This window comes from Papaver somniferum, unplaced genomic scaffold, assembly GCF_003573695.1.
Source record: "Papaver somniferum cultivar HN1 unplaced genomic scaffold, ASM357369v1 unplaced-scaffold_154, whole genome shotgun sequence".
NCBI classification, from domain to species: domain Eukaryota; kingdom Viridiplantae; phylum Streptophyta; class Magnoliopsida; order Ranunculales; family Papaveraceae; genus Papaver; species Papaver somniferum.
The window spans coordinates 1,319,648-1,391,736 of NW_020624820.1; the positions used below are offsets into that span (position 1 = coordinate 1,319,648).

Here is a 72,089-nt window from a genome sequence, read left to right on the forward strand (position 1 = left end):
TGGTTTTACGATTTTAGCCTTTGTCGAAAATCCACCATCTACATTAAGTCCCCTGCTTAGTGAGGAACAATCATGTTCCTCAGTCAGCACTGAATGGTGATTTTCTAGTTACGAACGAAATAAGTAATTGAACTTAGTCATAAGATAAGATGTTACCGGATTCGATTGTGTGAGTGAACCACGGCTTGAATGAAGATCCCAGTAGCATGATAGAGCATCGTCTAATGAGCATAAATTGGTGTAGAACCACTGATTTGATGACGGAATCTTGGTCGATTTAGGATTCACGGGTCTGGGCCCATAAAAAGAAATCCTTGTTTTTAGGAATAAACGCTCGTTCATTCGTTAGTTTAAGGAACAAACAAAATAGACCTGAGTCTAATAATATAAAATTTTGTCTATGAGCTTTCACGAAAACCAAAATTTTAGTTTTTTAAATATGTGACGTTTCACAAAGTGGAATAAACTCTCGTTTTAAAGGTGGATGCTCGTACGAGAGAAAAGTTTTTTTTTAATAGACGTGCGTCTGTTAGTAATAAAATTTTGTTTATGAGCTTTCATGAAATTTTTTATCTTCGAGCTTTTAGAAATCTTTGAAAATATACTCTCACTTCAAAGACAGATGCTTGTGCGAGGGTGCAAAAATATATAGATATATATATATTTTTTTTCAAATTTATGTGAGTTTCACATTAAATATATATATTTTGTAAAATCAATGTTTTGATTTTGAACAACTGTTGAAAGTAGATAATTATACATGGTGAAATAATGTCGTGAGTTTTCACAATTGTAGAATGGACGTCTGTCCAATTTTTGAAAAATCAGTGAATGTTCACATAGTAAAAATTTACGTGGGTTGTTCACGGTTTTATGAAAATCAAGACATGATTTTGAATAATAAATTTTGCTCGTCTTTGCAGGTTTGGAGGAACGAGCAAGTTTTTTGAAATTATGGCGTTATAATCACTAAAGCTAGTGAAATCGTAAATAGGTAAGAGTTAGATTGTTACCATTTTTGTAGACGCTGATGTGAGCACCTTTGTTATGTTTTAATTCCACTGCTTTGATGAAATTTGCACCTCTGAATGACATTTTGAAGTAGAAATATCACATGGATACCGCATCTACTTTGCAGAGATGTCAAATGGCGGTTATGAGACTCCTTTACTTGGTGAAGAGGAAGAAGCGGTGACTAAGAGTTCTCTAAATGCGAATGACGAATTCTTCTTGGTCCAATATAAACCCGAAAAACGTCATCCAGGTTCGAGCACTGTAAAGTCCCATGTCTCTTTGGTGAGTTGTTAGCGCTCCTTACATCATGACTTTTTCTTGTCCGTGCCATTAGGACCACGAGACCAAGGTTTGTTATTTCTTTTTCAGAATTTTGCTCCGTCAAGATTTGAAAATCTTCAATTCTCTGCTAGTGAACAAACGGTTTCTGAATCGAGTGAAGAAGTCGACGTAAGTACTTCTTCGCATAGTCGTTCATAGCATTCCTTGAATGAAATATTACTAATTGTTGTTGATGTATCTAGGAGGATATTTCCATGGAACAAGGGAGTACTGATGATGCACATTCGTCTTCGGAGGATGGTGAAGAAGAAAACCTCGGTTTCGAAATCGAGTGAAAGCAATGATGTTTCGAATGGTGATGTTGCAATTCCGGTCCTTTGAGCACTTTAGGGACCACTCCAGTAAGTACCCATTGTATATTTTCTTCATAGAAGTATGAAATTGTTGACTTCAGCCTTTCAATAAAAACGTTGTAGAATCTTCGTACGATGTCGGATTTTCGCGATCTACCTATGTTTTTTCATGAACAGAAAATTTCCAATCTTTATTAAAAAAGATTTTCGAGTTTAGAGCATGTTTAGGGGCCGAAATAGGCGAAACAGTGAACTTCCAGGAGACTTCCAGAAATTTTCAGCTGGCATGTAGTCCAATGTTTTGGCCACATATCTTTGCTCGTTTCTCCAATTGCTGTGAATTTTGTATGTGCTGTAGGGGACATCCATACGAAGAGAATGGTATATGACCCATCCTTACATTCTTCACCAATTTCTCCCAGCTTGCTTCTTTGTGCGGGACAATATAAAATCACCTCAGACGAGCTTGTTGTAAAACACTCTTGTTATGTCTTTGGACCATTCGCTTGTGTCTTGAATGGTTGGTGAAGGATTTCAATGTCATTAATTCATTTGAGATCAGGACCACTTGATTGATACATGAGCATGGTGCTTGCAGCTATCTTTTTTCTGTCAGCCGTAGAAACATCACTTCTGAAACCCTGGTCACGGGATCATAACTGAGGTTGCACTCAAGAGGGGGTGGTGTAATGACCATGGTTTTATGTCCCGATGGTAGCATTCCTTTTATGATGAATGATTAGCACATGAGATTCTGGTGCCACGGGTCTTGGACTGTGAAACTTATCGTCATGATCAGTGGACCGTTAGTCCCCCAGTATTTTGTTAAATCTCTCCTTTTCGTTTTCTCTTCTTCTGGCAAGACTTGGATAGAGGACCCAGGTAGAAAATTTGATGTAAAGACTTAGGTGGTCTAAGTTGGAGGTACCTTGATGAAGTACTTAGTGTAAAGACCTGGTGGACACTGATCGACTTTGGAAGTTATGAATCCCGTCTAAGAATTGTTGCTTGCATGTTGTACGCTCTGGAAGTTGTAGGAACCTCATACGACGTCGGAATTCGATGCTTGACCCCAACTTTTGAAGTTAAGAGACTGAATTATTACATGAGAAAAGAATCACTCAATTTGGAGTTGTATAGGTCATCCAGCGAAGCGTGCACATTTGTAATTTGCAATCCCGTACAAATTTTTCAGATTTCGTAGGCCTGACGGTAAAGGCCATATCTTTCAGCTCTTATGTCCGATTGATGCTCCTTTTTGGTATGTTGTAGAAGAGACATAGACGAACATCTTTCATTGAGTAAGAATTGTCCCATTACCCACCCATTTGTACGTTTTTGTAAACCCATTGCCTGAAGTGTGTTATATCTCATTTGTAGAGGTGATGAGAACATCTTGTAGAAGACTTGGGATTGTGCCCGCCCGTTGTACAAGCTTCGGAAAGTCTTTCATGTGAACATATTTCATGTATAAACACCTTGATATGAATCATTAGTTCTTGGAGAAGTCCGCTTCATCGAGCAATACTTCATAGAATGGTTAATTGATGAAGCTATGTCATGAGGATGTTGCTCTTGAGACCGTTGTTGATGCTGAGATCACGATTGAATTTTTCTCCAGATTTTCTTGTTGATGTTGAGGCCATGAATGGAGTTCATCCACATATCCTTGTTGATGCCGATACTATGGTTGGAGTTTCTCCAGAGACCGAAAAGGCTAGATTATCGACATGGTCTTTGCTCCTCCATTCAGTGAGTCGTGAAGTGGTTTCGTCAGGAATCGATGTTGTTACAAACAGAAGCAACATTCTCCATTCTGGATGTGATCGGTGAAGATAAGAACTTCCTCAGTCGCGCAAGTTTGCAATGTAAGGATCCGTTAATGATGTTTCATGCAATCACATCAGGTTTCCATGACACATTCATTGAAATTGATCCGAATTGATCTTTTCAACAAGATCAAGTCCCCAAGTGCATCCCAGAGGTGTTCATATGCTTAACAGAAAAATATATGTTGGAGGATTTTATGTTATCCAAGGATGAATGACGTTGCCTCTGCTTCAGAAGTCTTTTCATAGGGATAGTGAAGACTTATCGATTGTAGTTCATCTATGTTGATCGTCTTGGTGTTGAATCAGTGTGTCGTTAATAATACTCGTGCTGAAGTTAGAGGTATTAGATGTACTCTTTGATTGGGAGTACAATTTGAAGGCTTCTAAGAACAAGGTACCGAGAGATGAGCGGTTTTTGATTTTCAGTTGGCTTTGGAAAAGTAGGTGATTGACAGTTGTATGGATTTTCTTTCGGTTTGATAAAGATTTTCATTTAAATAAACTGATATTGATTGCTGAGAGAGATTCAATTACTGAATTCAAGTATTGCATATGTTTTGGAAGGATTGATCAAAACACGAGTAAATTAAGAAAATCTTGCTTCAAACTTCATATGCTTGAGGGTCAAAGCATCAGATCCCTTAAGAGAACGTCTTAGGCATGATCGTCTTGGCCCTGAATATCTTCGGTTCGACTTTTCCTTCATTAGTCCTCCAACGTGTGAGATTTCATGCTCGTACAGGCGTCAACACTTTTCCATAATTCGGCTGTGGACATTCCTGAATACGGAACAGGAGTACATCCAAGACATTCCTTGTCATGATTGCATATCGTCTCTAAAATGAAAATTCCAGTGAGATGCTCGATTCGAAGAGGTGCGACCACTTGGTAAAATTTTGTTGTGGTGAAGGTATCCATTCATGACGTCTTGCAACAGCTAAGTTGTTACCAGAATTGAGTCCCCATGCTAGGAGAGCATGTAGGAGAATATATGATATGGACATAGGAGGAATGAGACTTGCCTGAGTGCAGAATATTTTGAGAAATGTCAATGCACCTCCTTCATGTTCTTGTTTCAACATCATCAGAAACTCCTCCTAGTGCCATGACGACGGAGCGCTCACCAAATTCCCTGGATCGAACCTTCTTCGTTGGAGAGATGTGAAACCAAAGGCGTTTTGTCGGTAGCCATCTTTTCAGCATGGATCCATGTTCATCCGAGGATCAAGTCATATCCTGGATCTTCCTTGACCATAAAAAACTTGGCTTCTGTCTAGGTTGAGCCTATTTTCATCTTGAGAGTAATTTATCCATAAGCATCTCTGAGCGTTCCTTCATGATTCTTGATTGAGATGGGAACATAAGTAGCTTCTTTTAGAGTGATGCTTGTGGCTCTAAGAGTCTTCAGTGGAATTATGTTGATGGCGGATCAACGTTATTCCAATTTTTTTTCCTTTGAAATTGACTATGACAAGCAGTCCACGGTCATGCATCTCTTTGTCTGCGGTTGAAGGCCCAGGGAACATTTCCGGAAATGGACATTCGTGTCCCTAGCACGATGTGATTTAGTGTTGTGAACATGTCTTTCCTTTGTGCCTTCGACGGATATAACATTTCACATATATGTTCGACCATGAACCGCTTCTTTGACAGGTTGTTCAGAGGGAGAAAGTCCTGACTGATAGAGGATTCATGTTCACCCCTTCAGTCCCCAGGTTAAGTTCTCCTGATTCGACCTTTTCCTTGAAGATGCGCTTCACAGCCTTGCAATCGCTTGTTGGATGATTGACAAACCTATGAAAGCGACAATAACGAGGATTCTCCATTTCTTCTTCAGTCGGCTTTTTCTTGACGTATGGAAATTTGATTGCCCATCTTGGATTCAGACTTCTAGCAACTCGATCACTTTTCAATGGGAAGAGGGAAGTCCGGGTCTGTCTAGTCATTTTGTTGACACTAAGTCGACTTTTGTGCATTTCGGGTTTGATTATCCTTCCTTTGTGGAGGAGCCTGGGATACTGTAGAAGCATGCCTGTGTTGTTTTGCCTCGGTTTTCCTTTTACTTCCTTTAGCAACAACATTCATGGAAGGATAGAGGTTGAGTTTCGGATTGGAAGAATACCCATTTTTCCTTATATCCTTGCAAACTTCTTTATTCTGGAATGGCTCGGATTGGCTGAGTAGAGCAGCAGCCGATCGGTCAGTTGCTTCGGCTACGATCCGAGAATGTAAATCCTCCAAAATGGATTTATAAAACGGCGTTATCCCTTCATCGTAAGAGCCCTGATTGAAGCGTGCCAAAATGGATGGGTCTTCTTTATGAATTCATGAGAATTATTCCGAGCTTTCACGAACGTCCAAGCTAGATTGGTGGAGCCTTTTGCGCTTAGCATAGGGTGTGGACTTTGTCTCCCTCGTTGCTGGTGGAGGTATGGATCTTAGAAGAGAAATCAACACCAGTGGTAACATAGGAAGGATTGCCAACAACATTCTTTTTAGAGTGATCATCTGTTGGTTCCCTTGATAACTGATCTGTAAGAACTTTCAAAAGGTCGAACACCTTGTTCTGTATCTTGACAATTTCCGCTTGATTTGTTACTATATCATTTAGGATTTTCATCAGATCATCAATGGTGGTTGAGCTTTGAGTGTTCGTAGCCTCTGTGGGAGCTTGACAAGGCCAGCCAAGTTTAGTAATAATTGGAAGAAATTCGCCAGTACTAGGAGATAATAAATTGAGATTGGATGTTTCTGAGACCTCCCCATAATCGACCATCTTTGATGAAATTTTGAGTTGCAACCAAGAGAATGATCTCCCACTGTGTTCGCCAATCTGTAGATGGGGAAAAACGAGTTGCTGGTTTTTACAGGATTGAGGAGACGACCGTGCGGAGGAACTCCTTGAACCGAGCGAACTTTCAAACCTCACACAGATGCACTACAAAAAAGAGAGTGCTTTGAATTCGAGAGATTGATCTGTAGGACTCCGGCCTAAACTAAGACAATGGTCGTTCCATAGTCAATTCGGTCACAAAGAGGGAGATGGGTCGATCTGTAGGAGGAAAGCTGAGAAATGTGTGGGATCAATGATGATCGAAATAGGTGTGTTGTGTATTCTGCGTAAAGAAGTTCTGAATGATCGAATTTACTCGGTTGAGAATGATTGCTCAGACCATGAGTTCGTGTAGAAGAAAGATTGTATGTATGAACGTTTGTGTATCCTTTTCAATCATGGTTGAGAGACTTTTATCTTGCCTGAATTGTAAACACCTTGATCCCATGAAGTGTGACAGTTGCTGGAGTCAAAGAGCGGGGAAGTGGAAATCATGTTAAAACCAGTTGCTCATCATGCGGAGACTTAGTTGATATTCCATCCACTACTTTGCTAACTCCTCCAACTGATTGCACGACTTGCTCACATTCTCATCGTGTGTATGAACACACGTGCCGTAGACCGCCAGACCAAAACCCTAGTTAATATCCCCCCATGTGACATGATTGATGTCTCGTGGTTTTAATGAGTCAGTTGTTGACTTCATGGGACGATGAGTCCTTGTATTGCTGAGTTTAATGTGATTTGCAAATGTTCTGAAACTCACAAATCGAACGTGTCTGTTGAGACAGAGGTATAATTCTCGAATAAATGTTGATGGTTAATATGAGAAAATATTGCTCATTTGATGAATTGCTGAATATTGATAGTTGAACCAATATTCCTTAGTGTGAGCAAATATTGCTCATCTGAGCGAATGTTGCTCGTTTGATGAATTATTGGTAGCAGGACCAAAATAAAATATTAAATTAAAATACTGGCAAGTAAACCGAGTATAATTAATAAAATGTTGATAATGGGATCAACGTAAAATTATTAGCGTTTGAATCTGGAATTATGAGCCTTGGACTCGAAAACCCTAATTTGATCAATTGATGATTTATTGAAAATCAACCACGAAGTGAGGGACTGGCTACATGGGATGATGGGTCGACCATGTAGCGCCCAGATGCTCAAGTGAGCAAAATACCAAAGTCTCTTGAAGACCAGTTGGTGAAGATGATTAAATACTGGTTTCATCATTTATTGAAATAACGCTCGTCTGAGCCTTAGGTGATAAAACCTAATTATGACGGAATGAGGACCGACCAAAGAGTCATGAAACCGTCCCTGGTTGATCGTGAGACCGACTGACTGTCGTTTGATCAAATCCCAAGCTGTTTGGAAGAGTTTGAACCTAATATGAATAAATTAGGTCATATTATGAAAATATATAGGACCGGCCTCTTGCAGGTCAAAGGATCAACCTTGGTCAGTCAAGGTAGTATGTCCATGTCGCCAAAGTGTCTGTCTCTCAGTCCTGAGTATTTCAGTATTTTCTTGAGCAACATTTGAGAAAATACGATGAAACCAGGGTTTTGTCGAAACTGAGGAATTTCCATGAGATCATGAAATAAATTAATAAAATAAGTAATTACAAGGTGTGGGACCGACAACGGCTAGGGCATGAACGGCCGGCTAGCCTCAACTGTCTCGTGACACATTTCCTAATTTTATGTAATTTCCTTGATATGAAGGAAATACCATGAAACTTAAGAGTTTCATAAGATTAAGGAATTTCCATGAGATGATGGAAATAATTAATAAAATATGAATTAAAAGGTGTGGGACCGGCCACGGATAGGGCATGTCCGTCCGGCTAGCAACCACGGTCCCATGACACCTTTCCTAATTTTATGTAATTTCCTTGATGTGAAGGAAATATCATGAAACTAAGGAGTTTCATAAGATTAAGGAATTTCCATGAAATGGTGGAAATAATAAATAAAATAAGGAGTTACAAGGTGTGGGACCGGCCACGTTAAGGGCATGACCGTCCGACTAGCAACCACGGTCCCAAGACACCTTTCCTAATTTTATGTAATTTCCTTGATGTGAAGGAAATATCATGAAACTAAGGAGTTTCATAAGATTAAGGAATTTCCATGAGATAATGGAAATAATAAATAATAATAATAATATAAAATAAGGGGCATGTGGGACCGGCCACGGCTAGGGCATGGTCGGCCAGCTAGTGGCCCGGTCTCGTGGACCTTTCCCAATTTATATTATTTTCATGATTTGAAGGAAATATCATGAATTTAAGGAGTTTCCATGAGATCAAGGAAACAATAATAATAATAATAATAGTAATAGTAATAATAATAATAATAATAAAACTCCTTAGTTTTAAGAAAACACCATGGCTAGGGCATGCCCGGCCAGCTAACGGCCCGGTCCCGTGGACCTTTCTCAATTTTATATTATTTTAAGAAAACACCATGAAACTGAGGAGTTTCCTTAAGACGGAGGAGTTTTGTTCAAATGAAGGGATTTTCACGAGATCAAGGAAAAATAATAAAATATGGAATCAGGCGTGGGACTGGCCATGGTATGACTGGACGGCCGGTGGTCCTAGTCCCCTAGTGCCTTAGCTAATATTTTATTATTATTATTTTCCTTCCTATTTTGCATAGGTTCATCATTCCTTCGTGTTTTGGAATGCTCGTTTGTGCATTCAGGTGCTCATTAGTGCATTATTGCTGAGTACACTTGCACCATTTTGGTCGGGGCTTACTCGATAACACCTCAGATGCCTGTAGGTTGAATATTTATCACTAACCTGTGGAATTCTGCTGAGAAGAACCACGAATTGAAGTAATGAAATATTATGAAGAACGTAGAGTATTTCCGAATATTCAGTTAATGAATTTAAGGATTAGAAATAATTAATTTATGGCTCTATACTAGCATGCATGTTGTCTAGGAGCATTAATTATTTGAGAATTCAGTGATATGAGCTTGTTGAAGCGTCATATGTCTTTTATATAGTCAGGAAAAACATTGTTACATCATGAAGACGTTATTGCTCTATACTAGCAGGCAAGCTGCCTAGGAGCCGTCTAATCATTAAGATTCTATACACATGTCTTTTATATATTCAGGAAAAATATTTTTGCATCCTTAAGACGTTATGCTCTATACTAGCAGGCAAGCTGTCTAGGAGCCGTCCAATCGTTCGATTCTATATAAAATTGATTACTAAAATTGCTCAGTATTCATGAGATATGTTGTTTCCTCAGTTGAGAGACTGCACATCCACATATGTCTGAGAGACAGTATTCTCAGTTAGAGGTTCTTGCGGCATGAGCTTTCATGCTTCCATGAGAGACATGAGCCTCAATACTCATCTGATAGCTGAATCAGGAGTATGTACAATTATGATTTTACGATTTTAGCCTTTGTCGAAAATCCACCATCTACAAGTACCATAGGTGAAAAAATTTTGTGGTCATACTATGGATCGGAATAATATCCCAATTTATAGGAGATGGTCATGTTGATGCGGTCTAACAAAATGACCTAGTTAATGGTGGGAATCCACCAAATAACAAAAATACATACAACTTCCCTTGGATGACCACCATGTTGACTTAATTTGCCTCACTAAAACCCAATGGGAAAAAAATTGGACGAAGGAAAAAGAGCATACATATCAACAAGTTGAAGAAAAAAAAAATTAAACGTCAATGAGATTTTGCCTCGTTAAAACCTTGTCAGGAAAATCACGTGGGACAATACCTGCAACAAAGGGAAAAAAGTACAACTTTTGACGTAAATATGGATGCTAACTCTATATGAGTATTATTAAAAGCACCAAAATCATAACTATAGTCTATATTATAGACAAGTTTAAGCAAGCATAATATTGTACTGCAGTTTTAAGAAAAATTAATATTTATACTGCTAAATCAAGGATTTTTGTGTTTTTAAGGACTCCTCCAAGGATTTTTAAGGACCTATAACGTTGAAATCATCAACTAAATAATCCGGATTTTTGGTTTTGTACCAAATTTTTAAAAACACATAAAGAATTGTTAAACCTGACATAGTCGAGTCAAGTGGCTGCGTGAATGTAATTTGAATCCTCCAAGGATCACAAATTCGAAAATGTTCTCCGACCATATGAGTCCTTCAAGGACTACCATGCCAAATGTGTCTTATAACAAGAACAATTAATGAACCAATCCTAGGGTCTGAGCAAAAAGAAAACCCTCAAATCGTTTTCACAACGAACATATTTCTCGTATAACACATTATGACTACACCAAACTGTAATTAATTGGATTGACACATTTACGGTGTTAAGTCTTGGATCCAAAATTGTGTTAATCGAGAAATCAATCCAATCTAATTTGGATTGCATGTCAACCAATCACATATGTCGATATTTTTCTGCAAAGGGGTTCGAAACCACCATCATTTATTTCAGTATCTATTTTAAATAAATATTCGACAACTAATTATGATCCCGCACAATTTTCAAGCGTATGCATATCTTGAAAAGAATTACATAATTGATAGTACGAGCGCCCACAGGCATTGTAATCTCCTACCATTCAAATGAGGATATAATAACTTTAAGAATGTGAATCGTGTTTTTGGTACACTTAATTGGAGCACTACCAGTAGCTTCTTATGGAACACTACTTATTTTATTAGATGTGACTGGATTTTTCTCTTAAAGAGGCAAACACTTATGTATAAGCAAATGAGACATTTCACGCCTAGTCAATAGCAGCCATTTTCAATTTTATCATGATGGGAGAGAAACTGATATAACATTAAATTTAATTAACACCATTTTTCTTCCTCTGATAGTGTATAGTCTCCCCCTGATTATGGCGGAAATATTTTCATCTCATAAAAACGAAAACAAATTTCGTAAAGTATTATCCGATTAATTCGAGGACATATACTTATAATAATTTCTGGATGTTAACAATACCAGGTGGGACAGTAGATACTGATTCCGTCAATCTAGTCACTACAAGGACTAATAATGATAGGATAATAAGCCGGGTGCGCACCCATTGATCTTGAGTGTCCAATTATATTCTAATTCCAATTGTAACAATCAAAAAATTTGTAGATAATTACCAATTAGAGAAATATTAAAATTGCAAAAATATCGAAGAATGCAACAATTCTTCGTTTTATTAGTATTTAGTTGATGAAGATTTCTCTGAAGGAATACAAATCAGAAACCAAAGATTGGCTAAAAATACTTAGAATGCCAATTTACATCTCATTATAGAGAATTTTTAAAGAAAATTAATACCTAACGATATACCAAAGTCTTATCAACGACTGGGAAAAAAATGTCGTTTGCTATGGAAAATCCATAACATGGTAAAAGAATGGTTTCTGTAAAGAATAGAAACCAACTATGAATCACATGATCATTGTTCAATGGACAAAGATATCAATATTAACTGTCCGGAGGTTTTTCAACCATGCACGTGATTGGTTACCGTAAAGGTAAACTTTTGGTGATTACAGTTTAATGAAAGAGATAAAAAATGTATACCATCCTTTGATGGATTTCTTTTCTTCTTTTTTTCTCTATGAAAAAGATTAGAAAAGAAAGGAAATCACATTAATGATCATTAATATTAATCATCATATGGAGAAAATAATAAGATGATCAAATATCTCAGAATATCAAACGTATATACCCATTCATGAAACGTATCATTAAGTCAAGGTATATATATGTCATACCATCAAAACCAAAGATCTACATCAGAGAAATAGACAAGTCAGTAGTTATATCATAATGGACTTTGATAAAAAAAAATTGAGTCAAAGAAACAGAAAGACCAAACAGTAGGACTCGGTTCACGTGTAATGATGAATTATTGATTTTGTTAGAGCACTGCTCGGTCGAACTCGCAAGCGTTGCCATCTCAAGCTTGTTTGTCAAGTTTACTTGCCAAAACTATAAGTCTTGATTTCTAGTCTACTTATAGCTAAGTCTCGGACTAGGATAGAAAGTGCAGTTGAGTTCTAGACTCCATGACGATCATCATACAAAGATGAAGAACTACTCAAGGAACTGGTGGAACTTCATCGACTAAAAGGTATGTAGAGACTTGAACTTATCTATCACTCAAAAGTCTATCTATCTTATCTCCTATCTTGAGACGAAAGTCATATTTCTATATAGACTTCGATTATACACATTTTCTATTTCGAGCCGAGTTTATCTCGCTTATCTATTTCTCGAAATATGTGTTGGTAAGCTTTCGCTTTGGCCAAAATCATCTTTACAAGTGACGAAAGTCATGTTGATTATTTCAATATCTTGAAAATCGCTTTGATGAAGAATAATGTGTGAGTAACCTCTATTTAACATCCTCTAAGAATGTTCAATGAATGAAATGAGAGTTTAGTATATAACCTTGAATGGATATAAACATTGTATGTGAAATCATACGTGGTAAGTCCAAAATCCTTGAACCAAAGTATGCGTACTTTGCTACTCAGGATAACCAGAAATAAAGTCCGCGTACCTGTACCTGTATTGTCGGAAGTTCACGTTCCGTGAATTTCTGCTGGAGTTTGTGAATTGAAAACAAACTTAATCTGGGTAGTTAAGTATGCATACCGGTATGCATACTTGAGTGGGTTATTTTATAAAAACGGTTTATTCGTGAACTTAAACTTATATAAACTAACGAATGCATATTTGCAAACCGTGGCTATAAAGTTCATGAATTAATTCGAGTGAATCAAAATCGTTTTTTCTTCGATTGTATGTTGTATACTTCTACGAGATCTAAGCAATTGAACAACTCTCTAACTACTTCTTTTGAGTCATTTGAACTAGTTATGGTGAAGATGAATATGGTCGATACGAAAGTGCTCGTATGGCTGACCATTTGGTTAACTACTTTTGAACCAACTAGCTGTCCACGTTTAGGTGACACAAACCTAACTGAACGCGCATTTCATTTTTGTATAACAAGCTAAGTTCGATCTAACGGTTGAACGATATTAGCTTGAATCATTCAGGTTTTCATCTAACAGTGAATATTGAATGCTGTGTTACCAAGGTAACTTAGATTGCAAACCCTGATTTGGAATACTATATCAAGGAGAACTCTAGCAACCGGTAAACCTAATCCCCACACTTCCTGTGTGATACAGTTTTATAAGCTAGAGTCGATTCTCTTTTAACCTTGGTTTCTACCAAGACCCTGTAGGTTAACGACTTGAAGACTTCATTGGGATTGTGAAGCCAGACCCAACTATTTTCTTTGTAGTTGCGTGATCTGATTTTGTTGTTTCTATCGTATTTGAGTAGAATTGTAAGATTGGCTTGAGATTAATTTCTCTGATAGGCAAGATAGAAAAGTAGTCACAAACACCTTCATCTCATCATTTGTGATTCCACAATATCTTGTTTCGCTAGTCGATTAAGATTATTGTGAGGTGATTGATAATTTTAGGTTGTTCTTTGGGAATATAAGTCCGGGTTATCAATTGGTTCATGTTCACCTTGATTTATCAAAAGACTGAACAAAACTCGTAGGTATTTCTGTGGGAGACAGATTTATCTATTCCTGTAGACTTTTCTGCGTGATACAGATTTGTTTATTAAATTCTTCGAATTTGGGTCGTAGCAACTCTTAGTTGTGGGTGAGATTAGCTAAGGAAATAAAGTGCGTAGTATCCTGCTGGGATCAGAGACGTAATGACCGCAACTCTACCTTGGATCAATGTGAGATTGATTGGGGTTCAACTACAGTCTAGACCGAAGTTAGTTTGTAGTAGGCTAGTGTCTGTAGCGACTTAATACAATGTGTGTTCAATCTGGACTAGGTCCCGAGGTTTTTCTGCATTTGCGGTTTCCTCGTTAACAAAACTTTTGGTGTCTATGTTATTTATTTTCCGCATTATATTTTGTTATATAATTGAATTATCACATGTTGTGCGTTGAATTAATCAATTGGGGAATCTGACCTTTGGTTGTTGATTGAAATTGATTGATCCTTGAACATTGGTCTTTGGTATCATTCAAATTAATTTCTCTTGTATTCAATTAGACTCGCAAATTTCTATTTGCTTGAGTAAGTATTGAATCGAGCAATTGAGATATAACTCTTTGATATACTTTTTATTAAGATTGAGTCTGACTGTCTAGTTGATTCTCTTAAAAGTATATTGAAGTTTGTCCATACAAATTTCTAAGCGAATTATTGGGTGAGGTTGTTGTACTCCCAGTTTTTCAAATTTTATTAACATAATATTGCTTCTGTCCAACTAAAAATCACTACATCCAAAAATAAATAAATTTATTAGTATTGAAATGAGTAAACATAAAAACTAATCAATAGAAATCGTAACCGTAAAGGTTGTTGATTCATATGGCCGATTCTTGCATGGATTTAAGCACAACGACCCAACTTTCAACCGAGATTTCTATTTGGAGATTAATCTTCTATGCTTACGTTGCTAGAGCAAACGTGCGTGATAACGTCTTGTAAAAGGAGAAGGAGACAGAAAATAGAGAAAAAAAAATAGCGAGAATTCTTATTAATCAGTACAATAAACAAACATAAGAGCCTCCATTTATAGGGATAGACACAAGGGCATCCCAGTAATAAACGAGATTTACCCTAAATATTATTAACATAATTACATATTTATAACACACTCCTCCGGTCTCCTTAGTATCTTGACTTAGTCAAAGCGGACTAATAATTTAGAACGGAGGGAGTATATGTTAAAAGAAGGTCATACCACTGTTTGTCAACCTCAATTACAAATTAAGGATGCACATGGTCCGGTATAGCCCGGTTCTCTTATGGAACCGGTCCCTGTACCTGGTGTTGACCGGTTCTCTATTATGAGTATTTGTACTTGTCCCAGTAATACAAGTCCGATACCGGGTTTTTATCTATAACCATTCTTTCCCTGTCTCAAGATTTCAGCTGTAGAAATTACACCAGCATCAGTTCTTGTTTCCTGCAGAAATCGATCTCAACATTTCATATTGCTGTCACTATGAAAATTAACTCAAACCCATGGCAGTAAATCAAACGTTGGCCGCAACTTGGCGTCAGATCACCTCCATTACAGTTTAACATTCACCATCCAACTAATTTAACATCCAAAAAACCCAAATTCACAAAAAAAAAAACTCAAACAAAAACACACATAAAACACTTTGAACAAGCAGTATACACGTAGAAAGATACGATTCTTACCAAAAAAAAAACTTAAAATCAACAGAATATAGAAGAAGAAGAGACGTTTATTTCAGAACCCTAAATAAGTTAATCATATTCATAGATCAACCGAGCCAGTAATTCCTTCAATTGCAGCAAAAAATAAACCCAATCTTATATTCTCGCTCCAACAACACCAGATTCAAAACCCTAACTTCAATTCTTCTTCTCTGATTTCTCAAATCATCTATAAGACAACTTCATCTTTGATTCGTCACCAACCCATTCATCAATTGACATAAACAATCAACTCTCCTTCCTTTACAAACTTTAATTCTCTGTTACCTTCACCAATTTCAGATCCATAGATTCTTTTTCTTCATCAGCATAATCATCTTCATTTAATCTCCATCTTCAACGGAGAACAAACACCACCTCTAATTTCATTCAAAAATAATAATTTCTCATCTTCAATCTTCAGTGCCTCCATCTCCTTCCTCTTTGATGTAGCTTTGAAGAAGAAGAAAAATGAAGAAGAAAAGATATTTCGATAGATAATATGTCTCAAATACTTAGGATGGACGACCAAGATTAAATACTAATTAAGAAATCTAACGGCTGGTATTGACCTGTTCTTTTGGTCTGGTTCATGCCGGTGCTCCCCCAGAACACATACCTGTACCGGTCTATTCCGGTTCTCAAGTTTTAGTACCGGTCCCTGTACCGTTTACTCCAGTTCCAGTTCGGTTCTGGTCCGGTATTTCCGGTTCCAGTCCGGTCCAGGGACAACAAACCGGTTCTTGTGCAGCCTTAGTTACAATAAGAAATTTTCCCAGTTAATACACTTACCCAATTTGATAGTTTTGTTATCTTTGTTCAATAAACATTTTTTTAAAGCTAAAATAAAGAATTTTTTTTACGAAGAATTAAATTCGTTGTCTGTACTTGTGGAATTAAAAGTATACCATTTCTGCGACATTAAGATACTCTAAAGAAGTTGAGATATTCAAAAGTACTTGAGCTATAAGGATCGCTCGTACGTCATAATGATAAGTATGCCATCTTCATGAACTGCAACTCTCTAAAGTAAATGAGATGAAATTTTCTTTAGTTACGTAATAAGGCCACACCACCTTTTACACGAAGCTCTTAAGGAAATATATTTAATTCCTTGTTGAATTATTTCCTTATATAATACCATGCGATAATTGGATCACTACGGGTAATAGCCGAGCGAAGAAATACTCAATCTTTATTTCCTAATTGGTAAAAAAGATTAAATGTCACATGAGCTCTATAAGAACCAAAGAGTTAGTCAATGAGCTCTGTAAGTTTTGTTACATGAGCTGTGTAAGTTAGTTACATGAGCTCTGTACTATAGTAAGTTTTGTTCACTTCAAATGGTAAGTGCGTAAACAACATCGCAACTGACATGTACAATTATTTAATTTATCTCCTTATATTCTTGTTAGTTTAGAGATAGATTGTGTTAACCATCTAGAATTTGTTGTTAACACGATTATTAATCAAACGTAAGAACCACTACTGACGTGTCAGGATATGATTGGTCAAGTCTTTAATAATCTCAAGTTTAGTGCATGATGATTCTTGTTTTTTCACAAAACCCTCCCCACAGAAGAAGAAGAAGAAAGAGAAAGAAAGAAAAAAATGAGTAGGAGAAAAGCATTTCTACTAAAACTGCTGGTATATCTCTTCTTTCTCAATTCAATTTCTTTCTTCATATATCTTTCTCATTACAAATCTGAGAAAAACCCATCATTCATAATTGAAAACCATACGAAACTACCCTTATTAGAAGAAGAAAAGAAGAAAAATAGCTCATTTCTGAAAGGAAAATCATGGCCGATACTTCCTTCTTACTCTCCTTGGAATTTGAACCCTAATGTTCGTGTTCAATCATGTGAAGGTTATTTTGGAAGTGGGTTTAATAAGAAAATTGATTTATTGATTCGATCTCCTGACATTCATACATCAGCCAATTATGGTGGTGGTGGGTGGTTTCGGTGTTTTTACAGTGAAACTTTAGAGAGTTCAATATGTGAAGGAGGAAGAGTTAGGATGAATATAGATAGAATAAGTATGTCTATGGGAGGTGAGAATTTGGAAATAGTTATCGGAAGAGGTGAAGAAGAGGAATTGCCTTCATTTGAACCAGGATCTTTTGAAATTGAAGCTGGTAATGATCAGAGGGTTAATGGAAATAAACTTGTGAGTCAAGAGTTTCTTGATCAGTTTGTTCCTGAAGGTGTTGTTGTAAGGCATACCATGCGGCGTTTGCTTGATTCGATTCGATTAGTGAATTCCGAGGAGTTCAAATGCTCGCAGGTACAGTTTTCTCATGTTTCATTTTTAATTTGTTGTTTTTAAAGCCTTGATTTTTAATGGTTTCTATAGGTTTTTTGCCTTGTGAATTTTTAGATTTACTTGTTTGTTTGTGGTGTATTAGTAGGGTTTATCATGAATCATTATATATAAGGTGGGATTGATTGTTGATAATTGTATGCAATAAATTGAGAACGGAATCGAGTAGTTTTATCTAGTAGAGATGCTACTTTGAATAACATAAATGTACTAAGAATAAACCTTAATTAAAGAGCTTCCTTTTATTCTCTTTCAATTCAGAGTGCACATTTGGAATAACTTTCTTCTAGTGTGGCAGTTGAATGACAGAATCAGATCTCATGTGTTTAGTTTTCTTCCTTTTTCCCATTTTTGGATACTTGCGTATTTGTTCAACTTTATATGTTGCGTGTTTATTCAACTTTATATGTTGCGTATTTATTCAACTTTATAGGTTTACGATGTTGATCATAACCAGAAGGATTAGTTGTACCCTACTGTCTTGCCCTTTTTAATACTCTTGTCTTGGTTTAGCCAAAAGTTTCTGAACTGCCATCAAAGATCCAAAGTAACTTGGTGTGGGGGTTTGGGCAGCAAGAGTTTATGATCAGATAGACGCCATTATCTAATGTTATGACTGTTTAGAAGTATTCTTGTTTTGTACTGAACATGAATCGAAGTTATGACAGGGTTACCGCTGAATGACACATGCAAACTATTTCAGGGGTGTACAAGATAATAGGGACTTTAAATCTATCTAACAAGGCATTATACCTATGCACCAGCGTCTTTACATTCCGTTACCACCCGATAAAATGAACACATTACCCAATTTTTTTTCCATCCCTTGCGCGTTTCTAGAGATTAGGTCCACAACAGCAGATGTTAGTTAAAATGTGAACGGTTTGCACTTTTGTATTTCTGTGCTGCGTGGTAACCATAGTTAGTCAATCTTGTTTCTTTCTTTTTTTATTGAGTTCTTTGTTTGTGTTTGCAGTGGGTGGAAGAGCCAATACTTCTGGTAACACGTTTCGAGTACGCCAACCTATTTCACACAGTTACAGACTGGTATAGCGCATATGCTGCTTCAAGGGTTACTGGTGTGCCAACTCGACCTCATCTGGTCTTTTTGGACGGGCACTGTAAGGTATGTTTGGCATATTTCTTGTTTGCTTTTCATAAGTAGGGAGGCTTTGTTTCTTTCACTTATCCTTCCACTATCTTTTCTTTCTGTTATTGTGATTCCCTCCTATTTATTATGCAGTTTCATTGCTATTGTAACGAGACTTGTCACTACTGGAATAATGTCTCTGTGTCAGTCAGTGCTTTCGTGTCGACTCTTTAAGTTGGTGTAGTACTGCAGATATTTATATTCTTGTTTCATTGTATTTCATCCCTAATTCTGTCTGTTCTCCTCTTAGCGGGTTACCACTAGATCTGATGCATGGTTCAGTTAATTTTTGTGATAGTGTTTTGTTTATAGCTCATGCTTGGTACATCATTCATTGTGTTTAATCAAATTGAAATTTTTGTTTCAATCACTGGGCGGGACATATACTTGCATTAACTCTGAAAGCATATTTTTCCTTGTTTGTAATTCTAAGTCCTTTTAGCTTGATAAATACCCTCAATTATTTTGACTTGAAGCTCATTTCTCCAACCAAAATCCTCTTACCTTGGTATCCCCATCTTTAAGATCTCAGACCAATGAGGAAGTAATAGTTTCCAGGTAGGTGTTGATGTAGAACGGCCTAAGTTTGATATATGTTATCTCTTATGCCATGTTCATATCATATCCATATTCAACAATAATAGGCATTCCATGTCCGTCCTTCCAAATGAATATGCACATTTTCTTCATCCAGTGTTGCTGTTTAATGATTGATGAAGCAGTTCTTTTCTGGCAATCTTCTCTACTCCGTAAACTGTCAATCTCCATAAATACTTATACTATTGGTTTTCTTTGAATTTATTCAGTCACAACTAGAAGAAACCTGGAGTGCGCTTTTTTCAAGTCTCAGATATGCGAAGAACTTCAGCGGTTCAGTTTGTTTTCGCCATGTTATACTTTCTCCTTTAGGGTACGAAACAGCACTATTTAAGGGGCTGACAGAAGTCATAAACTGTCAAGGAGCCGAGGCACACAGTCTCTGGCACAATCCCAATGACCTGCAGACTGCTCGATTAACCGAGTTTGGCGAAATGATTAGAGCTTCTTTTGGTCTTCCTCTAGAGGAAATCAGAGCGCAGAAGTCACAGGTACCCAGACATAATGTCCTCTTTGTCCGCAGAGAAGATTACTTAGCTCACCCCCGTCATGATGGCAGAGTAGAATCAAGGCTAAGCAATGAGCAAGAAGTGTTTGATTCTCTGAAGGTTTGGATAGACAATAATTCTTTTGGTTGCGAAGTAAACTTGGTTAATGGATTGTTTGCCCACATGCACATGAAAGAACAAGTCCGTGCCATTCAAGATGCTTCGGTTATTATAGGTGCACATGGTGCGGGTCTCACTCATATAGTTGCTGCAGCACCAAAGGCGATCATTCTTGAGATAATTAGCAGTTATTTTAGAAGACCACATTTTGCATTGATCTCACAGTGGAGAGGTTTAGAATATCACGCCATTAATCTGGATGGGTCATCTGCAGATCCTGATGTAGTTATAGGTTACCTTAGGCAAATATTGGGAAGTCTTGGGTGCTGAGGGAGAAGGGTTTTACCCCACTGTTGGAGATGCTCTCAATGTAGTTAGATCTTTGCATCCAGCTATTTCAGGTATTTCCAAACCTAAATGGTGGAGGTCGGTTCCCAGGATTCCACATTTGTGTTAAGGAGAAGTGGGATGCGATCACTTGCAGGTCTTGGCTGAGCCAGTTGAAGATCCATGGGGTAATGTTCTTCAATCTCCGGTGAGAAAAGCCATTTATATATACTGTTCATTACAGGCGTAGAACTAGAATTAGCATAAGCGAAATTGAGCCCAGGGGATCAAAAAGATTATTCATTGATTCTTCAAATAGTGTGTTGAAACCATCCCCTAAGACCCATGCACCACCACAAGAGATTGCAAAGTCATCATTGAGCTCTACACCCACAAATCCTTTCCTTAGCCTAGGGTAATTAGGACCGTCTGCCCATAAATTATGGGACATCTTTGGCCTCCTATAATCAGGATTTCATACCATTCTTGTAACCAAGTTCCCACATATGAATAAATGTTCCCATAGTACGCAAAATTGCACTTGTAGTTGTAACTAATTTTTTTTAGCACGTACCTATTTATAGTGAGAAGTTATTTGGATACTATTTAAGAAATCAAATGCAAAATATTTTTTTCACAAAAAACCCTGCTTCCATAAGTTCGTTATGAAAAATTATTGCCAAGTTGAAGCAAATAAATTCTGACTTTTGAAATTAATTTCTACTTTTAAAGAAGCATAAGCATTTTGCTTCTGGTTGCCAAATAAGTTCAAAAACTTCCTCAAAGTAGTACCTCCTTCGTTTCTGGAAAAATAATCAAGAAAAGCGTAAAGCAACACCTCCTTCGTTTCAGTACTAATGATCAAGAAAAATGATATTTTTGCCTTTTCAATTTAGCCTATTTTTAAGGTAAAAGTATCACAGTATTACTTTTCTTGAAACAAAAATACCTTTATACTAAAAATTCACTGTAGTCAAGATCCTAAACCAATTTGTTCCGTTCATTACAAAATTTTGTCTCTCTATTGTTCAATTTCCATATATTAATAAATAATTTAATTAAAATAAATTTCTTTTTTTTTTCTACAATAAAATTCGAGCAAAAATCATGACACCCATCATCTAAATCAGCAAAATTAAAAATAAAAAAATTAAGAAAAAAGTCGCCAGAGGATTACCAACCCATCATCTCTCTGAGTGACTGACTATAAATATGGTTGTTTTGTTTTGTAACCTTTTCGATTCCAGACCCTCCTCCTCCTTCTCTCTCACCTCTTCAATATTACTGTATATATATATCGATTTCATCATTTCAATTAAGTGAAAAAAATTAAAAGAGAAACCAAAAGAGAAAAAGAAAATAAAGAATTGAGAGAAAAAGGAGAGGCCTTTTGGGAGGATGATGAACGCGTCCTCTGGTCTTCTTCTTCATAAACCTCCTCTGTTCAGATCTTAAACTTTTTTAATTTAAATTTCGCATCTTTAAATCGGTGGGTTTGCTTTTCTTTTTCGTTTTTTTTTTTTTTTGAATCTGAATTTTGCCTTTTGAGTTGGTTTAATTGATTGGTAATTGAATTTTGATATTTTCAGGAATAAGTTTATTTGATTCGTTCTATCTACCATGAAGGATTTGTATTCGTTGTTTTTGAATTGAGTTTTCAGAGTGCCCCATTGGATTTGTATCTCGTTAAGCCAATCTTCTAAGTTTGAGCAGAATTTTGAAGATAAGGTAATTTTATCTACATTTAGATCTAATTGGATTAGATCAATTCTGGTTCTTAAGCCAATGTTGATTTATGTATGACTCAATTAGATCTGTACTCACTGAATTTCTTACTCAATTCACCTTGTTTTGTTTCCATTCGAAATTGTATGTTCTGATTTTGGAAATGTATGATTAGTGCCATGAATTTGCAGCCAGGGATGGAATCCGATCTTGGTAAGCTGTTCATTGGTGGCATATCTTGGGATACAAATGAAGATCGTCTCAAGGAATACTTTGAAACTTATGGAGAAATCGTTGAAGCTGTGATAATGAAAGACAGGACTACTGGTCGCGCCCGTGGTTTTGGTTTCGTTGTATTCGCAGACCCAACTGTTGCTGAGCGAGTTGTTATGGATAAACATCAAATTGATGGTAGAACTGTAAGTAGTCACTTTAGAATCTGTTAGTCTTTCTTATCATGATTCAATTCATCGAAATGAGAAGAATTTGGTAATCACGGTTTGTTATATCATATATTTCATCGAAAAATCTCATGTTAAACTACCAATTATGAGGTCAACCATTTCTAGATTTATCCTAGTTGAAAATTTCTTTCTTTTAGAAAATTCGAATAGTTCTCAGGGACGATGATTAGCGTCTGACTATTGTAGACATTATGGTAAAGTAATGTTAGTGTTGATGTTTTGCCTATCTGAATTGGCAGGTTGAGGCAAAAAAGGCTGTTCCCCGGGATGATCAACAACATATTCCGGGCAGAAACAATAATAACATTCATGGATCTCCTGTGCCCACTCGCACCAAAAAGATATTTGTTGGAGGTTTAGCATCGACAGTCACAGAGACTGACTTCAAGCAGTATTTTGAACAGTTTGGGAAGATCACGGATGTTGTAGTGATGTATGACCACAATACTCAAAGACCAAGAGGTTTTGGCTTTATCACTTATGAGTCAGAGGATTCTGTAGATAAAGTGTTACAGAAAACCTTTCATGAATTGAACGGTAAAATGGTTGAAGTCAAACGTGCAGTGCCAAAAGAGTTATCTCCAGGACCCAGCCGAAGCCCATTAGCTGGATATAATTATGGTTTAACCAGAGTCAATAGCCTTCTTAACAGTTATTCTCAGGGATTTGGTCCAAGCTTGGTTGGGGGATATGGTGTTAGGATGGATGGTAGATTCAGTCCAGTTGCTGGTAGTCGAGGTGGGTTTCCTCCTTTCGGCCCTCCTAGTTATGGATTAGGGATGAATTTTGAACCCGGCTTGAACTCAAGCTATGGTGGGGCTGGTAATTTTGGTGCTAATATTGGGTATGGTCGGGGGTTGAACCCTTATTACAATGGCAATTCCAACAGATATGCTAGTTCCATAGGCTTCAGTGGTGGTAATGGAGGAAGTGGCTCTCTATTAAGCCCAACCACTCGTAATGTCTGGGGTAATGGGGGGTTAGGCTACAGCTCAAACTCCTCAAGCTCACATTCTTTTATGGGCTCTGGAAATTCAAATTTGGGAGCTGGTTCATTTGGAAATGGTGGTACCAATTGGAGTTCCTCTCCTATATCAGCTCAAGGTGGAGGGAATGCTTCCAACTTTTCTAGTGGAAATCTTGGCTACGGAAATGGGGACAGTAGTTATGGATTGGGAGGAGGAGGATATAGCAGAAACAATGGTAGTGCCCCTGGTCCGACTCAATCTTTTAATTCATCAAATGGAGGTTATGATGGTGGTTATGGTGAGTTTTTTGGTGGTGGTTCAGTTTATGGAGATCCAACTTGGAGATCTGCAACTTCAGAGCTCGACGGATCTAGCTCATTTGGTTATGGGATGGGCACTGGAGCTTCTGATGTTAATCATGTTACAGCTAAAGGTTCCGCCAGTTTTGTTGGCGGCTATAGTGTTACAAATAGACAACCAAATAGAGGTGAGTGGGTTTCTACTGTTACATCGTCTTAGGTTTACTTTGCAATTTTTGCTGTTATATTGTTAGCTAGTGTAAAATAACATCAGTGGACTATTAGATTCAAATTCGACTCATAGATTAGAATATGATATTGAAGTCTCCACTCACAGAAATTTAGGAAAAGAAATAAACTAGGGGAAAGTAACAGTGCAGACCCCAATGAGAACCTATATAAGTTTTCGAGTTTTTATTAATAATTGGATGCTATAACCTTCCAGTTCCAGTTGATTAATTTTGACCATTTAGAAATATCATCTGAGTAGTAGTTAGCCAGAAAATTGGTTACAGTTAACTAGTTGAATTTGGATTTTCCCTAGCAGTAGTAGAAAGTCGCCTGTCTGTGCTACTAAAAAGAACTTAGATGTATTTATGTAATGTCACAGGATCATGACATCATAAAAATATTTGTTCTGCTGAAACTGATTCAGAAAACTTGGAAGCATATATGAAATTCCAAGTTATCCATTTAGAACTGCTTCTAAGTTTTTACGAACCACCATTAAGTTCAATAAATAACACCTAGTTCCAGTATTAACTTTTAACCATTCAGAATTAGCTCTTGAATAGTTGTTTTGAGAAAGATGGTTCTTGTTATGTAGTTGGATTTATATTTGTAATGTGACATGGCATCAACTGAAAATAGACTGTGATAACAGAAAACTAGGACACATAATATCAAATTTTATGTTACTTAAAATGCAAAATGATATCTACATAATATATCGTTCTTGTTTTTGCATATATAGTTCTTTTCTGTCCTGGAATCCTGCTCTCCCATTCGATAGAGTGAAACCTTGAATCATTGATGTTCATTTTAGCAGTTGTAGGTGTTGTTTGTTTTTAAGCATCTAAGTCCGAGTTAGCTGAATATGGTCTAAACATCTAACTCTACCGAGCGATAAAGAGTGTAAATACCAACATGCTGAAATCTGATTGAAACATGTACATTCTTTGGTGCTCTTTATTTTGGCTATGAATACTCATACCTTATGATATATAGAATGCTCTAAATTCATATTATGTTCTTGGAGTTGATTTAGTGCTTAATTTGGTTAATGCCATGATTAAGTAGTTTAGAAATCACTAACCTAGAATTGAAAAGGAAATTTGTAGTCTGATTATTTTTCTGTAGAACACCTTTGAACATGTTGTTAAGATATATTAGCCATCGGTAATAATTCTTTCTTTTTACTTACAAATTCTTGTTCTTAACTTGTTACAGGTATTGCCACTTAGGAAGATCATTTGTTTGGATTTCAGTTATTTTAGGTTGAACAAAATCCGGTGAATCAGATTAAAATCTGTAATTCCATAGATCCCCCCTTCATTAATATAGAGATATATTGATTATCTAGAGAAAAAGAGAAATAGAGATAAAGCTAACCGGACTGTATGTTCTGGAGGATTCAGTTGCAGGAGACGAATTTTACTAAGGATTTTGTGAAGGTTTGAGATTTGAGTGTTTTCATAAGGCTTTAGGTTCCCACTTGGGGTTTCTTTCAGCGTCAGAACGATACAAGAAAAGAAAAAACAGAAAACGAAAAGAACAAAAAAAAAAGATGAAGAAACAAAGTATTTTTTTGTTTAATTTCTATTTCCTTGTTTTGCTGTATTGTCTCTGGCAAATTGTTGCTTGATCTTATCAGGTATGGTTTTTCTTTTTCTTGTTATTCTCAGAAGATTGTATCAGAGGTTGTCGCTCTAGTGAAACTTTTTTTGAAAGGGATAACCCATCTTGGTTCTCCCCCCCTTGAATAATAAGTTACTACAAAATATTCTGATGATTCATTCTCTGCAAGGAGAAGTTACTGAATTCTTTTCTAGACTTAACTTTTTTTGCGAATGTGAGATGATTTGTTTTTCTAATTGTTGCCTTCTGATGCCATTCAATATATTGTACTGAAACATAGGCACTTTTACTATTATCGAGGTTTGTGATGAATTTCATGTATTATTGGTTGCTGCTGTTATATCCATGATGTTGCCAACACTGGTAGTTTGCAGGTGATTGAAATGGGGACCTATTGTATGATTTCAGGATAATACAATGGGCCCGGGTTAATCCGAGTAGTAACGGTTTCTTTCCACACACAAAAAACGGGTTTGGTTCATTATGAGGCCCTTATTCTAATTATGGACACTTTTATACGCTGCTAAGGTATATAAGAAGAGTAGAAGACCCCGTCTTTAAAACTATTCTAGCGGAAGAAGCAGAAGATGATGATGGCGAACAGCAAGCGGATGAAGAACAGTAGTGGTGGTGACGTGGTGACATGCTAGTGGAATTAGTGTGTGAAATACTTAGCAGACTACCTGTGAAGTCATTCATGCGGTTCAAGTGCGTGTCTAAACATTGGTTGTCTATAATCGAAGATGATGATTACTTCATTGATTTATATTATTCTTGTGAATACCATTTTTCTAGTATCACAACCAAGTGATCTAAAATAATAAAACAACAGGATATAAATTAATATGTCGAGCAAATGATAAAATATAAGTAAATAAAAGAGACATTCACACAAAGATAATTAACGTGGTTCGACAACGGAGTGTCTACATCCACGGGAAGATAAAAGAAAGTTCTATTATGGTTTTGACCTGTTACAAGGTTGATGAACTCCATTAAAGATGATGGATTTCAGTGAGATTTCTTATTAATGAAGGTATTACGAAGATATAACGAAGGTATTCCGAAGATAGAATGAAGGTAGTAATACTACCCAGCTATTATTCCTCTCTTCAGAGGTAGTGGGTTTCTTACTCTTCCATCTCTCTCTCCCCAAAAACCCGTCCCTTCTCTTCCCTATCTTCCCCTCTTTATAGGGAAAAAGGATACTTGTTATTTACAAAAGTGACATTAGCTTAGTTTCTAAGCACTCTTAGAATTGATGTAGCGTGTCGCGTTGTTTTAACATTATCTTGCTTCAGCTTCTAATCACCATCCACGTGTCAATGTATTTTATGGTGTATACAATTTTCCCATTTTCTTGAGGGTTGTTGATGAACGATCCTTGAGAAAAAATCACTTCCACCTGGTTTGTCATTGCATTGGTTGGTGTTTCCTCCTTCTGCTATTTGTTGGAAAGCTTTTGCGTTTTTTGTGGAGGGACTCGGTCTGACCTGCATCGGTATCAAAGTTGGCGAAGGTTCTTCACCTATTCTTCTCCGACTTGAATGATCGTCATCACCCAAGTCGGATGTACTTCATCTGCTCTTGGTCGAGAGGCTTTTATACTCTGTGGAAGAATTCGGTGAAGAATATATCACGACAAAGTATTAATACTTGCCCCTATTCTTCACCGAAGTTCTGGAACATCCTGAAATAATAAAGCACGTACCTCAGTTTGATTTCTGTCGGCATCTAATTTTTAGTACTTGGCTTGCCCCATGCATGCCACGAGTTGAAATAACTTCGTAACATCTGTCTCACAGTAGTAATTCGAATATCCCATCACTAACAACTTTCGTATCACAGTGTCTTGTTAGCAGCATCCTCGTGTTTGTGACCGGAAGAGCACATCAGCATCGGCTTTAAGCACGCTGGAGTAATAGCAACACGTACGTGGCTTCATGCTTTGTCTTCTTTGGTTTGAACCATCGATTGGTGTGTCTAGTAGAAGCTGCATAATTAAGAATGAGATCAAAGGGCCCGCTTGAAGATCATCGATGATAGTTGAAGCTTCGGGAACACGTTCCTTTCCCTTGGTCCGTCGGTATACACTAGCATCGCCTCTCGTACACAGAACACTGCTTCAAACATGTAGGCGCATCGGTAGGAGGTCCTGAGTACCGTGGAAGCTTGGTCGTAGCAGCAGTTGGAAGGTGTGCATTGATGCCCCCTTCGGAGGCTGGCATACACCACCTTGTCCATAAGTACATGGCAGCAACAACGGCATCGATTCAGGGATCGAAGTCCAGGGATGATGCTTCAAATGCTTGAAATTTAGTTCGATGATGCAACCAACCCGATGATCCGAAGCCAGACAATGATGTAAAATCCGATGAGCTTGAGCTAAACCGAAGACTGCTCCGATCTTTTATTCTGACGATAATTCCATAGAGAAGTATAGCACGGGAAGACCACTTATCGGAAGTATTGAGTTTGATGCATGAGGACCAAATTTTGGCGAGGTGAATAACATAAGTTTGATAATCAAAGTATCCAAAGTATCGAAAGTTGATACGCTGGCCTATTGACCCGTAATACAAGTTTTCCGAAGGTACGGAGTCAAGACGGTGCGAAGTAGATGAAGATCCAAAATAGAATGTTCTCCGAAGGGAGACTCGGTAAATTGTGATACCATTATTTGGTATCATAATTACAGCTACGCTCAACACATGGTGGCAGCATCCGGAAGCACCCGAGGCAACAATGATCGATGACGAATAAAAGTATGATAAGAAATAAAAAGAAACTCCGTAGTGAATACTCTTTGACAGGATGCATGAAGTATAAAAAGTAAGGAGTACCAATTGTTGTAGAAATACACTTCATAAGAAGTATAAAGTACCAAAATAAGAAACATCAATCCTTGGAGAAGTATGAAGTATGTCCAATATTAAGTACATGAAGTATAACCGTAACCAATTAGAAGTATGAGGTACAGGAGAGTAATACCACTCTTTTTCCTTTAGTGAAACACTGCCCCTTGTTGAATGGCTTTGGATCCCCGCTGGCTTCGGTCCATTCTCCATTGTGATTGAGCATCCAGGTGCACCGGTGGAGTCGCAGTAGCAGCGGTTTGAGTGGAATCAATAGCAGGCAATGGTTTCCCGTAGCAATCACCGGTGCGTCATCCTAGTTCCGAGTGGGAGACATTAATGCGGGTATTAGCAACAACATTCGTTAATTGTGAGTGCGTAGTAGTGACTTCTCGTTGGCTTTAGTGGGTAAGCATCAGATTGCTTAGGACTACTACATTCCTGTGTAGTCTCAATTTTCATAAAAGCATCAGTATATGTTATAAGTAATAAGATAAATTCATGGTATGAGTGATAAACCTTATTATATAAATGCTTATCATATGGTTGTTCTTGCCCCTGTATTGTCAGAATAAATCCACTGTCGCAGAGTCAAAATGAGTGTTTGAAACTGTTATCCCGTTGCCTAATTCCGGGCCAGGAAATTACCAAAAGGTGGGGGTTTGAGAATCTCCCGGAGACGTGGTGTAAAACTGAATGTTTTGCAAACACCCGTTTCGCTGAGCTATCAAAGGCATGTCATGTTGGGTATCTTTTTCTTATGGAATCCTTCCCCTGGTCGTACACTCATAGACACTTACGGGGGAGTCTGGAGAGATTGCACGCAAGTACTTTCCCCAGTACGATGATTTGAGGACGGTGGTGCTTGCCCCGGTCCTCCATTGTATACAATGGTATCCAAAAATGTATGCCATGTATGCATTATTCAGAGTGTATGAAATGTATGCATTATTTAGAATGTAAGAAATGTATTGAATTTTCAAAATGTTATGAATTAATTTTCATAGAAAAGTATGCACTATTCATAAAAATGTATGAAATGCTTTCGTGAAAATGTATAATCATAAGTTTAAATCTGCAAACTCTTTAGTTATGTGTGATGTATGTATGCCCCATTTTGGTTTCGGAAGCTGATTGTCGGAGCTTGTGAAAGCAAAAGTAACTTCCCCTGTCGAGATTTCGCGGGTATAGCGAACGAGTGTTGGTTACTGCTGAAGATTGCTCCTTAGCAAGTTCGAAGTATGTTGTGTGTCCTCTCGTGTAGAGTTGGTCGATCCTTTCTTGGCACGGTGACAGTTCTATGTATGCTTGTTTGTTGAAGGAGCGAAGATAGGGAAAGAAGGCTCTTCAACCTTCAATCTCTTACTCCCCTTCTGGTTTAAAAAGCTGGTTGACAAAGCTTGTGAAAGGTAAAAGTGATTGCCCATACTCATTGATCAGCTTTATGTATCGCTGGTGGAGTTGGTCTACTATATTGAGGTTTGAACTATACGCGGATTTTGAACTTCTTGCATCATCTTTATGAGACTAAGAGACGTGCTGCTTCGTACGCCCAGTTTAGTGTCTTCATGAGGCTTCTTCATCGAGCTAGTGCCGCGTCTGACTTCAAAGCCTTCGGGTATCGACGTTCAGCTACTATGCCTCTTTATGGTAGAACTTTTTAGCTGCTGTGGAGGGATGACGTCGTCAGCTATCTCTTTGTAACTGACGTCAGTCTTTATGAATCTCATCCTTATGATCGAACTTTGCACCGTCGTCGGTGTGTGCATCTTACTCATCGAACCTTGGTTCACCTTCATAGGGTCTGAGTCATCGTCGTCGACATCAGACTTGGCATCTTCATGCCATTGCCGACGTCAGACTTGACATCTTCATACCATCGTCGACCGAAGCACGACGAAGCAACAGATCATACCCGCTGGAAATTGTACCAATAGAAGATACAGATGAGCAACTGTAACGAAATAGGAAGGATGATAATGCCCCCTCCCCAACGGTGTAGTCCCGATTATCCATAGCAATGATATCAAATCAAATGACAATTGTGCCAGTTTCGTTCACTATTAACAATGGAATCACCAACATATGAAGTATCCCGGAATGCGGAAAAAGACTCGGTAAACCAATCACTATACTAGAAAAATTCAACAACAACTTTCAAGAGGAACCGAAGAAGTCTGATACCGACGATGCTAAGCTCTATAGAAAATATCGACGATGCTATGCTCTAAATATGACGAAGTCCCCTTGATGAAATAAGATGATAACTTATGGACGTGTAATTATAAGGGCGTGCAAGTGACTTTGAATGACACCAATAAACGAACCGAGATTTACTGAAGAATCAGTAGATCAAAGGAAAGAGTTATTCCAAAACCCCAAGATCATTAAGAGTTAGTTTAACTTCATTAAGGAAATAGTTAGTCAGGCGACCGAAACAAATTTGGACGTTGTGTTGTGTTCCTGCCAAAGGAAAAGTAAAGTCTTCGGCTGAAATGGGCATCGGCTGAACGCTGTTGCGAGTGTCTTCGTCATCGGCATAGGCATCGTCATCTAACTTTGGCTCACCGTTATCAGGATTTATATCCCCGTCGCTGAACTTTGGGTTATTGTCTTCGGAATTAGAATTATCAGAATTTATGACACCAAACTCGTTGAGTTTTGTTTCATCGTAATAGGACGAAGCCGAAGCATCATCGTCTTCAGATTTTGCATCAAATTCTTTTACTTGTATGATGTCGCCTGTTCCTTGGCATCGAAATCATTGCTTCGAAGAGCCTTCGTTCCAAGGTTTTGCATCGTCCTCGGTTGTGTACCTTCATGATATGTATTTGCTTCGATCTTTGGCCATGGATCATCATAGCGAGACTTTGACTCATTGTCTTCAAAATTGGATCATCCTTGCTGGTCTTGGTGCTATCATCGTTACAAGACTTTGAACTAAGAGACACTTAGCATCGCGGTCATCAGATTCCTGGATGAATATAAATGATTCCAAAGAATCTTGCGGACGAGTAAGTATTCTTCAACAAGAAGCATGAAGTACAAGGAGTACCAATTCTTGAGTGATTCATTTCGTGAGAAGTATGAAGTGCTGGAAGTAAGAAGCATCGATTGTTGAAGAATTATACTTGGCATAACCAAGTATATATATCCAATTTGAAGTATGATCGATAAGAAGTATGTATATAACCATAACCGATTAGAAGTATAAAGCAATGAGAAATACGGCTCCATCCAGTTAATAAAGTTAATCCAACATTCTCCCCTTAAGTTTCAACTGTGTTTGTGAAAAATCTTGTACGTATGATGGTGCTCTCGTCTCCCATGGCTCGGTGTAGACAAGCTATGATACCAATTAATGTCAACTGCAACATGAAACTTAGCTTATATAAAGACAACTCTCTTTATTGATGTTTAGAAAATCTCTCAAAACTAAACACAAGCTCTAATCTTGCTCATATGATCAACCACAACTTTAGTGATCATATATATATATATAGAACTATGAATTCCTTTTCCTAGTCCTATTACCTTATTACATGTCTTTCTTTTTTTTAGAACTAGATGACTTCTAATTCCCTTAGAATTACATCAATTTCCTAATCTTGTCCTAATCAGCTTGTTAGTGACTTCTATGTTGAAGTTAATCCAACAAATAAGTACACCCATCTTCGTCGTTTGGCTTTAATTCAACATGATTGGTCTTTGGTTCTTCATTGGAAGATCCAGTGTCAACGTGACAAGACTTTGGTACCATTGTCTTCGTACTTTGGATCTCCGTCTTCGTACTTTGTGTACCATAAGAATAGTTAGACATCGTCTTTTAGCTAGTCTAAACGAAGCCGCACCATCGGGACTTAGTTTCAAAGTTGCATCATCGTCATCTAAACGAAGCTGCATCATCGTCTTAGTTTCAAAGCTGCAGTCAGCTTCGGGTTTTGGCAATCACCATAGGCATCGGACTCTAGCTCTTCGTCTTTACCAAAAGTGAACCATCGTCGTCGTGGAAAGACACGAAGCAACAGTAATGGTCACTAAAGGAAAGAAGTATAAGAAAATTTCCAAAGCATTCTTCGGAAATAAGAAACATCGATCCTTGGAGAAGTACTCTTAGTATAAGAAGTAAGCTTGAAGTATCACTACTCTTCACTGTTAAAAAGAAGTACTGCCCCTTCTTGAACTGGTTTATGCTGCGGGGGTAGTTATCTTCGCTTGGAGGATCAGAGCCATCATCGTCCTCGGATTTGTGCTACGGAAACTGTAGTTTTGGGTTCCTTTCATCTTCATCGGGTTGGTTGGTAGGCTAACTCATCGTCGTCGACATCAGACTTGGCATCTTCATGCCATCGTCGTCATCAGACTTGAGTTATACCGTAGCTTTTGATTGGGCTTGAGCTGAACTCTTTTAGTTTCCTGCACTGGTATTTTAGTTTTGTATCTTCGCTGGCCATGTTGCATCTTCGTGCTTATGACGGTGAAGAATATGTCATAAGGCCTCTATCCATACGACATGGCCCTACAAAACGCGAAAGCAAAGAAGTTTGTTTGATAGAAATCACATCCAGGATATATCCCCTTGAATTGGGTTCCGGACTTTCAAGTGAAAAAGCGGCGGACTTTAAGTTGTGGAAGGCACGCTGCCCCCCAACTAAGGACTGATCAGCTCCTCATTGTCTGCACGACTGCTACGTTGGTCTGTATGATCGCGACTTCTTTTAGCGGATTTCATGATTGGGTTGTAGGAGTGGAAGCAGAACTTCATCTTTGTCTTCGGAATTTGGATTTTGTATCTTCGTTGGACTTTAGACATCATAGCAAGACTCTAGACCTTCGTATTCAATGATCATCATCGTTGACACATGGACGGAGATTGTATAACGCCTGATCATCATAGCAATCAGCAAAACATGATGATTTCAAAACATGAGTGTATCGCTGGGGTTTCATCCTTGTATCAGGCGTTGCACTATCGTGGGAGGGCTTGGCAGCATCGAACCAAGACTGGGCTTGCGTCCTCAGAACTAGTCCATCGTCACAAGGCTTATCTTCTTAAGCACGAGGACCGGAGCCGTCATCGGAGTTTTGGATGGAAGCATTATCTTCTTAGCTCCTTCGTTGGGATGCTGGTACAAAGTACAAACTCAAAGGCCTACTTTTAACTTTATTAATTCATAAAAACTAGGAAGTAAGATAAAACAAAACTGTCTGATAAGACAAAGACATAAAGTAAAAAAGATAAAGACATAAAGTAGAAAAGATAAGGTTATAAAGTAGACAAGATAAGGTAGTTTGACTAATAATCTGACATCTTTTGAAAAAGAAAATAATAAAAAGTTTTTAATCAAAACTTTTTGTAATCTGTGATCTGAAAAGCACTTTTTTCTTTTGAATTATTTGTGTTTAAACACTACTAAGTTGAAATGAATCTTTACTAAAAAGTGATTTTTACCCTTTCATTTTAGATCTGAACGAAGGATAAAGGAATGATTTATGGGAACATTTTTATAAACAGGTTGTAAACAATTTCAATATTTAAAAGGAACACAAAGATGTAAAAAAATGAGTTCCCAAACGATGATTCGTTGAATCATTTTCGCAAATAGTTAACAATCACAGATCATGGCTTGAACTGCAATGGGAAAAAAAAGATTTTACATAGCTAGAATGTTGTGCTATTAAAAGTTAAATCAAAAGAGGAGATGGTATCACAATACCACTTTATGGAAGCAAAGATTAACAACCAGAAATCCCAAGAGTAAAAGCAAAGAGAGATCAGATAATGGAAAAGCTTAGAAGCTGACACACGGGTGTTGTCAGGTGGTATTTTTTAGTTGAATGGTACTCAACTAAACTTTCTATGTGAGAACACCAAATCAGAAAAAATCTCAAGTGAAGAGAATAAGAAAGTGAAAACTACTTCCAGAAAATAAAAAGCTAATAGATGTGGAATAGGTAGAATAAATTCTTTACCCATTCCCTGTTTCTAGCGCCAAATTGTGAATACCATTTTTCTAGTATCACAATCAAGTGATCTAAAATAATAAAACAACAAGATATAAATTAATATGTCGAGCAAATGATAAAATATAAGTAATAAAAGAGACATTCACACAAAGATAATTAACGTGGTTCGACAACGGAGTGTCTACATCCACGGGAAGGTAAAACAAAGTTCTATTATGGTTTTGATCTGTTACAAAGTTGATGAAATCCATTAAAGATGATGGAGTTCAGTGAGATTTCTTAGTAATGAAGGTAAAACGAAGGTATTACGAAGATATAACGAAGGTATTACGAAGGTATTCCGAAGATAGAACGAAGGTAGTAATACTACCCAGCTATTATTCCTCTCTTTAGAGGTAGTGGGTTTCTTACTCTTCCCTCTCTCTCCCCAAAAATCCGTCCCCTTCTCTTCCTTATCTTCCCCTATTTATAGGGAAAATGGATACTTGTTATTTACAAAAGTGACATTGGTTTAGTTTCTAAGCACTCTTAGAATTGATGTAGCGTGTCGCGTTGTTTTAACATTATCTTGCTTCAGCTTCTAATCACCATCCACGTGTCAACGTATTTTATGGTGTATACAATTCTCGATCAAAGTTACGCCCTCGTCTCGTCTTGTTTGTTCCCATACATATAGATTTTGGTCACATCCTTAAGGGGAGAAGTTGCATCTTACCTAGGCCGTTTCAAGCGAATCTATTGATAGCTGATTTGTGTGCGGGAATAGGTAGAGTAGGAATGGGAGACACCGAGATTGCTCACAATGTTAGGTGGACGACTTCAATCGAATTTGATAAAGTTATCGATAAATAAACTTTACGTTATGATGGAATTTTGAAACCGGTAAACGGTTTGATCTGTTTCACTGACACAACAATGGAATACGGTGTTTGTGTATACAATGTGGGTACCCGAGAATTGACACCATGGATGTCAACAACATTCAGGCGTACAAGTGGAAACACTGATCCTAAATTTCAGTTTGGATTTGATCCTGCAACCAAGAAACACAAAGTGACTTGTTTTCAGAATTTAAAGACATATTGTTATCCAAGAAAAGATTCTGATCCAGTTTATGTAGGTCGCCAGGTGTTGACTCTAGGTGATAATAAATGGAGAAGTATAGATATTGATCAAGTCCCACAACACGAACTTGAACATGGTTCTTGTTTTGGCACATTTGGTTCCATATATGTGAATGGCTCAATCTATTGGATCACGAGTTGGCTTTGCGATGAGAAAGTCATGGTAGCATTTGATGTGGGAAGTGAGAAGTTCAGAACAATCCCCTTTCCTAAATTCATTGCTGATCAAATTATGTATGATACTGAGTTTATAGACTTCTTTGATTCGTCTAGGGATTTATTAGAAGTGAATGATCATGTAGCTCTACTTTGTAGAGTACCTGGTGGTTATATTGTGAAACTATGGATACTTGATTGCGATGACAATAATAACAAGGATCACACTGCAAGTTGCAACCACAAATAGATTGAAACAACTATTTTACCTTTCCAATGAGACGACAAAAGGGAGGTCGTGTTTCAAGGGATCCCAGGAACAGATGAAATACTCATAGAAATCTACGGAGATGAATTAAAGAACAATAAAGTGTATCTCCCTTGTGTCTTACAACTATAAAACCATGGCTTATAGGAAAGTTGACTCTGGAACTTGATCACTTCAATTCTCCAAAAGCACCCAGCGAACGTGACATATCTATGTGTACAATTATCACTAAAAGCCTTTTTCCTCTCCAGAGAAAGACATTGCAAGAAAGAGCCACTTGAAGGTACATCAGAGTTCAAGCAATTATTAGTTATTTCATCTTATATGAATTCAATTACTATTTAAAATATTAGTTCAAGCAACTATTATTCTGCTAAATTAATGTTTTTTTTTACTTCTTTTGATGGGTTGTAACTATTTTAAATATATATAAAGAATACATTACACAATGAATCTGTTAAATTAAGGTTTTTTTTTTTATTTCTTTTGACGGACGCCGTAATTATTTTAAATACTCCCTCCGTCCCAAATTAGATGAACTAGTTGTAGTTTGCACAATTCTTAAGACAATGAGGAAAGGGGAGTATATTTAAGTATTTTTACTATTATAGCCTTATGGATAATAACTAGTAAAACTTAGAAATGATTTACCTCTTAAACCATATTACGGTATTTCGTAAACTTTATGCAGTTGAAAAGCACTTTAAAACACATACTTAACGAATATAAACATGACTATGAAATTATACATATTTCTTATGGTACCAATAATCAACTAAGATGATAGTTTTAGAAACATCCCCTTAACTTTCTACCAACTATTCTAATTCTCAAGAGAGAGAAACTGAGAGCGATAAGGCGAAAGAATGAAAACCCAACCCTAAAAATCTAATTCTCCCTGATTCTCTCTCATTTCTTGTCCAAATCACATGATTTTTCTTGCTTTAGATTCCTCTTCTTTTGTATTTCTAGTATGAGGTATTCTTCCTGATCTGTGAGTTGTGAATGGTCTCTCTTGCAATGAATTCAGGGGTTCCTTTGGGGTTAAAGGATTCCCCCTTTTGAACTCAAATCCTTCAACTGCTTTGGCTGGGGGAGATACTGATGGCAGGGACTTTGTTATTGGAGAAAGGGAATGAGATCAGTTCTCACAAATGAGAAGGTTGATTGTGAAGATGCTTCTACAGGCAAATTATTCTTCCACAACCAAATTAATTGAAGGTAAGAAAATTTCCATGTCTGCTACTGATTTTTCAGAATAAATAAGGAAATGTGAATCTTTTCTTGTTGGCTATTTTGTGGGTAGTTGTTGGAGCAAAATTAATTACTCCAACAATCTTCAAGATTTGTGTATGTTGATCGAATCTCCGCCGTTTCTTTATTTCTCCAGAATTGTAGATGAAAGATGAGGGGTACCTGCAAAGACACTCCGATGTTTAAGTCAGAGAGAGTTCTAAACAGGCTTTTTAGAGGAGAAAAGTAATTGTGATTGTGTACCTTTTGAGTTGGATTTCAGCCTCTATTTATAGGCAGAAAACAAATCTAGTTGTTATGATTTGAAGTTATCTCAAATAACCACTAAGATTTACCTTTATCTTATGAGATTTGTAGTTATCTTGGATAACCACTTAGATTTGTACTTATCTCTCCAATATATGGATATATCCTAGAAGATTCATGTTTATCTTCATCATATTTGTGCACATCTTGAAAGATCCATGTCTATCTTGTCAAGATTTGAATTTATCCAAGAAGATTTATGTTTATCTTTATAGATCTGGATATATCTTGAGAGATTCTAAGCTGTCTTCTCCAGATTCATAGTTATCTCAACATAACCATATTTATTTCTTGAGATTTGTATTCATCTTTAATGGTTTCCATAATAAACCATTGGGCATCTTTAATAAGTCATTTTTAGTTTCTTTAATAAACCATTGGGTTTCCTTGATAAACCCAGTTGGGATTCTTTAATAAGCCATTTTAGGTTTCCTTAATAAACCACTGGTTTTCCTTGATAAACGCAGTCGGGCTTCTTTAATAAGCCATTTTTGGTTTCCTTAATAAACCACTGGATTTCCTTGATAAACCCAGTCGGGCTTCTTTAATAAGCCATTTTTGGTTTCCTTAATAAACCACTGGGTTTCCTTGATAAACCCAGTTGGGCATCTTTAATAAGCCATTTTTGGTTTCCTTAATAAACCATTGGGTTTCATTGATAAACCCAGTCGGGCTTCTTTAATAAGCCACTTTTGGTTTCCTTAATAAACCACTGGATTTCCTTGATAAACCCATCGGCTTCTTTAATAAGCCATTTTTGGTTTCCTTAATAAACCACTGGGTTTCCTTGATAAACCCAGTCGGGCTTCTTTAATAAGCCATGTGGGTTTCCTCAATAAACCCACATTTTACCGATATCAAATAGCTTGTGCGGTTTGCACGTACACTATTTTAATAGGGTACAAACATCGCCACCTCTTAATTCTCAACTTGTTGAAGAATTAAGAAGAGTATAATCCCGATTGTCCGTCGCAGCGTGCCTACGATGACCCCGTTACTTTTACGATCATCTTGTCGCGAATTTAGCGTTTCTAACTTTTTGGAGTGCGTCTGGTTTTATGTCAACATAAAATTTCCATGCACCCTCATACTGCAGGTACCTAGCACGCGGCATGTGAGCTAACTAGGAGTTAGTGACCAGCCATTTTGTTGTTTCTCTTTCATAGAATAGCATTTTATTTATCTATTTTCCACTTGTCCGAATGCAGGTACCACCAAGAGTTAACTAGGCATGTTAATTGTCCAGCTACTTCGGTCTTGCTTTGACACATTTTTCTCCATCTCTTTGGTAAGATATTTCCAGAACTCACCCGAATGCAGGCTGCTCCCGTAACTTGTTAGGCACAGTGATTGCCTACATGCTCTCGTACTGGTGTAGAATTTGCTGACTCAAACCTCTTGTGCCTGCGAATAACGAATGTACGACAATCTCTGGTGTACAGGTTGAACGGCTATATCTTTTGTCATATATTTCCTTTTGCTTCATCTTTTATTGAGATATTTTACTCTTATTCTTGAAGTACTTCTGTCAAAACACTTTGTCTTTGTTTTTCTCTTTTCTAGAAAAACATTGCAACTATTTCCTTGACAAGCAAAACACTTCGTATTTGTTTTTCTCTTTAATAGAAAAACAATGCAAGTATTTCTTTAATAAATACATGCGAAAATGCCCTAAATTGTGACTATAAACTCGATTTATAATGTAACAATCGGTGAGGACTTACCTCCCCAGGCGTTCGTTCCTTCAACCTTAGCCGCCCCATTACTCGCCATGACACTGAAAAATATGTCTTCTATTGTTCGACTTTTTTAAACAAGTTGCTTTTGATTGCATGCTCGGAGTCACTTTAGCCGCCCCCAATATATGTAGAGATATTCCCAAATAGAACAGACGACTCCATGTGAAGCAGGAACTAGATCTATTATATCCGTTCCACACTTGCTAGATGGCTCTGGGCTTATGATCAAGTATCTTTTCCGTTGTCATCTTATTTCTGGTTCCATTGTGATTTTTCCATTTGGAATTGCCCTCAAGCGTGGCCCTCGGTAACACTTGTAGTGTTGTGCTCTTCCTTGGATCGATTGATTAAAAGAGAACCACCAAATCAAATCATATTTTGGTTTCCTTTAGAATTTGCTTCTTATACAAACTCTAGTTTACCATTCATATAAGTGGCGTTGTACTTTTTGCGATATCGTAGCAGTGGCAAGGAAGTGTTCCTCATCCTCGCGTCATGGTGTGGTGCTTGTGAGTTTACTCTTACGGAAACAAACATGCAAGTGAGATCTTTCCCGCTCGTGGTCCTTGGACCTTAGTTTGTTCACCGTCCTTCATTGACGTTCTAGTAAAGAAGACGAGGACTCACCTATTCGAGACGAACTGCAGCTTGTGCCCCATCATACAGGTCCTCCATGGAAAGTTCTCGGATGTAATATTGGCGACCTTGCGTAATCGCTATAAACGAGCTTGAATCCAAGATGCCAACTCTACAACTTTGGCGGATGATTTTGTTGTCTTTTTGTAGCTCTTTAGATATAATGGTATAATGGTTCTACACTCTGCTGCCCGTCCTTGCTGAATTGAGGGAAGCTGATCTTGGGTGATTCCGTGACAGTCAGTACCTTTGTGTTGGTATTCCCCAAACTCGTGTGAGACTTGGGCTCTATACTGTTGTGGTTATATCCTTACTGTCATTCCGAAGTATGTTAAGTATGAGCATGTTTCGCACTGAGATACTGTGATAGGAGTGTATAGCCACGCCCCGTTGTCTGCAGGTGCAAAGTTTGGGAGCTCACGGAAAGTTAGGCGTTTTCTGAACTCAAGGTGCGATCGTAGAACTTGCGGCTCCGAGAGGCTTTCACACGAACTTGGTTCTGCTGTAGTGGTTTGGTTCTGTTATGCCTCGAACTCTCTATATACTAGATTTCCAGATGTTGTCGCCTCCACTTGCATTTAGCTTATGTAGTAAATCGATCTAATATACAGCAGCTTTACAAAATCGCCGAGATCAAGAGCAGAGGATGTCAACCGTGTGGTTCCTCCGATTTTTTTTAATTTTTTTTTTATAACTGGTAAAGAAGTCATGGATTTGCACTCGCGACACAAACATCATGTTAGTCTAGAGAAACTCAAGCTTCGTTGTTTTCGTGACAGGGAGACTGATCACTACTGCATTTGAAGTTGGAACGCAGTGATTCCTCTCCTCGTGCTGTTGAACTCTAATGATTTTTGTTGGCGCAACTTTGCAGCTATCGTTGATATAGGTGACCACACATGTGCTTGAATTCTAGACTCCATGAAGTTGTGTGATAGCGGAAGCTTACTCATGTCTGCACGTCTCCCGACATCCTGACTATGAACGTGAACAACAGTGTATGTCAAGCTGGGGTGCGGGGTAACATCTAGCATACGGTGGGTCCCAGTTGCTGGCGAGACTGGAGACGTGTGTCGGTCTGCGTAAATGCTCCCTACACAGTAGAGCTTGAGCTGTTGCAGAGTAAGGCGTTCTTTTTACTGCGTCTTCAAATGCATACAGACTTGGTGTCGTTGTATATCCAAAAGTACACAGGTTTAGAGCTGTTAACTAGGCCTCCTCAAGGGTCTCTGTCTTGTATCTGCGGGATCTCATATTGCTTTAGTTTCATTACGGCTAGCAAGTGTAACGCCTCCTTATCAAATTTTGTCGTTGACAACAAGGGTTAATCATGATTTAGCTGGCATCTAACGATTAAGAACTCCCTTGAGACTTCATCGTTTTCCTCGAGACATTGAGCACAATAGACTCCATATTTGTGCCTTCTATAAACGCATTGGCCTTGTGCTATGCTTGACCCTTGAATGCTTTAGTAGAAATTTCCAGATTCTTTTGATGCTTTTAGTGTCGTTGCTTGGAAGAAGCTTTGATTGGAACCGTTTCAACTGTAATTACGAGATCATATACTTTTCCGCATTGTGTTAGTAGCAAGAAAGAAGAAAGATGGATACATCATTCCATGATGCTGATTAAACAATAAGCTGCTAACTTTATGTCACGATAGATCTAATGGTCAAGCTGGGTGCTAGCGAAATACGAATAGTTAAGGACTCCTATATGCGGATCCTCCATGTTAAGGCTAAGTTCAGACCACGAAGCTAAGGTGTAAAGACACCATTAATACTATTTGATCATACTGTCTGGATTTTCATACATGTACACATACAGATTTACGCACCAAGACTATCTAATTATCCTATATATATCTAGGTATGTGTAGGCGATTATATTGAAAATATAAGAAAAAGGCTTAAAGATACGCAAACCTATTAAAGTCTACGGGCATCCAACTCAAAACCAATTGGCAATGAGTGGAGAGGCCCTAAGGGATTATAAACCGCAGGATCTTAGATTGCCCAACAATGTGGGACTAATAATCTCAACACGCCCCCTCACGTGTAGCCTCGTTGGGTCTAACACGTGGACAATTAAATCGGGTGACGCGGAGTAAAGGAGCGGTCTAATGACTCGTCGCAAATAGCCTGCTCTGATACCATATTAAAGTTTACGGGCATCCAACTCAAAACCAATTGACAATGAGTGGAGAGACCCTAAGGGATTATAAACCGCAGGATCTTAGATTGCCCAACAATGTGGGACTAATAATCTCAACAAAACCAGTTTGGAATGGAAGAGATAAGTAGCGTCTGTGGATCATGGTCGATGAATCCGTCTGTATTTGATATCTGGCAAACTTTGAAGTAACCGATAGATATAGGTTGTCAGATCTTGGCGTTGACGGCGTGGCTAAACATGACGTGGCCAACATCTGTGTAGTGTTCCAGTTTGTTGTAAACATGAATTTGTTGAACTGGATATCTTGCGGACGATTACTTCTTCATGATTATGAGGCTTTGCGCCATAGTTTCATCTCTCCATGTGTGTCGCTGCTTCCACCATTAACAATACGAACTCAAGGATGTAACGTTACAAAAACTCTTGCTTGGTCTCGACATAAATTTTTTTTATCAGAAAGCATAAGTTTTGTTTTTTGCTTGAACTTCCATATTCATCTTCCGAACTATATTCATCCGGATAGGCTTCTGATGTAATATTATGAGTGATTCCAACTGTTACAGATGCGATGAGTCGAGGAACATGATTCCACGCTTTTGTGATACTTTTCTTATCGGCAGAACACAATTCTCTTTTCTCGGGTCCCCTTAGTCGGCGCCAAAAGATGTTGGAGCAAAATTAATTACTCCAACAATCTTCAAGATTTGTGTATGTTGATCGAGTTTCCGCCATTTCTTTATTTCTCCAGAATTGTAGATGAAAGATGAGGGGTACCTGCAAAGACACTCCGATGTTTAAGTCAGAGAGAGTTCTAAACAGGCTTTTTAGAGGAGAAAAGTAATTGTGATTGTGTACCTTTTGAGTTGGATTTCAGCCTCTATTTATAGGCAGAAAACAAATCTAATTGTTATGATTTGAAGTTATCTCAAATAACCACTAAGATTTACCTTTATCTTATGAGATTTGTAGTTATCTTGGATAACCACTTAGATTTGTACTTATCTCTCCAATATATGGATATATCCTAGAAGATTCATGTTTATCTTCATCATATTTGTGCACATCTTGAAAGATCCATGTCTATCTTGTCAAGATTTGAATTTATCCAAGAAGATTTATGTTTATCTTTATAGATCTGGATATATCTTGAGAGATTCTAAGCTGTCTTCTCCATATTCATAGTTATCTCAACATAACCATATTTATTTCTTGAGATTTATATTCATCTTTAATTGTTTCCATAATAAACCATTGGGCCTCTTTAATAAGTCATTTTTGGTTTCCTTAATAAACCATTGGGTTTCCTTGATAAACCTAGTTGGGCATCTTTAATAAGCCATTTTTGGTTTCCTTAATAAACCATTGGGTTTCCTTGATAAACCCAGTCGGGCTTCTTTAATAAGCCATTTTTGGTTTCCTTAATAAACCACTGGATTTCGTTGATAAACCCATCGGCTTCTTTAATAAGCCATTTTTGGTTTCCTTAATAAACCACTGGGTTTCCTTGATAAACCCAGTCGGACTTCTTTAATAAGCCATGTGGGTTTCCTCAATAAACCCACATTTTACCGATATCAAATAGCTTGTGCGGTTTGCACGTACACTATTTGAATAGGGTACAAATAGTAGTAGAGTTCACTTTCCTACAGTTGAGAGTGCTCTGAAAAATATTTGGAAACTCAAGGTGAATTTCGTCTGACTATGAACGGTGATAACATCTTCATCTTTAAATTTGACCTTGAAGAAGATAGACTGGCTTCCATGGATCTTGGGTCAGTGTTCATTTCAAAAAAACTGTTTTTGATCAAAACATGGTGCTTATTTGTGGAACAATCACTGCAAGGAATGAAGACCGTCCCAATTCGGCTAAACTTGAAGAACATCCCCATTCATTTATGGAATGTCAAAGGAATAAGTAGGATAGCTAGCTATTTGGGGGTTCTATTACTTACTGACAAGCACACGATAGCTAGAACTAGGATGAGATTTGCTAGTTTTTATGGAAATATATGTAAATTTCGACTATCCAGATTGTATTCCAGTTTATTTTGAAGGAATTGAGTTTCAATTTTCGGTGGAGTACTCTTGGAAGCCACCAAGATGTGATGGTTGCTCTTCCTTTGGTCACTGTAAGAGTTCTTGCGCAACATCAGGTAAGATGATGAAGAAGAATTCGTTTCCGTGAGGGAAAAAGTGTGCAGAGAATGAGGCTACAAAGATTATAGAGGTGGAGGATGCTGCCGCGGAGAATGGACATGTAGAGCATGACAGAGCAGTTATTGGGAAATGGGATGATGCTCTTAGATTACATGGGATTGAACATGCAGGCAATCAAGAAGCTAATGAGTCTTTTTCGCTGCCTTGTTAGAATGACTTGAGTGGGCTTGCTGCTCCGAAAGCATCGTCTACTACCGTTGATCCAAGTGCAGTGACGTGTGTGGATGATGGGAGGATAATTGAACAAGAAAAGGTGCTTGGTGAGTGGGTTTCTTATAAAAGAAAGAAAGGTGCCGCCAAAAATAAAAAATAAAATCACTTGCAGACTCATACAGTGAACTCGTATCCTATTCCTGAAAATGGTCAATCGGTTGTGGAAGTTGCAATTGATCCTATTATTCCCCCCGGTTTTGAATCCCATAACAAGTTTCATGGTTTCGAAGAAGAAGAACAAGGGGAGGTAGCCTCTTCCCAATTAGTTTTAGAAGATTCAAAGGTAAGCGTCGCAAAGCCGTCATCGTCCAAAACAGTGACAAGAATTGGCATGAAATTGAGTATAAAATGCAAAGGCACATGTATGTTTCCAAATGGTACCCTTTCAGGTTTAAAAAAAAAAAGATTCATAATTCTAAAGCTCCTAGCAAAGTCTCGTCATACAAGCTCTTGGAGTTTGGTTCTTCATGGAGCTTAGAGTTTCCATCTCAAAAGACTAATCGAAGAAATGTTTAGCAGTTTTGCAAAAAACCACGATGATTTAATTATAGAAGATGTTGATGAGTATGCTAATTGACGATAGGCAGTGGTCACTCATTGTGATCTGCAAGTTGCTCCTGGATTGTTAGGTTCACAAGTTGTGTCTTCTTTTGTTGGTACTCTTTGTTTTCTTAGAAACGTCTTTGGTTTGATTGTTTTTTGTTTCTCTGGCCTTTTCGCTCTTTGTCAGTTGTATCCGCCCGCACATGTCTTGTGTGCTTTTTAATCTATTCTCTTTGATCGATAAATAAAAAAGAAACATCCCCTTAATTAGAGATATAGCTCATCTATTTATGAGACAAAATTTAAAACCAACTAGCTCATCTAATTTGGGACGGAGAGAGTATATTTAAAGAATACATTACATAAAGAACAATTTTCAGTTGATCTAGGTAAAGCTTTTGTTTACAATGAGGTTGTTTCGCTATCAACTTAGTCTTAATTTCACTAGCTTAGGCTGTTAATTGCAGTCAGCAGTTGCATCTATGTGAACTGTAATAACAAGAATAATCTAGAACTTTGTAACACGTTTGGCTTTACTTCCAAAACATATCTTAAACTTTGTTACTTTCTCATACTATTCATATGGCGTCCAATGGGACATAATAGACCCACCCTTAAGAAGGTGTAGGAAGAGAAAATATAGACATATCCTGAAGTTCTCGGGCTGTAATCAAGCTTTTGGTTTATTAGAACAATAACACCAAAGAAAATCATTGTGGAGGGCGTAAGGTAAATGTATTTGGGACCAAACTGTAACCTTCCAATATAGGTAGACCAGCACGTTTGCCCCAATTGATAATCGTACTCATATCAGGCTCACCAGCAGGAACTGGCAGATTAAGCTTGATTGCATTTTTTATTTGCGTCATTGCCGTCTCAACTGTTTCCTCAATTTTTTGGATTGATATTGGATCTTTTCTGTGAAGTCAAATTCATTTCTCTATTGAACGCAATAATTTCCAGCAGGTGCTTATTATCGTGTTATAGCAAAAATGTTTCTGCAATAATCTCCGAGATTCGTGTAAGAAGATGAAGTTAATAGCAATAATTTCTAATATTGTTGCCTTCTGATGCAATTTAATACGTACTAGATTCAATATACTGTACTGAAACATAGTCATTTTTACTATTATCGAGGTTTGTCATGTAGGAGTATTTTTTTGGTTGCTGCTGTTTTATCCATGATGATATTATAGCCAACACTTTTAAGATAATTTGCAGGTGGTTGAAATGGGGACCTATTGTATTAACGGTTTCAGGATAGTACAATGGGCTCGGGTTAATCCGACTAGTAACGGTTTCTTTTCACACAAAACAAAACGGGTTTGGTCCCGTTAAACTAATTATGGACACTTTTAGGGTTGCACAACCGGTAGGGTGGGTAGGATATGGCCTATACCCGCCACCCTACCCGTTTATTGGCGGTTAAGAAAATCTTTACCCGTCACCCTACCCGCCAAATAGTGGATAGGGTAGGATACGGTTAAAAAACTGGCGGGTAGGGTAGGGTTCACAGAAATGACTCATGACCATATCAGCAATTTTAAACAATATATAAATAATTAAAAAATCATTTATCTTTCGAACCGCTCGTCCAAAATTCACAAACTTTATATATTCGGAAAGCTCTTTTTGAGATCTACAAAAAGAGTACCCATACGACTATATAATTTTCATTTTTTAAAATTTGTAATTCACACTAGTGTACAACTATGTGCCTATCGACAAAAATATAGAAAATCCAACATTCATATAACCAGACTGCCACTCTAGTCTGCGCAGACAGACAAAAATATAAACCACGCCAAGCTCTAGATGCGTAATGGCTGGATTTGCATATGATGGCTTAGCATTTAACCTGCATCCAGGACAAAGATACGGAAGCCACATGATGATTTGCATACCGAAGCATGATACCAGAGTGACATGGTTTTTCCTGCAACAATAGAATCAACTATGAATTTCCAGTGAAATTACACACATATAAGAGTCAGTTATTTGGAATCGTGAATATCTGTAACACCTAACAAAAGAGTGTCCCATGGGCTTAGTTGATATCTTATGGAAGCTCGAATAGCATGACTTAGAAGCTAATGGGAAACTCATGTTTTTACTTGGCAATACACCGAAAAATATAAATTTTAATTCCAATTGGACATCATAAAGTTCAAAGTCAAACAATAGTATCACCAATCAACCCACATCCCCTCATATTAAAAAGAACACTGAAGTTCAACAACACATGTCACTCCGAACGAAATTGAATCGATAAACGGACAAACTAGAATACAAGGAAATGAACCACTGTTATATTTCGAAACAACAGTTTCATACCAAAGTGTTCTAACCTATCACTGTAGTAATTGACGTCTCAACCAAATTACTCAAACTTTTCTCCACATTATACTCCAATCTCTCGTTCAACTGGTAAATCTCAGTCGATCTAATTATACCCAGTGCTAAACCAAACAAAAGTAAAAAGTGATTAGTTGTCATGGGATTCTGTTAGTGTTTCGGTAATCAATTTATCTAATCAAAATATGAACGGGAGCATTAGGACAACAAACTATACCTATTCAATGTTATACTAGTAACATTTGTAACTTAATTTATAAATGTTTGGTACCTTTTCCAATCTACAGTAATGAGGCTGCCTGATATTACTGGAGTAGATAAATGAAGTCCCTGCAACCTCTTGTTCACATCATCATATGTGACAAGTCTTGCTATCGTTTTTTGCCCTTTATCCTGAAAAGAGTTCTCTATTTAATAGGATGGCAGGTTTCGATAAAATGTTTCGTCGTGCTACACCAGTTATAACATGGATCTTACTCATTAATGTTCTTACCATTGTTTAGAGAAACTGCATTCCAAATCCCAGCCTCAAGAATTTCGAATTCATCAGTCAGCTCATTTTATGGAGCTGGTCTACCTGTATAAGTTAAGCTGACATGAGATAAATGTCATTATTTTCACATGTGTACTAGTTTTTACACCCTAGTTATTTATGTAAGCAAAAGCATATGGAGTCATTATTTTCAATTGTGTACTAGTTTGTACATACTAGAGTATTTATGCAAGCATAAGCTCATGAAGTCATTATTTTCACATGTGTACTAGTTTGTACACACCTATAAAACATGCATGAAATCGTTCGTTCATACCCACATTCAGACCTACTTTTTTGATGAAAAATAAATTGGTGCACAAGGATATGACCACCTAGAAAATATGCGTGAAATCAAGCATTCATACCCATAGACAGGCTAAGTCTTATCGGAACTAGGATGTTGCAGCAGTTTGTACACCAGTTCAGACTCACTAAATAAAGGAGACAAACTCCACATCATAGACTCCTTATCATAATTGTTGCTTGGTTGATGTAGTTCTAACTAGTTAACTTAACTGGTCCTGCAAAATAAGACAACGATACTAAAACAAGTAGGGCATACCCCAACAAAATAGGCATACCAAAATCAGCAAGGTAACAAATACATTATAGGAAAGTAAACGACACAATATTTTGTAGGATAGAGAAACTAACCTGCAATACAAGTGTGAAACAATTGCTTTGAAATATCATTGCATTTCATTAGCATCTAGTCTTGTGAGCCACCATTATGCTTTTGTTTGCTCGAGCACACCAAAATGGAACGTGGCGGAGTTGGAAGACACGACCAAAGATAATTATAAGAAAACTTGTTTGGTCAACGTCACTGTACAAGAAAGTGTCTACTTCCTTGTGAAGTCATTGTACAATAAAAGATTGCACGAAAGTTGAAAACAATACAAATTACACCATGAGCTTTTGCTAAGAAAGAAACAAGAAATTACACCATGAGCTTTTGCTAAGAAAGAAACAAGAAATTACACCATGAGCTTATGAGTCCAACCGACGATAAAATGGTCATTTTAGAGATAATCATAATACCTATTTTTCCTTGGAGCGTTTTTCCTTGTCAGCAGCTCCACCATTTACTTTTTGCTCATTCTCATCTTGCCAAGTCTCCTCTTTCTCACGAATGAGCTCCTCTTGCCTCTTCAAAGCAACAACCTCTTGATATGCATGCTACTTCAATTCTATTACTGTAAGAAATAGAAGAGTAGGTTGGTGATAGTATTCCTATAATAATAAGGTATATAACGACCAATATGTATACAACTATATATACATTAGGAATCTATATGTGTGCAATTATGTACACATTAAGAAAGAACAGGTGTACAACTATGTACACATTAACAATCAACATGTGTACAACTATGTACACATGTAATCAAAACAGATATACCCAAATGATAGGATCATTTTCATGTTTCCCTCAACCATCAATCAACAAGCAACCTATAACATAATATCGCAATAAAAAATAATACAAACCAACAGGAAAACCTTATTCCAAGTTCCCCTGCCCCTAGACTAACAAGGAGATAAGTAATAACATATTATCTTTGTAGCCCAAAAGTTTCAAAGTTGTCTTGATTGGAATGAAGTAAGTCATATACAGGAGCACAAATGTTGATAAATAGATAGGCCACATAAAATGAATTGACCACTCAAAATTGAGATTAAGTACTCTGAGTTACCCATTTAATTTGATCATAACTAGCCAGTTTAGCAGCATTTATAATGGCATTTCGACTACGTTTGGCCCAACGCCAGTCCAAAGAGCTTTAATTCTTCCCTAAATATTGGGATCAAATTTAGTAAAAGTGAATACACAGATAAAAAGATACATGAGATAAAATAATATTTTGAAACATAACCTGCTTAACGGTCCAAAATAATGTCTTGCTCCAAAGTAACGCTCCACATGTGTACTAGTTTGTTGACCCTAGTTATTTATGCAAGTATAAGCTTACGGAGTCATTATTTCACAAGTATACTAGTTAGTACGCCCTAGTTATTTATGCACGCACAAGCTCATGAAGTCATTATTTTTCACAAGAGTACTAGTTTGTACACCCTAGTTATTTATGCAAGCATAAGCTTAAGGAGTCATTATTTTCGCATATGTACTAGTTTGTACACTCTAGTCTTGCATATATTAGCTTATGGAGTCACAAACTTCACATGTGTACACACCCTAGTTATTTATGCAGGCATAAGCTTATATAGTCATTATTTTCACATGTATACTAGTTTGTACACACCTATAAAACATGCATGAAGTCGTTCTTTCAGAACTACTTTTTTCATGAAAAATACATCGGTGCACAAGCATGAACACACCTAAAAAATATGCACAAAATCAAGTATTCGGGCCCATAAACAGGCTACTTCCTGTAGGAAATAGGTCGGTGCACCAGATTGTACACCAGGCTACTTCGTACCCATAAACAGGCTACTTCTCGGATGATATTTTCTATGTGATTGCATTTTATGAATGGAAAATATTTTGAATGGAACTGGTGAGTGCCCATGATTGTAGTTGAAGACACAATATGCAAGTGTGTGACCGAAATGCTAAGATTTTGCACTCAGTTCTCTGAAATAAAACTGATGAGCACTAACGGCAGTAATTGAAGACAAGTAACATTGGAGAGAAGACCAAATTGCTAAGTAATGATACTTAATGACCTTAATTTAAGATACAAGATGTCATAATCATGCTAAGAAATTAAACTCTATTCTAAGTGGAGCTGATGAGCTCCAACAACCATAATTGAAGACATAAAATGTGAGTGTAGAGACCTAAATGCTAAGAAATTTTACCAATAATCGTAGTTTAAGTACAGAAAGTTACCAAGAAATTGCACTCACGTCCTCTCGGATGGAACTGATGAGCACCAACGGCTGTAGATACACAAAATGCGAGCATCAGGGCCGAGATGCTAGGAAATTGCACACAGGTCCATCGAGATGGAACTGATGAGCGTTAATGGTTGTAGTTAATGCAAATAACATTGGAGCTAGACCAAATTGTTAAGTAATTATACTTAATGACTATAATTGAAGACAAAAAATGTCACTGTCGATAGCTCAGTTTAACATCAAACAATTCACCTCAATAATCTATCGGCATAGTAACATTTAGGCCAGATATGCTACTAAAAAATGTCAATTCCACCCAGATTTAGTACCACTACAGATAAGATTAGATTCTCAGTGTTACCAAAGCCATATGCAGGGACAAATAGCAGAAATTTGTGTTCATTGTGGTCAGGTTAGTTTTTTATCTCCAAAATGTTTCCGTAATTCTCAATTCAACATTTTCAGTTTGATAAATTACAGAACGAATCAAATAAAAAAGGCATCCAAGACAATTAATTGAAGAAATTTGAGTACCATACCTGTTGTATCTTTCAAAGACGAGAACAATTAACGGACTAGGATAAAAAGCAAAACTCTCCCATTCCAAATAATTAATTTCCTTAAGCCAACCGTCATCAATTTCCCCTTCCCAATCAATCTCTTCACCATCTTCTCCAACTACATTCTTAATTGGATGATTGTCGAAATACTCAGAAGCCCTAGTTCCCCATCCAATTTAAAAAAAGACAAATCAAAATTTTATCATAATCAAAAACCTAAAATCAAAACATCAAATCGAAATAATTCATAAAACAATTAAGTTATCAAGACACGAAAATAATCAACGTTTTGTTCAAATAAAATTGAATATAGTGATCGATCAAAAAAAAAATCCAAACCCGGTAAAAATCGAACGAAAAACAAAATCGAATAAGGGATAAATGAATCAAGAGTAATCAAAGTTATAATACTAACCTGAAAAATGAGATATATAGGAAATCAGAACGTCCTCCTTCATGTCTGATTTGTACGTAAACATCACCAGTGATTGGTTGCACTCTCTCTCACTTTCGATGGCTTCATAGATAAACTAGACTGAGAAGAAAAAGAGATGGAGACCGAAATCCAAGCAATTTCGAAGGAGTAACCGAGTAAAATAAAGTGAGAAACTAAAACCTACAGTTTCATTGTCGCTGCAGAGCTCTGCAGATCGAGGATAATGAAGAGAAAGAAATGATTTGTGAACAGATCGATATGTGATTTTTGTATGAGGGTCATTGCCGACATGGATTTGTTGAAGCTTTGGACTGAATCGTTCGTAAAAGGGCTAACTCGTTTAAATTGTGTAAATTTGGACCTCCTGATACTAGGCTTGAGATGACAGGACTAGAGTGTCTAAAGCCCAACAAAATTGGGATTAAATGTCAATTTCTACTTTGATAAAGTTATGGACAAAAAAAGACTACATTATGATGGAATTTTGAAACCGGTAAACAGTTTGATCTGTTTCACGGAAACAACAATGGAATACGTTGTTTGTGTATACAATATGGGTACCCGAGAATTGACACCATGTATGTTAACAACATTCAGGCATACAAGTGGCAACGTTGATCCTAAATTTCAGTTGGGATTTGATTCTGCAACCAAGAAACACAAAGTGATAAATCTAGAGTCAATGCCATTCCTGATGGTGATAGAAATACCAAGCATTTTCACCGTATATTAAGAAGGAATAGAGAAAGAAACAACATCCATAACCGCCGCATCAATGGTATATGGACCGGGAACAAAGATGAGATTAAAGAAGGCATTGCGAATCACTTTGAGGTAGCATTTAAGGAAGTATCTAATCATAGACCGAGAATTAAGAATATGTGCTTAAAGAGTATTGATGAGAATGCGAGAGTTTGGTTAGAGAGGCCTTTTAGTGAAGAAGAGGTAAAGAAAGCGATTCATGATTTGGGAATGGATAGAGCTCCGGGTCTGGACGGCTTCCCGATGAAATTTGATGTTGTTGGGTGGGAATTCATTAAAGAAGACTTGATGAAGGTGTTTAAAGATTTCCATGATAACAACATTCTCGATACTTCTCTAAAGAAAAACTTTATAGTGTTAATCCCTAAGAAGATTGGTGTGGAAGAGGTAAAGGATTTTCGACCTATTAGCCTCATAGGAAGCGTGTACAAAATTGTCTCCAAAGTACTAGCGGAGCGATTAAAGGTATATCTTCCTATTTTAATCTCTCCTTCTCAATCTAGTTTCACTAAAGGGCGTCAAATTTTAGATGGAGTTTTGATTGCAAATGAATGTGTGGACTCTAGACTTCGTCAAAAATTACCGGGGTTAGTGTGCAAATTAGATTTTGGAAAGGCTTTTGATAATGTGAATTGGAACTTCTTAAATGAAGTCCTATTTAAAATGGGATTTGGAGGCGTTTGGCGTGCTTGGATAAGGAATTGTTTATCTTATTCAAAATTTTCAGTTCTTATGAATGGTACCACTCATGGGTTTTTTGGTAGCGAGAAGGGTATTCGTCAAAGTGATCATCTTTCCCCTTTTCTTTTTACCATTGTTGGAGAGGTTTTAAGTCATATGTTGAGTAAGGCACAAGAAGTTGGTAAAATTTCGGGTTTCTAGGTGAAGAAAGAGGGAACCAAAGTTAACCATCTCCAATTTGCCGATGATACCATTGTTTTTCTTGATGCGAAGCGTGAACAAGTAGATTCTCTTCGGTATTTAATTCTATGTTTTGAGTTCACATCGTGCTTAAAAATCAACTTTGCTGAAATTTGTTTATTTGGGGTATCTCCCGTTGAAGACATTGATGAATTCGCTAACATGTTGGGGTGTAAAAGATCAAATTTTTCAAGTATTTATCTCGGTCTTCCTTTGGGTGATAAAGTTAGTGGCACACAAAAGTGGGAGCAGATTTTTGTATCATGTTCTTTAAGACTTTCCTTTTCGAACGGGAAAACACTATCAAGAGGTAAGTTGACTCTAATCAAAAGTGTTTTGGCTAGTTTGCCCATTTATTATTTATCCAATCTTTCTTGCGCCATGCTCCATTACAAATAAGATTGACAAGATAGTAAGAAATTTTCTTTGGGATGATGATTCTAACAAGAGAAGAATTCATAATGTTGGGCGGTCTATACTCGTAAAATCTAGAGAAGGTGGTGGTCTTGGAATCCGTAAATCTAAATACATGAACTCTTCGCTTCTCAAAAAGTGGTGGTGGAGATTTCGAACGGAAAGGAATGCTTTTTGGAGAAGATAATTGTGGAAAAATTTGGAGAATCATCCACCGGTTGGGGAACTCTTCAACCAAAAGGGCCAAAGGGATGTAGTTTGTGACACAATATTTATAAGAAGGTCGAGGATTTTAACAAACATGTGAAATTTAAGATCAATGCGGGAAATAAAATTAGATTTTGGGAAGATATTTGGATTGGAGATGCCATCTTATGTAATAGTTTTCCATTGGCATTTGAAGCTTCAAGAAAAAAAGGGAAAGTGGTGGCTAGGTTATATGAGATTTCGAGTAACGACATAAAGTGGAAGTTCATGTCTCGAAGTAGATATTCTCAACACATAACGAGGGAGATTGCTTCCATAAACTCATTACTAGAAGTGGTGAATATTCAAGAAGGGGTCGTAGACTCTAGATTGTGGATGGTGGATGGAAACAATATGGTTGATGCTTATACGGTTAAGTGTGGGTTCGATTCTCTTTGTGACCAAGGCGATAGTAACTTCTCAAATGAGATTATTTGGAGTCGTCGTTATCCGTACAAAGTAAACTTTTTTTATGGCTTTTTTACCTTGAAAGGTTGATGACGACGGACAAGATTTTTAGAAGGGGTATGGATGTTGATAGGGTGTGCCGATTTTGTGAAGAAGAAGATGAAACAAGTGCCCATTTATTTTATGATTGTTGGCGGACAAAAAGAATTTGGGATTACTTTGCCGAAGGGTGCAACTTCAATTAGAGTTACGATATTAATATTTCCACAACTATAAAAGCTTGGAGTTATGATTGGGGTGATGAAAGACTTGACCGTATATGGAACAACTTACCGGATGCAATATGGTGGTGCATTTGGAAAGAAAGAAACTCTATAATTTTCAACCACAAAAAGAGAAATTTGGAAAGTTTAATTCGGGATATCAAGATCTAAGCTTATTTTTGGGCGGAGGCAAACACTAAAATGTTGGATTTGACGGCTAACATGGTAATAGCTTTATGTGACTCGTATTTCTATCGGCCGCTTTGAGGTGGATGTGAGGCATTTAGTGTTTGTTTGTTTTTCTTAATATCACTTGGCTCTTTGTTCTTTGCTTTGGGTGATCGATTCCAAACTCGGTCTCCTTTTTTTTTTGTCGGTTGTATTTATTGAGTTGAGGTACCCTTTAAGTACCTCTTTTTCAATAAATCTTTTCTTATTGACCGATCAAAAAAAAAAAAAACAACACAAAGTGATTTGTCTTTGGAATTTAAAGACACATTGTTATCCAAGAAAAGATTCTGATCCAGTTTATGTAGGTTACGAGGTGTTGACTCTTGGCGATAATACATGGAGAAGTATAGATATTGGTGAAGTCCCACAACACAAACTTGAACATGGTTCTTATTTTTTAGCACACATGGTTCCGTATATGTGAATGGCTCAATCTATTGGATCACAACCAAGCTTGCCTATGAGCGTCACAGTGGGGAAAAAATCATCGTGGCATTTGATGTGGGAAGTGAGAAATTCAGAACAATCCCCGTTCCTAAATTCATCACCGATCAAATTATGTATGATAGGGAGTATATTACCTTACATTTCTCTAGAGATTTATTAGAAGTGAACAATTGTATAGCTCTATATAATAGGTTACCAGGTGGTTATACCGTGAAGCTAAGGATATTTGATTGCGATGAGAATAATAAGAAGGATCACACTACTAGTTGCAATCAAGACCGGATTGAAAGAACTATCAAATTGCCTTTTCAATGGGACAACAAAAGGCGGGTGGTGTTTCATGGGATCCCGGGAACATATGAAATACGAACATACCAACGTGGACGAACTATAAAGTGTATCTCCCTTGTCTCTTACAACTGTAAAAGCATGACTTTTAGGAAGGTTGAATCCGATGAGCTTAATCACTTCAGTTCTCCAAAAGAATCCAGTGAACGAGGAGTATCTATGTCTTCAACTATCACTAAAAGCCTTTTTCCTCTTAGGAAAAAGACATTGCAAGAAAGAGCCACTTGAAGGTACACACCCAATTTCTACAATTTCTCTAGCTTTCTTTAGTTATTTCATCTTATATGAATTCAGTTATTATTTAAATTATTAGTTCGAGAAACTATTATTTTGTTAAATTAAGGTTTTTGTTATTTCTTTTCGTGGCCCGTGGGTGTTATAATTATTTTAAATATATTTAAAGAATACATTACAGAAAGAATAATTTTCATTTCATTTGACCTGGGTAAAGCTTTTGTTTACAATGTGGTTGTTTCGCTATCAATTTAGTGTAAATTTTTCTCGCTTAGGTTGTTAATTGCAGCTACCAGTTACATATAGAGGAGGGATCTCCTCACAATTTTATTATCACACTATCTCACACGTTGGACCTCATTTTACCGAATAAAAATCAACCGTAACGGATTTGAAGCTAATACTTTGGCGATATGTTACTATTACATATCTCTACGTTGCTACTAAAAATGAGTGTATTCCGAGACGTATAACATCACCATCCATTACTTTGAAAATCAGTTGTTGAAAATCAATAGATTTCTGGCCGTCGAAATTAAAACCGGTAGATTATGAGGTTTTATATTTCGAAATATTTCATTTTTGGTAGGCATGTAGAACTTGGTAAGAGGAACATATCTTCAAATCCGTTATGGTTTGGTTTTTATTTACACAAATGAAGTCCAACATGTGAAATAATGTGATAATAAAAGTGTGAAGAGATCCTTCCTCGTACATATATCTGAACGATCTTAAATTTTGTTACTTGCTTCCAAAAAATTCTTTTAACAGCAATGATACATGCCCCACCTCTCACAGAGGCAACGCCCCTTGATCCATGGACTAGCATAGGGCTGGTGTTTTGGGTCATGCGTGTTTCAGTTATCAAAATACACACATATGAACAACTCCTAATAAGTTTAAAATGATTAACAAGTTCGTACATTTAAGTATGTCATAATTTATTTCTTCCCAGCTTGTATTCAAAACAAAAACACCAAAGAAGATCACTGTACACGGCATACGATTAATGTATTTGGGACCAAACAACCTTCCTGCACATTAGCCCCAACAGGAACTTGTAGATTAAGCTTCAGAGCATTTGTCATTCACGTCTCTGCTTCCTCAATTTTTTGGATTGCCATTGGATCCCTTATAAAGTCAAATTCATTTCTCTTTAACTTGGACAATAATTTCCAGAACGTGCTTATCATCGCTTATTGTTTTTTGCCTGGGACGAGATGCGAAATAAGCAGTGTTAGCAGTAGATAATATCAAGTACGACTCTGGTACTCCGCATCCAGTGCCTATGTTATTGTGATTAGGAAAAAAAAAAGCCTTCAGTTTTCGCAATAATATGATCAATCATGCAGTCTACATATTTTTGAGCACCAGCTGCACTATCCATTATACTTCTTATATGTTCTTTGAAAACAAATATTTGATACTCTTTCTCTGCAGTTTAACTCCGCGGCCTCCTTAAGTTGCACGAGATAGGAGTAACAAAAATCTTGGTCCTGAACTGAGAGCATGGCTCGAGGGGGACTATCAATGAAGTCGACTTTTAATGAGTAGTAAAGTCCTCATGATGCCACGATGATATAACAGATTCTAACTCCATAGTTTCATAGTTTCCAAGACATACAGATTCGTTTCCAACAAAATCCCGTTCTTAAAGATGTGAATTAGTTTTCAGCAAAGGAAACTCTAGCCAAAAAGAGATGGGTTGGAGTTGGAGTAATACTTTGGGTATCTTTTTAAACCGGCACGATACAAGTAAAGGAAAAACATAAAACGGTTAATCCATACGATGACCGAAACAGTTTCTTTTTACAAGAAAACGAGGGGTATTTGTTGGATAATGATCTTCGTTACCGATTCTCAAACTCGTGTATTATCCACCGATCCGTTACAACTCTTTGTAACACGGTTTTCACTTATGTATTACATCTGGTAATACCAACAACAAAACAAGAAAAGAATGATAGAAAAGAGATGATCAATCCAAAACTTAAACAGACTTATTTGGGTATATTGAGGCGAGTAATCTCTTTGCTTAAGACATTTGATGCCCTGTATATAATGTTGTTACAGGTTTAGCGGCATATGGCTCCAACATTCAACAATACCTCGATGTTTTTCGCAGCACTTTGATAACCCTGAACAGCGAACGCGAATAGATGTAGCACAAACTCTTCTTTAACTCTTAAAGACACATGCAAACTCTTAAATTTCTAGTACTAGTTTTATGACTCTAAAAACACATACTTTCAATGGGAAAGAGTGGGGTTTATATAGGTTTAGAGGTGACTCTTGGAGAAGTCCTTTCATGAAGAGTCACAACCCTTAGTGGAGAGTCACATCCCTTGGGATAAGACACTAATGTTGAAAAGACTCAAGTGAGTTGACACTCCTATTCATATTTCTATTCAAAAATTCCAACAATCCCCCACATTGAATAGAAATCCATGCAAGTTTAATGCAGACACTAGAAAGAGTTTGTGCGCGGAACATCACTGCATCGGGAGAGATAGCTTTTGGCTTTAAATCTTCCGTAGTAAATACCTACCGGGTTTACTAGTTGTTCGGTGAACGCGATGTCTTGAACCACCCAACTTTATGATGTAAACTGATGCAGTAGATATCACACAGTTTATTTTCTTACATATCCGGTTCTCGGTTGTGTTCATTTCGGCCTTGAACGATGCTGGTTTTTCATGAGTGCTCTAGATTAACTTAGCCTTATAGTTATCATAGAAGCGGCACCACTTCACACTCATATAGGTGATCTCCTATTTGAAAGTATCTTGCCATACTTTTCTTAGTCAAACTAAGCCATAGGAATCACTAAGAGAAAATCTCAGCCTCTCACTTGACAGGCAACACTGTTTCATCATAGAAATGGGAAAGAGAGTGAACTCTCACAGTGTTTCCGGTGAGTAATTTTGTAGAGTACCTGGTGGGCATACTGTCAAGCTATGGATACTTGATTGTGATCACACTTCAAGTTGCAGCCAAAACTGGACTGAAACTACAATTGACTTACCTTTTCAATGGGACAACAAAAGAGTGGTCGTGTTTCATGGGATCCCAGGAACAGACGAAATAATCATAGAAACATACAAAGATAGCCGAAGTATAAAAGATCTCTCCCTTGTGTCTTTCAACTGGAAAAACATGACTTTTAGGAAGGTTGAATCGATGAGCTTAATCATTTCAATTCTCCAAAGAAATCCAGCAAACGAGGAGTATTTATGTGTTCAATTATCACCGAAAGCCTTTTTTCTGTTCATAAAAAGTAAGCGCGAGATAGAGGAGTCACTTAAGACTTAAGAGGTAGGTATATACTACATAAAACTTACAAAATTTCACTGGCTTTTGGTTATCTCATCTTACATGAATTTATTGGCTCAATTTGGATTGTTAGTGATTAGATTATCTTTAAGGGTTTTTTACTTCTTTCATTGGGTATTTATAGCTTTTTAAGTTGCATTTAAAGAAACATTACAGTTGAAACAACTTGCACTGGTTATCTTTTGTCACAGGACTTTCCTTTCCTTTGCCACCTTTTTATTTATTTATTTTTCTCTTTGTGCACAATGACTTCCCAAGTTAAAGAATCTGTCAAAACTGTGCGAACAAAAAAAAAAAATCCTTCAAAACATTGTATTATTATTACCAACTATGACCTTTATATAACAAACAACACCAGAGAAGTAACTAGTAGAGAAGAAGAACACATGTACATTGACAATGTAATGACAAATTTATATATATAAGGAGACTTCTCCTAAGTGAAAACTAGTACAACACCTTGTCAGATTTTTTAGAGTAATATAGAACATACATTTTTTCCGGTAAATAAGAAAAAGAAGAAAAAAAGTGATACACAGAAGTGAAGCTAGGATCATGGTTCTAGCTTCAGTGAAACAACACGAGATTGTCTATTACGTTTTGCGACCTTAACAAAAACTATTGACAAGCATGCAGGGGCCCACCATGGTCGGCGTACTTCTTGCTCGCCCTTGAGACATGCCACTGTTGGATAATACACTTCGGTCAGATTGTTTATATTTTATTTTTTGCTTAGAGAGAAACACTATCGAAAATTATTACAGAATTCAACAGAAACAGTTTGAAATAAATCAATGTTGAGAAACAAAGAGAGAGGCGGAGAGAGAACCTTTAATGCGTCTGAGCTCCTTGCACAATGTGATGAAGTCACCCCATTTCATTTGGCATCGCCTTATAAACCTCAAAATCTGCTCAGTTGTAAACATGGACAAGCTCTCCAGGTACTCCCCATTAACACCATTATTTTCAAAAACTTGACGGTAATTACCAAGATTTATCTCTTCCAACCACAATCCAACATCCTGCATATTACCAAACACTTGGGCTTATCAGTTTCATCATCTAGCAAGCATACACGTATATTTAGATGCTTGATACCTACTTCAAATATCTACTTACACCAATCTCATGACCAACATGCAATTACTAGAAAAATTACAAGCATTAAGGCATAAACAGAAAGTTATGTTTATAATTATGTACATGGTATTGTTATTGTGGTGCATCTATTTTGTACTCTAAAAGTATCTGTCTAGAAGAAAAAAAAAACGGATAAGCACCAGAAGTAGGAAACATGCTACAGGAAATTACCAAAAGACTACAAAAAACACTGACCATCGTCGACTGGTGTCCAAAACCAAAAGAAGAAGTAAAACTACTATATTAGTCATTGTCCTCGTAATAGCATCTATCCTATTCTACTGAACACCAGACAATATTACCACTCACAATTGATATTCCTAGTCCTGCCTACTACTACTCCTATGATCAGTACAACACTGATCTAGTAAAATTGGCATGCACAAATCTTTCAGTTTTTGCTACTAAACAAATGCAAAGGGACCTGAACCTTCGATACTTCATATCCAATCCATATTTCTGGAATTCAGTACTCCTCAAGTAATTGATACTAAAGAAATGCAAAGGGACCTGAACCTTTGATACGTCATATCCAATCCATATATCTGGAATCCACTACTCCTCACGTAAAATTGGATACTATCAGTTCAACAATCTCTGGTTGAGCTTGAAAACAATGATAGCAGAATTTCAGTATCTACCTCTCGCCACGCCTTCCTATCAGTCATAACTTCCTTCTTCGTAGGATTAACAATATACATATATCTAACTATCCACATATATTCTTAAACCTTAGCTGCCCTCCCTGAAATGAAATGTCTTCCATATTCATAGTCAGTAGTCATGCCATGCCACTACTAATATTAATAAGAAGTAGCTTTTGAAGACCTTCACATCTTGTTTCTATTTCCCCTCCTACTTAATGATCATGACAGGGAGCTTTGCATCATTCTGCATGAGAGATTACTTATATCAGGTAGCTGGATACTGCCATGGTATTTTGTTGCAGAAAGTATTGTATACTGTAGATTTCAGGGCTGAACCACATGTGATGCTATTAGTTACATCACTTGCACCAGGACACAACATAGACTGCAGACTTTTCAACCCTAGTTCCGGCATACTGAGAAACCATATGGAACTCAAACCATCAAATCTGGTGGATGAGAGGTATGAAAGGAAAGCCAAAGAAGGTTACCACACAGCCAAACAAGGAAGACAAAGATTGTAAAGTCATTTTGATGATCCAAACGACTTTACAAGATTAGTAATTTATAATGATAACTGAAAAAAAAATTGTACACATATGTATGTAAATTATCTACATATATATGTATATAACCCACATGTCCAGGAAAGGAGTTTCTTTTCGAATTGCAATAGCAATTTCGAAGGAATTCCATACAAGGAGAAGACATGATAGTCACCAGTAGGACATACTGCAATTCGAAGAGGGTCAATCTGTTGGGTCTCAAATGTCATCGTAGTTATCACTGTATCAGAAGACATATCCGCCTTCAAGAAAAGAGTTCATGACAAGGTCTACTCAAGTTTAACATCAGCTTTTTTTCGCAGTTCTAAAAGATACCACTTCCCCCTCTCAAATGATATGCCTGCAGTAATAGCTAAAGACGACAACTAGTTTTAGATTCACACTGAATGTAGAAAATAAGAGGCCTAATTTCTTATCAGATGCTCAATTGATTAGATAAAACTGCCTGCAGCTAAGAATCCTAAATAAAGATACTATATCTAGCCCTTAATCTCTGAGAAAGCCACATGATAGTCGCATGACGTATTAACTACCAAAGACTCAAATAAATAAAAAGACTTTTAATTATGCTCTTGCATCAAAATGCCTCCATCCCAGACATGACTAACTTCCTCTGTATTACCCTATTCCATTCATACTCAAGTAGCATTGTGTCGCATGAATATATATTCCCTTCAAATTACATTCAATATCATAAACTGCAGAGAATTACTGGTAAAATAATGAGGGGAATGTGAAATAAACCCAACTCGACCTAACAAAGTATATCTGCCGATAGTAAAAGATCTCAATGAGTAATCAAATAACCAGACCTATGCATTCTCTGTCTGAATACTAAACATTCTTTGAATACTAAAAAGAAAAGTTTTTGGAGGGTATCTTAACAGACTCTGTAACCGACGAAAACATCATAGAGCATAAACAAAAATTCTTCAATTTAAAGATTCCACAGTCACATCTAAATCTTAATTGCCTGATCCAACCCTTTGAAACAAATATATTAATTGAGAAACAAAGAATTTAAGTAAAAATTCATAACATCAAATTCATAATAAATAACTAACAGATTCAGTTTCAGTAAGTACAGATCTCATGAACAAAGAATTCATTCTCACAGATAAAATTGTCAAATGGTCTCAGTAGATATAGTATCAGTCACTTACACTGATCTTAGACTACACTAAAAATACCCAAAAATAGAGTAATAATTAAAAGAAGAAAAAAAAAACTGTATCCACATACCTCAACAGTCCAAATGAAGAAATCCAATGGCTCTGGTTGTTTATCTTTATTCATCTCCCAAAAATAGTCCCAAAAAGCAGCTCAGAAACCTATATCAAGATCATCATCACAGAAAAGGAAAGACTTGAGAGATCAAATTCAATTACATGAAAACAAAAAAAAATGAAGTTGAACAAAAACAAATTCAATTTGTGGATCTTGAAAAAGAACTTACAGAAGGTACAATTTGGACAAGATTTACCACTACATTTGAGAGCAGAAATAGAGGAGAGAGAGAGTGTGTGTGGAGTATGTCCAAATGTATGTATGTGAATGTGATGTGTCTTCTATTCTTTCTTTCTTTCTTTGGTTGGTTCGGACACTCACTCGCTTTGGTCGATCACTGTGTTTCTCTGCCTGCCCTTTCCGAGGATGGAATCGATGGATGACTTGCACAGTGTCCCCACCAACCATCACTCTCACTTTCTTATTCACTTGACTACAAGCTTTTTGGAGTAACTGCTCACGAGTTGTGTCTCATGGCTGTTGCAATGGGACAATTTTTAACTATTCTTGACTTTCTATTTTTGTTACCGAGGTCAATTGGGTTTTTACCCTTCAAGTGGAGCTATACAAAACTAAACTTAAACTGTCAGCTGAAATTGAACCAGTTATTCTTAACCCGAATCGAAACCAATCTCAGTGGTATTTCTTTTACTATTCTAGGCTTTCTATTTTTGTTACCGAGGTGGAGTGGGTTTTTATCCTTCCCGTGGAGCTATACAAAACTAAACTTAAACTGTCAGCTGAAACTGAACCGGTTATTTTCAACCCGAAATCGAAGCCAATCTCTGTGATATTTTTTTATTTTTTCGATGAAAACAAAATTTCATAGCTAAATTAAACTGGCATAGTATTATAATCCAGGTTTGTCCAGTTTTGGATATCAGGAGGAAAATTATCGTAATGCTCAAAACAAAATTTCATAATTAAAATTAAACTAGACTTTCTATTTTCGTTACCAAGGTTAAATGGGTTTTCACCTTCAGGGCTGCACTAAATCAAACTTAAAACCCCAACTGAAATTGGGACCGGATATTTTTTTACCCTAACCAAACCGAACTGAATCTCAATGGCGCTTTTTTATTTTTCGATCAAAACAAAACTTTATTATTGAATTAAGCTGGTATAGTATTGTAATCCCGGATTGTCCAGTTTTGGATATCATAAGGAAAATTACTGTAATCCTCAAAACAAATCAATTTCTCTAACCTGTTTAACCAGATCATGAGCTACATTATTAGTTAACCTATTGACCGACTTACAGAACCAAGAGATTCTACCAGACATTTTATTATTAGTTTCTAAAATGGGACCATGATCGGCCAAATGAACTAAAGGTTTCGACTCATTGATTGACCTGATGACCACTTGTTAAGTCTTATTCTACATGCCCATCTAACTGCCTATTATAGTGCTAAACATTTCATTTGCTCTGTTGCGAATTCTGGGTTTAAAGCTCCATCAACATGTTTCCCCTTTACTCCATGACAACCTACTTACGAATTATTAGACCAATGATTGTTTTTCCTGTTGCAGTAACATATGAACCATCAATATATATTTTAAGAAAACCAGGATCCGGTGGTATCCAAAATTTCTCCTGCAAAATAGTCAAAGAAATTGCCCTCTTATTAGCTACAGATTCATTGTCAAGGCATTTAGTAGTGAGCTGACTTATCCTACTGAGAGTAAGTTGTATATTAGGACTCTAAGTCGTCAAAGACCTTAGCATACCTGTCTTTCCATATAAACCTAGCAACAATTATGAAGTTGTATAAGATAGAATTTCAAGATGAATAAGGGTTATTATTGAACCAGTTAAGGATCCAGTATCTAAAATTGATATGATCATTGACAATTTGATTGGTGTTAACATTGACAGAAAACCATAAAGTTCTTGCATGAGGACAATTCAGGGACAGGTACGCCACAGTTTCTACATCAGAGTTACAAACACTACAATGAGTATTTATACCCTATTTATATCTCGAAATCGTACCCCTAGTTGGAACTATGTTTTCAAACATATCCAGATGAACAGAGCTATTCTATGTGGAATGTGTAGTTTCCACAGATACTTACAATTTTTAGTAGGAACATGGTTGGTATAATTAGGACTAGGTGGATTGGTATTACTTGGAGATAAGAGTATGTTCTCATACAACAGGGATATTCATATCACAAATTCTCTTAGCAGTATCTTGATTGAAAATTTTATAAATTAAGGTCACATTCCATTGCCTAGTGTTTTCTATGAACAAACCACAGGCAATCACTAGCATTAGCCACTCCATCTTTAGGTTCAGGCGGGAGTTTAATCTTACAATTAGACCACGTCATGATCTTAGTACCACACTTAACAACCTAGAAGAAATATCTTTTGACAATTTCAAGACCCTCGCAAAGGATTTTCCCAATCCAAAAGCTATTATCTTTCAACTTATCTAGGTGAAAGAAACTACAATTCCTAGAGTATTTGTCTTTATAGACTTTTACCCAAAGCTCGCCATGATTAGTACAAGTCTTCCAAGCCAATTTGTTAAGCACATCATTATTAAAATCTTATAAGTTTCTAAAACCTAGTCCACCTAAATTATTAGACTTTTGTAACTCCTGACATGCAATAAACTTAATATTCTTATATATGGATTTGGCAACCCCACTGGAAATTCCTTTGTAAGGTATCCATCTTAAAGATAAGATCTTTGGGAATCCTAAAAGCACCAATTTGAAAGGAATGAAGGGAATTTCGGACAGCCTTGACCATGGTGGTTCTACCAGTTAGGTTAAGAGTCTTTCATTTCCAAGTTTTTAACCTATCTTCAAAAGATTGTAGGATATGAGCAAAGGACTGAATTTTACGACGACCCAATAAAAGAGGGACTCCAAAATATTTCTCAGAGTCATTAATCATGGGAATTTTAAGGACTTTTGCAAGATCCTCACGTGATGCTGGATTGATATTTTTACTAAAATAAATACAAGATTTAATAAAGTTCAATAACCGACCTGAGCAAGCTCCAAAAACTTCTGCAAGTGCAAAGTACCTCTCATATTATGCATATTAGTTTTGGTAAAAATCAGAATATCATCTGCAAAAAGCAATGAGAAATAATTGGTGCACCTGTAGCGAATTGATGCATGCACTACTTTGATTAGCTTCAACAAAAAGGAAACTCATCGAAAGAAATTCCATAACTAAGATTAAAAAAAAAAATCCCTTTGTTTTATGCCTCTTGTTGGAGAAAATTCCTCACATGGAAAACCATTAATTAAAATAGAAATTTTTGTAGTGGAATATATAAATTCACAAAATTTATCATTGAAACCAAACTTTCTAAGAATGCTTAATATAAAGGCAGTTTATAGTCATCGTTTCACCAAAACATTCTTTATGATTCATAGTATGAATCAAACCTTTTCAATGGTACATTTATGGTGTTAGTTTTGGATAACCGACGTTGCTCGGTTTCGACTCCAAAAACCAAACCGAAAACCATCGGCTAAACCGATTTATATGAGCCATAGGATTCAATAAATTATAGCCATAGATAACTTAGTTTAATCTAACATAAACTGTTTCGGTCTTTATTTCTTTCTATTTCACATTTCAGTTGCTGCTCATTTCTTCTCTTTTTCTTTTTATTTTTCTTCTTCACACAATCACCACCATATCGCTCTCAATGCCACTACTCCATCACCAAATTCACCGCCACCTTGTTCTCTTCTTTTTCTTCTTCTTCATTATTTACCAGTGAAGGACAACTGAAATTTCAACTTTCTCAGTCAAGCTCTCAAGAATCTCAACTGAAATATACCAGTGAAGGTAAATTTCATGTTTACGACTTATTTGATTACCTTTTTTTAGTTCTTATTATGATGTGTGATTCGTGAATCATGTCCAACTCTTTCTCTAACCAGCATCGAACTTTTTCACTAGGTTGCACATGTTTGATTTGCCACACTTTCTAGTATGTATTTCTTTGTATTCGGTACAAAATAGAGCAGTTATAATAATTTGAATCATATCAAAATCATGTTATTGTATTCATTCAAATATTATTGATTTCACTTATTAGGTTATAGTCTTTAGTTTTTACATCCATAAGTCAATGAGGAAACTATAATGACGCACACATCTTTCGTATTTCATATGTACCATCGTACTGTTTTTGATTGAACAGTTCATATTCAATTTTCTTTTATGTATGTGCAGGTACTATTACAACCTTCTATGGAAAACCTAACACCACTTATTAGGTAACGCAAAACCATTGTTGCAGTAAGGGAACACTTTGATGATAAGGAGTCGTCTTCAAAATATGCAAAGTGTCGTCATTGTAACGCAAGATTGGTTGTTGATCCTGTGAAGAATGAAATCTTTATTTTGATTGCCCATCTAAAGAGAAGTAGGTTAATGGTTAGTAGGAAGGAAAATTGACAGAAATCTACTTTATATTAGTATATATTTGAACTCTATATGTTTAAAATTGTAAGAACAATAGTTTGTAGCAGGTTGAGTTTTTTCAGTCACCTATTATTACCGTATTTTATTAAGAAATTTTGTTGTTGGATATGCAAAACTAATGAAATTTAAAGACTGATTATAAATTTGGCGGCTAACTAAAACCGTGTGGTTTTGTAACGAACTGAATTTGCTATTGGTTTTCAAAAAAAAGTAACCAAGGGTCTATGGTTCCGGTTCTGGTTAGCTCAATAACCATACCTAAATGTATTTCCATCTATATCTCTGATTCCTTATTTCTTCAAAATTGTACTAGAAATTTTTTTTATCCTCATATAAATCTTTTTATCTCATATACAATATATTTATGGTTTGTATAGTGCTTCAAAAAAATATTATTATATAAGTAATTAATACATGTTATATACTTAATCATTGTAAAACAAAATAACACATAATCAAAATTAAATATACTTAAATTTAACAACTATTTGACTAACAAAATAAGTCGAATACATTAAAATAACTAAATAAGTACTAACTAAATATTGTTTAAAAAAATTACTCACTGAATAATAAATGACTATTAATTAGAACTAATACATTGAAATTAAAAAAACTTATGAGGTAGATAATTAACACATATGTTGTAATTGTGGGTACTATAATGTAACAAATATAGAGATGGAGAAGCTATAATAGGGTGTTTTTACACTCTTTCTGCTCCAATAAAGAACAGATTTTAACGCCTAATATGTATATCTTTTGGTTAATGGTAGTTGATTTGCTACTTTCAAACCATCAGGGAGAATCCATCAAAGTGACCACTTATCACCATATTTAGTTCTCATTGTTATGGAAACTTTTCCGGAAATGTTGACACATGCAGTTTTTGTCATTAAGCTTAAAAGAGTTTCATTTAGTCATAGAGGTCCGGTTATTCATCATTTCCTCTTTGATGATGATTGCCTCTCATTTAACCAATGCTACTTAGATAAGGTATCTTCAGGAGGTTTATATCCAGATTTTGAGCTACTTCTGGTCGAGTTGTTAATCTTCAAAAGTCTACCATATTTTTCAGTAAAAATATTTTTTCTCCTCATAGACGACAATTCATACAGATTCTTTAAATGAAGCAAATCGATATAGGGTGAAAAGGACTTAGAAAGTTTACATCTTCTTCATAAATCTAAACAGAAAAATTTCCAATCAATCTTGGAAAAAAATGTTAAATAAGTTGCAATGTTGGTAAATCAAATTGATTCATACAAAAAGAATAAAAAGTTGACCCTAAATATGTTGTTGGATTTGATCCTGCCACTAAGCAACATAAAGTGATTTATTTTTTGAAATAAAAAGAAATTATGGGAGAAAATATTTTAATCCAGTTTACGCTGGTTGCGAGGTGTTGACTTTAGGCGATAATACAAGGACCACTATTGATATTGATGAAGTCCCGTAACACGATCTTGAACATGGTTCTTATTTTAGTACATATGGTTTTGTATATGTGAATGGCTCTATCTGTTGGATCACATATATAGCTGTCACCGTGAGGAAAAAGTCATAGTGGCATTTGATGTGGGAATTGTGGAGTTCAAAACAATCCTCCTCCCAAAATTCATAATTGATCAGTTGTTGTTGTTGTTGTTGTTGTATGATAAGAAGTACATAGGCTTCTTTAATTCGTCGATAAATTAATTAGAAATGAATGGTGGTGCAATTCTATTATATAAAGTACCCGGTGGTTATACTATCAAGCTATGGATACTTAATTGTGATGACAATAATAAGAACATAATTACTAGTCACGCTACTAGTTGTAGCCAAAATTGAACTGAAACTACAATTTCATTACCTTTTCAACGGGACCACAAAAGGCGGGTCGTGTTTTATGGGGTCCTCTGAATTCATGAACTAATAAAAGAAACATACGAGGATAAAATATCATGACTTTTAAGAAGGTTGAATCGGATGAGCTTAATCATTTCAATTCTCCAAATAAATTCAACAAAAAAGGAATATTTATGTGTTCAATTATCCTCAAAAGCCTTTTTCCTCTCAAAAGAAAGTCAACGCATGAAGTAAATACCACATTGAATTTATAAAATTTCACTAGATTTAGTTATTCGATCTTACGCTAAAATTTCACTAGCTTTAGTTATTCCATCTTACACGAAGACTCAGTTTGGATTGTTAGTGATTTGATCACTTTTTTAAGGGTTTTTTTTATTATTTTTCTGAACTTGGTTTTTTTACTTCTTCCAATGGAAATCATATTTGTTTTAGTTATATTTGAAAGAAAGCATTACAGAAGAAGAACTTTTATTTGTAAAGAGGTGAACCAAAGACAATGTTTATCTTTTATCACATGTCTTTCCTTTGTCACCTTTTTTTCTTTGCATGCAAATTGGGTTCCCTAGTTAAATAATCTTTCAAAACCATGTGAACCACAAACAAAAAAGTATTATTATCACCTATATATATATATCAAACAACACCACAAAAGTAATGATTATTATAGAATAACACATGTATATTGACAATGTAATGACAAGTATATATATAAGGAGACCTCTCCTGGGTGAAAACGAATACAATACCATGTCAGGTTTTTAGAGTAATATAAAACATACACATTTTTCCTATAAATGGAGAAAACAATACAAAAAAGTGATACACAGAAATGAAGCTTGTATCTTGGTTCTAGCTTCAATGAAACAATACGAGATTGCATATTACGTTTTGCGACCTTAACACAAACTATTAACAAGCATGTAGGGGCCCACTATGGCTGACGTACTTCTTGCTCTCCTTTGATACATGCGGTCGTGAGAGAATATATACTTCTTTAAGATTGTCTATATTTCATATCTTGCTTATAGAGAAAAGTGAAAAGAGCAATTCCAAAATTCAAAAGAAACAATTTTCCCAGAACTTGTAAATTTTGGAACAATATCAATGTTGATAAACAGGGAGAGAGAGAACCTTTAATGGTCTGAGCTACTTGTAGAGTATGATGAATTCTCCCCATTTTTTTTGGCATCACATTATAAACTATCAACAAAAAATATCTGTAATTCATATTCGAAAAGAATAACAAGTTTCTTTACGAAGCTATACATACACGTTTGCAATATCTTCTTGACAAAGTAACCCTTCAATAAATAACTGAAAAAATTATTTGTTGTTCACCCTCGCTGCTCTTATATTATGATTACAGAGTGTACAATAAGCTGATGATGCATTGGAAAAACATTCAAGAAAGAATTGTATATAATCTGAATGGTGACTTGATCCACATATTTGGTTAGCTTTCAAGCTAACATATTATATAACTTATTTTTTTAATTATTCAAAAAAAAAAAATTATAGTAAGACAAAAAAGTTAAATATGTTATTGGTACTTCGATAATGATTTAAATTATCCTTTAATCATCATTCCACTTTTACCTCGACAAATATATGTTAACCAATATACCATATTTTTAACCTTAAGAACAACAAAAGTTTTAACCATTTTGGTCTTAATCACAACCAAATGGAAAAATTATAAAAGAGGTCGACCACCAAATAACAATGTAAGATAATAATAATCGATATAACTAGTAATACTAAGGTCGAAATTGTCTACATTATGTTGTACAAAATGATAGCTTTAAAACCTACAATAATATAAGTGGAAGTTCACAAGGTGTGTAATCATTAGATAACAAGTAATGCAGGTCGAGCCTACAGGGAAGAGCGGAAAATACCGTAATAAATATCCCAAATAAACTATTCCAAAAATAATTTTTTTTGAATTTTTAGAATTAAGATTTTGAAACAAGAAACTTGTACTAATATAATTAAAATATAATAAAGAAGTCAATAGATGGGGTCTACGGATTCCGCGATTTTTTTTATTCGGTACTGATGAGGTTCTTAATTCTAAATACGTGTCTGTGTCTTTCTTGTATAACTTCTATATATATATATATATATATTTTATAATATTACTTGCATCTCATAAGTATAACCCAACAAAGAACTCAACCTTAGCGTGGCCTATCAAGCTATAATGGCAAATAAAATTATCAAAAACTCTATATTATAGGTATACAATTATAATCCGTACCATATAAGCAAAAATCATCAATGATTTAACCTACGCATGGATTAATTATAAAACAACACAACAAAAAATAATACAAAATTACACTCATGTCTGCATTTAGGCTTTTGTATCGTACTAACTGGTGAAGCAAGAAGATTTACTTTTTATTATATG

At 36.4% G+C, this 72,089-nt stretch overlaps 4 protein-coding genes and 1 long non-coding RNA gene across 8 annotated transcripts; 2 read left to right on the forward strand and 3 right to left on the reverse strand.

Moving 5' to 3' along the window:
* The first annotated feature begins 17,166 nt into the window (after window positions 1-17,166).
* LOC113336852 (beta-(1,2)-xylosyltransferase-like) lies at window positions 17,167-21,237 on the forward strand. The gene is made up of 3 exons (XM_026582536.1): window positions 17,167-17,875; window positions 18,888-19,037; window positions 19,868-21,237. The coding sequence occupies exons 1-3, from the start codon at window positions 17,198-17,200 to the stop codon at window positions 20,594-20,596; spliced, it is 1,557 nt and encodes a 518-aa protein (XP_026438321.1). The 5' UTR covers window positions 17,167-17,197; the 3' UTR covers window positions 20,597-21,237.
* Window positions 21,238-21,767: 530 nt separating this feature from the next.
* On the forward strand, window positions 21,768-26,119 carry LOC113336853 (heterogeneous nuclear ribonucleoprotein 1-like). Of its 3 annotated transcripts, none has more exons than XM_026582538.1 (5): window positions 21,768-22,082; window positions 22,183-22,321; window positions 22,494-22,737; window positions 23,022-24,237; window positions 25,499-26,119. In XM_026582538.1, the coding sequence occupies exons 3-5, from the start codon at window positions 22,498-22,500 to the stop codon at window positions 25,510-25,512; spliced, it is 1,470 nt and encodes a 489-aa protein (XP_026438323.1). In that variant the 5' UTR covers window positions 21,768-22,082; window positions 22,183-22,321; window positions 22,494-22,497; the 3' UTR covers window positions 25,513-26,119. The 3 variants fall into 3 exon arrangements, with proteins under 3 accessions (XP_026438323.1, XP_026438324.1, XP_026438322.1); XM_026582539.1 differs by having other exon boundaries at window positions 22,510-22,737; XM_026582537.1 differs by lacking the exons at window positions 21,768-22,082; window positions 22,183-22,321 and having other exon boundaries at window positions 22,486-22,737.
* A 20,950-nt stretch (window positions 26,120-47,069) lies between these two features.
* LOC113336693 lies at window positions 47,070-48,919 on the reverse strand. 2 transcript variants are annotated; one of them, XR_003353995.1, is made up of 4 exons: window positions 48,615-48,919; window positions 48,208-48,291; window positions 47,986-48,107; window positions 47,070-47,295 (listed from the first exon to the last, which is right to left on the reverse strand). XR_003353995.1 is itself a non-coding variant. In XM_026582341.1 (3 exons), the coding sequence occupies exons 1-3, from the start codon at window positions 48,208-48,210 to the stop codon at window positions 47,070-47,072; spliced, it is 351 nt and encodes a 116-aa protein (XP_026438126.1). In that variant the 5' UTR covers window positions 48,211-48,508. The 2 variants fall into 2 exon arrangements, 1 of the variants encoding a protein (XP_026438126.1); XM_026582341.1 differs by lacking the exon at window positions 48,615-48,919 and having other exon boundaries at window positions 48,208-48,508.
* Window positions 48,920-48,924: 5 nt separating this feature from the next.
* Window positions 48,925-52,187, reverse strand: LOC113336694. The gene is made up of 3 exons (XR_003353996.1): window positions 52,090-52,187; window positions 51,654-51,833; window positions 48,925-49,445 (listed from the first exon to the last, which is right to left on the reverse strand). It is a non-coding gene; the product is annotated as an uncharacterized LOC113336694 (long non-coding RNA).
* Window positions 52,188-60,018: 7,831 nt separating this feature from the next.
* Window positions 60,019-63,684, reverse strand: LOC113336699. The gene is made up of 4 exons (XM_026582347.1): window positions 63,527-63,684; window positions 63,313-63,401; window positions 60,547-60,739; window positions 60,019-60,401 (listed from the first exon to the last, which is right to left on the reverse strand). Exons 2-4 carry the CDS (start codon window positions 63,364-63,366, stop codon window positions 60,271-60,273), a joined length of 378 nt encoding a protein of 125 aa, XP_026438132.1. The 5' UTR covers window positions 63,367-63,401; window positions 63,527-63,684; the 3' UTR covers window positions 60,019-60,270.
* Between the last annotated feature and the right edge of the window lie 8,405 nt (window positions 63,685-72,089).

Coding starts and splice junctions, on each gene's coding strand:
- LOC113336852 (XM_026582536.1), top strand. CDS start 17,198: ATGAGTAGGAGAAAAGCATTTCTACTAAAACTGCTGGTATATCTCTTC. Junction 17,876..18,887: donor AGGAGTTCAAATGCTCGCAG/GTACAGTTTTCT, acceptor TTGTGTTTGCAG/TGGGTGGAAGAGCCAATACT. Junction 19,038..19,867: donor TTTTGGACGGGCACTGTAAG/GTATGTTTGGCA, acceptor GAATTTATTCAG/TCACAACTAGAAGAAACCTG.
- LOC113336853 (XM_026582537.1), top strand. CDS start 22,486: ATGATTAGTGCCATGAATTTGCAGCCAGGGATGGAATCCGATCTTGGT. Junction 22,738..23,021: donor ATCAAATTGATGGTAGAACT/GTAAGTAGTCAC, acceptor CTGAATTGGCAG/GTTGAGGCAAAAAAGGCTGT.
- LOC113336693 (XM_026582341.1), bottom strand. Junction 47,296..47,985: donor ATTACTGTAGATTGGAAAAG/GTACCAAACATT, acceptor CTATTGTTGCAG/GAAAAACCATGTCACTCTGG.
- LOC113336699 (XM_026582347.1), bottom strand. CDS start 63,366: ATGAATAAAGATAAACAACCAGAGCCATTGGATTTCTTCATTTGGACT. Junction 60,740..63,312: donor TCTTCATTTGGACTGTTGAG/GTATGTGGATAC, acceptor GGTAATATGCAG/GATGTTGGATTGTGGTTGGA. Junction 60,402..60,546: donor GGAGCTCAGACGCATTAAAG/GTTCTCTCTCCG, acceptor ATTATCCAACAG/TGGCATGTCTCAAGGGCGAG.